We start from the raw sequence: 60,948 nt of genomic DNA, 5'->3' as shown, positions 1-60,948 counted from the left end.
TTGTAATAACAAAATTGTAAGAAATTGAAAATCCCGTCTGTATTTGCTGTATAGATTTGAGAGTGACAAGTTTAAAAAAGCGGAATACCGTGCTAGCCATGTCAGTACTGTCCTGAAAATTTCAAGACTGACAGTTCCGATCAAGACAACAAGTTCCCTTGTTTTGGTCATTGTTACGGTTGGCAAACAAGCCCTCGAGCTCAACCAGGATGAGCATCGACCTACAATGACTTGCACCCAGCAAATTGCTGGCACATATATGAATTCTCTAGATTGATGCTAACCATCTTTGTTTATACATTAAAATAAAAATAAGGTCTATATATTTTTTATGCTGCTACGCTTAGCATTCAGCTCTGCATTTCTCGAGATGAACACCACACCCATCTTGAGAAATGCTAAGATGGGTGGCTGTCAAGAGGGTAACTGCATACCTGTTAGGGAACGACTAAATACACTATGGATAGATCGAAGAAGAAAAAAATAAGAATAGGAGAAAATCAATCAGACAAGAAACAAAGATTTTATGTGGTTCGATAAAAGTTGCTTACTTCCACAGCAGCACTGAGATCCACTATTAAGATTGAGAAACACACACTACAAAAGGATTGCCCTCTTTAAATTTAAATATAAGAAGTCTCAGGCAACCTATTTCAGATAAAATTATAAAACTATCTTCTAAAAATCAGGGTAGAAAACAGGCTTCACACTCCAAACGATACCCACCATGCAACGATGCTGCATATAACGTGAAGTCAATCAAAATTCACGTAAACCCGTCTTTGATCACGATCAATAGTCTTTTGAAGTGCAGATCAGGCAGGGCCTTGGAATTCCAACCTGAACTCAATGCTTATGATAATACTGTAACCCTAGTTACTAGCTAGGAAATGGGCAAGTCAAAAGCAGGCACTTAAAAAATGCCTTAATTAATACATGAAGCGTGAAGCACTTAAAGAAGCATAAGCTGACAACGATAGAAATAAGTAGGAAAGTTGCAAAAAAAAGAGGTTAGGTAAGACCCGTTTTTTCACTTAAATGGGTGTCTTTTTAACAGAATAATGCACACAATGAAAAGAAAAAATTCTTTCCATGTAAAAGAGAAAAAGTACTTTCTAACATCAAGTTTGAATTTATATTATCTGGAAGTAAGTTCTCATAAAGTTATTAAAGCTCAGTTTGGAAAGTGGCAGCTGGGATGGAAGTTAGATACATGCTCAAACTATCTTGGTGGTGGGTGTTGAGAAACTGGTAGCTGGGATGCCAGTTTATGCTTTTGAGGTAGGAAGTAAGATTGCCTCCCCTTTATAATTGTACTGAAGAGTGGATTTGGTAGCTACCACTAGGGCTGGTAAACAAGCCGAGCTTGGGCTGTTCGGGCTTGACACATACACATTAAGGCTATACCCCAGCTTGAGCTTGGCTTGTGAGCTCACCACGAGCTGAGCTGAACCTGAGCTCGTTAAGAGCCGAGCTGAACACGAGCTGGTACATTTTTTTTAAGTTATTTTTAAATGTTTCTTAAAGCTTGATAATATATAACATATATGTATAATACATATATATAACATATATAATATGCATATTATGTATATAATATATTTAATATATATAATATATAATAAACATATATAATATATAAAACAAGCCTATACTAGCCGAGCTTGCCATGTTCGTGCTTCGCTCATTTACCTAAACTAGCTGACTCGTAGCTTGGCTTGCCGAGCTCAATTTCTGAGCCGAGCCGAGCTGAATGGCAAGCTGCTCATCTCGTTTCCCAGCCCTAGCTACCACCTTCTAGAGGCTTTGGCAACTACCACTTTTTCAAATGCATAAACTCCCTTGGACTACCAGTTTTCAAACAGAGCCTAGTTACAAAAGAAGTGGTTTCACACTTCCAAAGCGAGCTTTGTAAAAAGCAATTTTTCCAGGTCATTAGAAGCTTCTAGTAATTACGGTGCAACCTAACCATCCAGCTAATCTCATTCAGTCCCCATTTGACTACCATCCGTTATATAAAAAGAAGGTTAGGATTGGTCCGCGGATTAGATAGTTTACTCCACTTTTGGCATATGGAGTTATGGACTCAAGGTCGTGTGGAAGTGGGGAAAGAATGGAAAAATTATGTACTTAACATGTCAGGCAGAATCTTCCCATGTTATCCAAAACGAGGTTATTTGTACAACTTTGCATGATTTCCTCAGCCGCACATAAGAAAACTTTTCCCCATCCTTCTTGACATTTATTCCTATTTGTACGTTTCTGTCTATAGTGTGTTCCTTGCTTTTCAAGTGAAAATTCTTACTTTTCTATGAAAAATTTGTACCACTACCGAACGTGTTGAAGACTAACAATCTTGATAAAATTGCTGCTACGAAAAAATAAAACGAAAACAGTTGTTCGCAGCATTCTCCCCCAAAAGCTGCTTAAACTTTTTATTAAATTCAAAATGCCCCAGCTTACGTCCACTAGCAGCTGAAGCGAAATGCACTTTCATTTTTTTGGTTCTTAAACAATTGACCATTTTTTTCTCTTGGAAGGAGGGAAAAAAGAAGATTAAGAAATTGCATTGAAGCTGCCATGTATGTCATTGCCATTAAGTCACCACAAACGTGCCATCAACCACCTCTAACATTTCTACGCTAAATTAACTAAATAAATAATCAAACTAAAGAATCACCTTAATGATATTTACCAACAAAAGTGTTGGTATTAAGGATACCACTGTACATAATAAATTTATCGTTTATGTGCTTATCATATGGAGACGAATCAAAAGAAAGCAGACACAAGATAATAGAATAACAAAAGACCAAGTTGGATATAAAAAAAATTGGTATGAGCTTCAAGTTAAAATAAATAATAATAATAATTTTTTATATCAACACATGATGTCTGGATTCTGATCATGATACCACGTGAGGAGCACCAAGGTAGGGATAGAGCTTCGAATGTAAGTTGTTAGGGCTGAATTTTATGATGTTGACCACTTGATGATAAACTAATGCAGACATGGTTGTTATATAAAAGAACATCTAAGAGCCAAATTACCAAGTTTTTTTTCTTTTCTTTTTTTGACAGAGAAAACTGGGGTTAGGCAGACCTCTACCAGTTATACAACCATACCATTTGGGATTCGAACTTGCAACTTCCCTACACAAGGTGACGTGAACTTGGTCCAAATTCGCAAGTTTGGCTAAGCGCTCATATACTCATTTAGGTGTTTCAACCATGTTGTCATCAAGACAGAAATTAAGGACAATTAAAATTCAAAAGAATACACATAGGGGGCAAGAAAAGGTTTGACAAACTTCATGCCTCTGGCTGGAATGTTGAGCCTCCCCATTTTCTCCTTCCTATGTAGTTATGGAGGCGTGGTCAAGTGATCGGGGCCAAGTACTTTACAAAGTACCCGGGTCACACAAAACACAGAAAATCGTTATGTACACAGCAATTTTCTAAAACACAAAAACACAGAAAATCGAGACAAGCAGAGCAATATTCCATGTTTGTGTGGCCCAAGTACTTTGTAAAGCCCCAAGGCCCGATCACTGGCTCTGCTCTGGTGGCTATGTGCATAAAGGCCAAAGACACTAGAAATCAATTTGCCAAGGCAATTGATAACCTGGTTGTTGTGTAGAATGAAGCCTCTGTAAACGGTTAGGATTCAGATCAGATATCTGAACAAATCCAAATCCTCCATCTAGTCGGATTCAGTAGATAAAATGGAATCCAATTAATAATCAGATGCGGATTCAGTATCAGGATTTGCACCAGAATCCAAGTTCAAATCTGATAAAAATCCGACTCCAACTGTAATCTGAATGTGAATACATATTAATGTCAGGTTTAAGTAAGCCAGATAAGGATTCAGTTTTGGCTGATATTCCCGTCCTACTCCAAATCTGAATCAGGATCCAGTTAAGCCAGATCCGATTAAGTCGGACTCGGTAATGCCTAGATCTGAACTGAGTCCGACCTGTTTACGTCCCTACTGATACTGCTCTATGATGGGTCATGACTATCGGAGTGATATTTGTGAATACAGCCTATTAAAACACTAGATAACTAAAGTAGTAGTGCGTTTTATTTTGTTTTGGCTTTTCATTATATAAGAAATGTTAGTATGACTTGAAAGCACAATCAATTTTATGTAAGATCTCATGTTTTCTTTGTGGATCATCAACCAAATTCCTCTGGTAAATATAAGTTCTAGGCATATATAGTTACATGAAGCTTCTTGTTACATGGGAAAGCTCGCTTCGAAAGCCAAAAACTCTTTGCTTATCTGAAAGGAGAGAGTTTTGATGAACCCACTTTCAAGATATGAAAAACTCGAATCCCTTTAGTGGGAATCTCACTTCTTCCTCATTTTTCAAATTGATTTTACTTAACATTTTCATCTGGTTTATGTAATCCTTATTCAGGTGTGGTTTTCCTTGTGGTAGATACTATCGGACCTGGGTCTGGATCTGGTACTAACATTTCTTGGGTTCAGGTCTGGACCCACTTAATTCTGGCAGAAGTTCAACCCGTTGAAACCCCTACTTTCGGGTAGTTTGATCCAGGCCGTGCATCAGCGAAAACTTTTCATACAAAAATGGGTCTTTCCCATGAAACAGGCTAAAGGAGGTAAGAAATTTTTTTTGGAGAAAACTTTTTTTTGTTCATTTAAAACAGGAAGAGATCGCACCAAGCATGCAGACCAGATCGAACTGACTCAGCCTGCCGTATGTACGGTTGTCGTACCGGCAGCATAAAACTCTTGAGGCTAGGAACCTCAAGAGCATTGACTTGTGCAAAAGGAAAATGGCCATCAAACTCAAAATCGAACCTTGGCCGCCCATCTAGCGGTCATAGCCCCACCCCACTACTCCAACCCTTGTTCCAAAGCTCACCGGGAGAACAGTGTGGTTGTTGACAAAGAAAGCGGTGGGTTTTCAGCAATTGAGTGGCGGTCGTGCGTCAGTGAAAACGTTGACGGGATTCTCTTCGTGAACAGATGACAGCACAACACAAACTATCCTGCCATCGCTCTCTCTAGAGTTGATGGTGATGAACTGTACCCGTTGTCTCGTATCCAAGAAATGGAAGCTTCTCTAATTTTAGAAAACAAGCTATTTCAAACATTTGAGCTCGGTTTCCCATATCTAGAAAACCTCTCCCACAAAGGTGTGAAGAGCTAGAGAGAGAAAGAGAAGAGAACCCCCTTCTACCAAGGGAAGTGCTAGAGAGAGAGAGAGGAGAGAGAAACAAAAAAAAGAGTTTGTACTAGCTCGCTTGATGTTTGGTCGTGGTGGTTATCTCGAAGCTCGCTCAACACCCAATGTAAGCATTGATTTCCTAACATTGATTTCTTTCAGATACTCTGTTTGATTCTCTCTTCACACCCAATGCAAGCATTGATTTGCTCACATTGATTTCTTTCAAATACTCTGATTCTCTCCATGTTCCCTCTCTTTCTTGTTACTTTTCTTTTTTCTTTGTCACTGCATCACTATCTATTCGTCCGCGGCATTTCTTCCTTTTGTTACTGTTTTTAATCTTTTTACTGTGTTCTAATCTTTCCTTCTATACATAACCAAAAAAATTCACTATGTGCTACCACAATTTTCTGAAGATGATAGAGAATGGGAGGTCTTTTTAGAGCGTTTGGTTCTTGGGCAGATCCTACAGAAGGTATTCTTTCCATTTTTCTTTTTCTTTTTGAACCTTATGTTATTTTCCCTGGCTTTGAGATAAAATGGAAGATACAAAATGCAAGTGACTTTTTTTTCTAATGATCAGCGTTTAGGTGGTGCAAGAGACCCTTTTTAGCCATGACCACCAAGATGAAAGAGATATTCAAGGGGATTAAATACATATCACAAATTTTTGGTATTATTTTTCATTGTCAATAATGATTGATCGATAAATATGGTGATGCTGAATTATTTGCCGTTGGTTTCATGAATTTGCATGACTTTTTTGGGGTTGCAGTTTACAAAGATCACGAAATGGAAATAGGGTATCCCACAGATGTGAGACATGTGGCGCACGTAGGTTGGGGTAGTGAATCCATGAATACTCCGAGCTGGGTATGTTAAAGTGTTCCTTTTTTCTTTTCCACGCTAAATGGAGCAAAAAAGATTCTTATATTCATAAAAAAAAACGAGATGAAGCAAGCATGGATCATCACAACATGCCTCATCAGTTGACATGTCATCAACATTTGGATTTCTTCCTCATATAAATTTTATCATCTTAAACTTCACAAATGAAAACAACAACTAGAGCATGTTGATGAGGGTTCTAAGCCTTAGGGTAACTTGAGACAGAGTAGTTTAAAATTTTAAACCCAAAACCAGCCATTTTTTATATTGGTAGCTCAACTTCCTAGCCCTGTTTCCCTAGCGTAAGTTTGGAATCAGCTAAAATGTGACCAAACTTCATGAATCTCAGTGTTTTTCCGGATCCAAATTAACAGCCTTCAATAAACTTGGTCGATGCTTTGTATTGGCCCCAAGGAAACTGCAACCACAAGGCTGACAGCTAAACTGGCCAATAAGCCTAATTACTCTTGCTGGCTTAGGTCAAGTTCCCATGCATCTACCATTATAATGGGTTAGCCAAAAGCTATCTGTCAATGCTGCGCTAGTAAAAGAGCAGGGTTCAGATAGACCTTACCCTTGCCGTATCTAATCACTTGCATGGTTGTAAATCTAAGGTTTATTTTGTATTCGATGATGTTTTTTCAAATTGTGCAGATGAACGAGTATCAGACGGCTCCCGAATTCTCATCAACGGATATGGCGTCCTGGACATCTGATGGCAAGTTGATTGTTTGTCTATTTTTCCTTCCAACTTTCTGTTGACCTTGGAGTTGGCCTATAATTTCAAGATTACATAATTAGATCATGGATAAATACTCGATGGGTACAATAAATCAGCCGGGATATAACAGCCATCCATGGTTCTTAGTTGATTTCCAAGCCTCAACAGTGCCCAGTCTTTCCATGGTTAGTAATTAGTGTTAAGCAATGGGGAATCTATTCCAAGGGGTGGGTGTTTAATCCTGGGTCTGTCACCACACTCATGGTGAACTATCCCTGCAGGCAAGCTCTTGCAGTCTGAATTCATGGAGTTCAAACTCTGCAAAACTGAATAAAGCCGATGAATCTTGCTATTGAATCCTAATTCTTGAAACTTCTTGAGAAGGAAGAAGTGGAAACAGATAAAATGGTCTTGTTTATCAGTGGTTATTGTACACATGCCCTTTATGTATTAGCATTATAATTTACTTGCCCTTGAAGAATATCTGTTTAATTACTGGGATATCGTTGTCCTTTAGTTGTGTTTGGGATGGATGTAGGAAAGGCAATTATGAAATACTTTCAACATTAATGTAAAAAAGATGAGAGACGTCTAGAATGTCATGCTAGTTGTTTTGGCAGCACTTTGAAAGGTATTTCAATGTTCAACCATTGGTTGATATGCCTACCTAAGTTTATAACAAGCGAATGAAGTGTAAATTTTCACTCAACTGTAGTAGGCTCAAATATTTGATATGCCATCAAGGACGTGTATAATAGATGAAACAGACTCCATGTGATTGTTATGATCGATTTAGCATCCAATATGTTCCCAAAATTATCTATTTTTAAATGATAAAACTAATTAATGGTGCAGATTATGCACTCACAAAAATGTCGTTAGGGCATAATTTGCTTTTGGATGAATATTTTCTACTGTCTATTGTATGTACAATCTGACTGGAAAATCATAGATGCAAGTTGTATCCACTCAATCTGACCTCATAGATGTGTTAAACATATTTCATCTGGTAGGGGTGACTTTTGAATGTTACCAAGTTGACAGGATGTCATTAGTTAGAAACTCACAAGTGGTGTCCCTTGCCACAAGGTCGAAGCTGGGTGTATTCCCGGTGGGCAGGAGGGGTCTTGAGGGTTTCACCAACCGGAGGCCGGCCGAAGTATTGTGATATGTTTTTTATGTAAAAAAAATGAATTTTTTTCATTCTTGAAATTTTCATCTGTGGGCCGTTTATTTTTGAAGCCCTTGGAAAACCTGCTTATATGTTGCAAATACATGTTTCAAGACCCGTTTTCTACTAAACAAACTATGTAGATCACATGTAAGGTTAGATCCACACAAAAAAGTCGCAAAAGTTTGAAAAAATGGTGTTTTCTACTGGATTGTATGTACAAACGACTGTAGCAAATATTTGTCCTCTACTTTTATTTACTGGTGATTTGCATTCCCTCCAACTGTTTTGGATAATTCTCATTACTTCCCTTCAGGTTTTTGGAGTAGACTTAGCTAACATTGTTATCATGCTTTTGCCATAAAGTATTTAGCAAACAGCAAATAGCATAAAAGTTGTGGTAGGTAAGTTTGATTCTTTCTGAACTATGGGACGGGAAATGTATTCTTGGTAACTAATGTCATTGCTACTTGTGGTTGCAACTGTAGATTTTCAGCCGGCTGAGCTACTTCAGGGCCCTGACATTTTTGTTGGCTCTCCTGCACATGAAACCCCAACAAAGAAATCCGGACGCAAGAAACCCAAGAGCCTCTCTTCTACAACAAAGTCATCAAAGCCTCCTAAGCAGAAACCTCCAGCAGATAAGCCAATGCAGAAACATGTTGAGCCCCAAGCAAGCTTGAACTAAGGCTATGGTCCCCATTCTTGGGGATGCAAAAGAAAAGCTTAGTTTACAAAGAAACTACACTGTTGGGGCTGTGACTGAACTTCCTTTGAGAACAACATGATTATCCATTAAGCATTGCTTGGTGCATTTACATAGCGAAGGTGGTTATTCTTGGACTCTTTGACTTGATGGACAGAAATGGATGAATTTGGATAGATTACATATGTAAATCAAACTTTAGTTTTATTTGTGGAACTATTTAATTTTAGGTTTGCTTTGTGCTTTAGTGTTTACTCCTACATTCTTTTATTCCATTTATCTTTTCACATTGTGAAATGGTCCTCTAAAAATAATTATAAAGCTTGTGAAGAACTTGTTTATTGATTTGCTAAAGCTGAATAAAATGTATTGTAAATCTTTGTTATATTCTATAGTAACGGTTTCTTTACCTTGACAATTACAATTGAAACGGTATGCAATAAAAAGAGAGCAAGCAAATTTGAAAGAAAGTATTCCGTACACCACCCTAGTCCCTTGTTGATTTAGTTCACTAGAGTAGCATATTTGCTTAGAAAGTAGGGAATTCCAGAAGGAATGCTATGCTACAAACTCGTAAAGCACTTGCAGTTCCAATTTTAATGTTGGTTTAATGAATTGGGTCATGATGGAAAATTCGGGTTGTGGGCAATTTCAGGCCAAGTAACAGTGATTCATTCACAAGAGACCAATGAGGCCTATAAATATGGAATAACAGCAATTCAACGCTGCATGTCTCCACTCTGTGCAGAAGTCGCATCGTCACCATACAACTAAAAGACTAGCATCTACATATAAAAGCATGTTGGTTGCTACAAAAATTATGTGCCATCAACAAAAACTATGCTTGGGGGTTAGCATTGTGAAAGGAAAAGTTGACAGCATAAGCTGTAGAAACCGTTCTTGATGATGGATTTCATCACAAAAGACTAGTCATCACGTAATCGACTGAAAGCATCAAACCAGCAAAGAAACAATCTGGTCTGCCTCTTGGCTTCTCATATCACAATCCTTCAAGCTTAGCATGAGCTAGACAGTAATACAAGTCATGCGTAACAGTTTACATAAGCGTTTCTAGCACTTGACAGTCATTTACATGAATGACACAAAAGTCTCAAACTTCACAGCCAACTTCAAGTCATTTACATGCATAACGCAAGGCCTCAAACTCACACCTTTTGCATAGTTATGGTATTTGGCTTTGAAACTTCCTCCCGGCTAACTAGGAAGGTAAATTCGGAGGTTATGGAGAAATATGATGAAAAAGAATCTCGATCTGGATCCAAGATGCACACCAAGGTCGGCCAATGAGGGATGGTTTTAGAAGTTCCCCTTAACTATTTTTCACCCGGTCCAGCATCCAACCAATATCACAGGCCCAAGTGCTGTCAGAGGGAAGTTTATGGCAAAAATGGTCGCCCCACTAGTAAGAAGTAACAAATATTGGCAACATTTTGAAAACCTGTAATTTTTAACGTGCATTTTTCAAAAGATATAATATACTCTAAAAAACTCCCAGTCCTTTTGAAATATCAACTGTTGAAAGTATTGCAGCAGAAAAGAAATTGCATACCAACTGGGGCTCTGCTAGTCTGGTAGGAGCAGCTAATACAAGTCACCTTGTGTTGGGACGTTGCAGGTTCAAAACCCCAATGGTATAGTTGTATAACTGGTAGGGGACTGCCGAACCCCAGCTTGACTATCAAAAAAAAAATTTGCATGCTCATGTTTTATTTATATTTTCTACTTTTTCTTAATTCAGCATATGCCAATATTTCCATGACTACCCAACAAGAATTTTGTCGGACGATTTTCCTTTGTCAACAAAATTTCCATACCAAGATTTGTGACATTCTTGACACAAACGTAGGACCTGAACCTGTGATTACAGCCAAAGCCTGACAAGCTTCTCCATTGTTAATAGAGATGTCAATCGAACGGATTTTATCCAATATCCTACTGAATCCAACTTAGTTAAGTCAGATCAAAACCATGTCAATGGATATGGTTTTGGACTTTTGCTATCAAAATCTGACAAACATGCGAATTTATTGGATATCAAAATCCAATTACATGTAAAAAAGAAGATTTTGTATGAGCGTTTCACCATCTAAGTCCAAATCCGAATCCAAATCATTTAGGTATTGACCACATTAAATCTGAATCTGAACCATTTAGATCAGTAATTGTTGAACAATGAACCGGGAACACCATTCCGGCCTGAGTTCGAGACCAATCTTGGAATAACCTAAATTTTTCTATCGTAACCCAAACATGAGATGGGAAAGATTGGAAGGGCTCATTTGAACTGCTTGACCCTTCACAAAGTCCGGAGGGACCCAACAGCATTGCACTGCAACGGCCCATGGGCAGGCTATGAAAAGCAATAGATTCTGTAATTTTAATTTGTGAAGTGAAAAGATACTACAATGTCTTAAAACATTCCACTGTTTTTGAAGTTGTGAAAAACATTTAAATTAAATAAACATTACAAATGGTGATAAAAAGCTTTAAAGTTACATTGTCATCCATATGTACACACACACACACACAGAGAGAGAGACCTTATTTAGAAATCATCTGTTACTGTGACTATCTGATCTGTTTTCAAATGGTCCATACTGCATTTGTTCCTACAGTTGGTTAGGAGAGAGAAAAAGAGACTTTCATATTCATGGGGACAAAATCCATTTTCATGCTAAATGACAAGCTTCAAAACTGTCCTACATTAAACCACCAAAATCTAAATATCATGGGTATGTCCACCAAAGCATAAATGTCAAAATGTACTAAAGCATCAAGAGACACCAGCATTATGGAAATCCAACCTCTCCGTCGGGAAATAATTGGAAAATAGATGAGACAATAAAAACAGGAGGAATTATCGTTTAGCAGATACAATTCGTGGCAGCAAAACCACGACAAGATCCACGTCCTACTTAAATACTTGAAGATGGCTTTCACCTAGAAGTCGACCCTCTCTATGAGACCATAGCGTTTGCAGTGGCAGCTTCACTGAAAACCCAAAAAAGGAATAGGATGTCAGTCTCATCACAACACAATCAAGCAGCAAAATATCCTACATGAAAAAGCAACAAATATATGCATGCAAAGACCGCAATTAGAGATTGTAAGCCAAGATGATTTAAGATCAAGATGTTTTTAAGAAAAGATCGTGATCAGAAGTTCAAAGCTTTCAAGAGAAAACCCATTGAGTTCAAAATCTATTACTCTTTCAAAGATCCAACTATAACTTCTAATGCCCCCAGGTATGAAGCAGCCTAAACAAAGATTGGCAAAAAATTCTAATGCAGCACAGGTTGCTGCTACATAAAAATCAAATAAAGACTCCAACTGATATCCTTATCAGCAAATTCAGCATGCAGCAGCCGTGAGATGAACATGGTGACAATTTTTAGCTGTCATGAGTTGGAATGCTAGAAACTTGAAATTAAAAGACCATAGTTTTGCTTGCTCAAAATAAAAAAGAGAAAAAAAAGCCGTCACAAATGCCTAGGGCCTTAAATAGCAAGCCGACAATACCATCAAAAAGGGCTCGTCACAAATGCCTAGGGCCTTAAATAGCAAGCCGACAATACCATCAAGCAGGGCTGGCACTCTACAGACTTATTTATAGATGCAACATGTACTTTCCATTATTTTTGCACAAAATATCTTACTTTACTCGATGAATAATGTGATTTGAATAATTGGAGTAAATAACTAATGGAAAAAAGAAAGATAATTATTGGATTTTGTTCAGAAAAAGCATCACAAATGAGGATTCCAGCAATGCCTGCCACACAAACACCACTAGTGTAATCCGACATGATCTCTCTCTCTCTCAACAAAAGTTATGTACACAGATCATATTACAATCCAAACTTTTGAACTTAAAGAAGGATTGTCATCTATGTAAACACGGAAACTTCTAAAAGCCAACGCACCCATGCCATATATGACATGGGTGCAGTATATATATATGGTACCGCACCCTCCCAGTTTTTCAAAATTGCCATGTCACAGCCTCCACACTCATATCCTCATCTGCACCCACACCTATGTAACATGGATTGCCATATTGAATGCATGACCAAAAATTCTAGACATGTTCTTACCTCCATCTCCCAAAAATTTTATCATTTCATAAGTGACACCATCATGATCCATATAGTCAAAAGCACTAGGTAGTGCCTAGTCGGTACCCCAATTAAAATATAAAAAGTACACAAAATATACATAAAAATATATAACTTTTACTAATAAGATGTTTTCATTACACAAGTACAAAATTACTCGTACTTTCACAAAATATCTTAATATATTGTACACACACAAATATATATATATATATATATATATATATCAATTATTCATAACATATTACATAATTCATAATACTACACATGATTTAAGGATTTTATAGAAAAAATCATCAGAAACAAACACACACACATGTAAAAAATATAATCAATTAAAATTAACTGTGCATGTTTTCAATGTTTCACAGAAAAAATTCCAAAAGCAACACACACACACACATATAATAACTAAGCATGTTTTCATGATTTCACAGAACAAATCACGCAAACACACACATGTATATATAATTATATATATAGAAAAAAATAAAAATATATAAGAATAAATAGCTAAACTGCCCTCGTGCCTACGAAAAGGCAGCTTAGTCACCGATTAGGCACCAACTAAGTGGCAAAATTGGTACCCTTTAAGGTACCCACCTAGGAATTGCGAAGCCTAGGCATTTAAATTGCGTCTGACCGACTAGGTGGACTGGTCGGTGCCTAGTCAGGGCTTTTGACTACATAGATCATGATCCTCTAACTTATCATCATCAAATATCATCATGCTTGCGATCAACCCCAACATCACCATGCCCACCATCTTGACAAACAATGATAAGATTGATACTTAGTCAATACTAGGTGGTCTTCTAAAAATTAGAATATCTTCCTCACTAGTCTTCTCACTATACTATCATCGTACATGTTTCATTTGTAGAGGATAAGCTCCAAACATGATGCAGCACTATGAGATCTTCTAACAAGCATAACGTCCTCATTGATCTTCCTATTAAACTATAAGTGTGTATGTATTGTCTGTAGAATAAGCTCCAAACTCATTGCAGCATTATAAGGACTTCAGGTAATCATAACACCCCCTCATTAGTCTCACTAAACTTTCATTATATATGTATCTTTTGAATTATAACTCCTAAACCTTTTCTGTCTAAGGATTTCCTCCATGCCTCAGTTTTTTGTTTGTCTTCCCAGATCTGGCATCTGAAACACGATAAGCCAACATGGTAAAACTAATCTACCATTTTGCATTTGTATCTTGTTCAAGCCACAAGGATTAAGGATGGATGTATCTCTTACAAACCACAAATTCAAATATTGTCATCTGGATGTAGTCAAGGTCATAAGAGTTATCTTGTTTGGAACATAAACAAGGTTTATAAAAAGTATTCCATCGACTACAGCAATAGCAATTCAAGAGATAAGAGGCAGTCAACAAATACAGTAAAGCACAGATATACACTAACATAGAAGATCATTCAGTAAAAACAAAAAGACTTAAATATCAAACAATTAAAAAACTAGGTAACTTTATTATTCAATTGTAATGACGTGTTAACTTTTTGCACTAGCATTCACTAAAAGTAGCTTCTTAACATAAGGGCCAGAATCTATCTATTAATATGAAATAATAAATAAATGTTGATTCAAGCTGCAAAGAGGTTCTTGTTCACTTTTTTCTATTGAAATCCCGTTGAATCCAGAGTTGTCAGTAGGGGGAGCGGGGAGCGATGCACTTCTAAAATTTTAGAAAGTGGGAATCGTGGAACGACTTAAAAGGAAAATCGGGAATCGTATGATATGGTCAGATCCAAACTGGAATGACCCATGACCATTGAAGTACCACTACCAATACCTGTGTTGACACAGGTATTGGCATGTTTATGAAGTACCCATATTACATAGCTTAGGAAGAATCACAAAAGATTCAAATTTCTCTTCAGTAACCAAAAGAAAGCAAGAAAACAATTTTCCACCTTATTTTTAAGAGAGAGATCTATAAACAGGTAGAGCATATACCAATTGGTGAAAGAAGGAAAGAAAAACCATAATAAGGCTTGAATCACACTAAGCTTATTGTAAGGTTAGAAAATAAAAAGCTATAAAATTATTTATAGGAGGAAATAAAGAACTTCCAGATCAACTTATAATACCACATAAACAGTGCCAGTTACAAAAGAGAAACTTCCAATTTCAAGCTTACAGAGACAGTATTCCAAAAGTGTTTTTTATTAACTGTGCCATTAGAGAAGAAAGTGCTCATAAAGACAACCACAAAAGTTTTTTATACAACGTTGTTTAGGACATTTACTGATTATACAAGGAGATAAGACTATGAAAATGATAAATCATTGCTGATCTGCTTCACTGGTAATTAGCAGCATAAGGCTTACAGTACAATCATCAAAGTTGTCTGGTACTTATGAAGTATACCATGGCTGTGAAAATCTATAGGTACTTGCACTACAATTGCCTAAATTTACATTGATACATTATGAACTGCATAGGCAGAAAAAGGCCGCTAAATATGCACAGTTAACTTGCTAGGCTTTCAAAACCAACTAAAGCATAGCAGCTCAAAAAGGAAGAATGTACAGATGATACTTAAGAATGAAAGATAAACCAGCAGACACATGATTGAAAAAATGGCAACAAAGAGAGAAATGGATAGCGAAAAAAATATCAATGTCACATTCATTAAGAAAACCCAAGTATGTGGAGTACATAGCCAACAGAGCTAGTACCACATTTACTTTAGGAAACCCAAGCATATGAAACTAAGCAACTATTGGCAAAAAATAGCAAGCCAATTGAAGAATCGGTCACTCACTATTTCCAGATGGGGGCAAGTTTCTTTGTTCTCTTGTAATAACGAGCCAACCGATGAATCCTGCTCTCAACCAAGATCAATCTGAACTTGGAATCCTTATCCTTGCGGTTTCTCTCAAGGTGTTTCCTGATAGCAACAGCCTTCTTGATAAGATGGTACAAGTCCTCGGGGATTTCAGGTGCAAGACCTGCATTGTTAAAAGTATTACAAATGAATATCCGAAAAATCATCCAAATAAAAACATAAAGCAAATATAAACTCAAGAGAATAACAATAAAGAACATACCATGAGCCTTCAGCATCCTTAGGATCTTACTCCCGGTCACGCTCTTGACCTGTGCAATACCATGGGAGTCACGAAGAATGACACCAATCTGAGATGGAGTCAAGCCCTTTTTAGCAAACTTGCATATGTTCTCCTCAACCTGCGGGTTAAACAAACACCCAAGAGAAATTCATCGAAAGAACAAATTTTCATCAAAAACACTGAGCAAACTGTGATAGAACGAACACATAAAGGAGAAAATCCTGGTAAAAAAGGAAGACTAAATAAAAACACACACACAAAAAGGAAGACACGGACCAAAATATAACCATTAAGCACATCATTTCCACCACTCCGCATATAGTATCACCACCGCCAAATCGAACATCTTTAAGCAGTAAAATAGCTAATTTGAATACAAAAATATACAACCTTTGTAAGCAGAATGGAAACAATGATGCAAGCAATATTACTTGGAAAAAGGTTGGAGATTGTACACAAATGAACTTCTATTAAACTTATATCGATGAATAGATGAAGAAATAGAAGAATAACAAAGCTTGCAAAAACGAAAAAGTAGAAAAACCGACACTTTAGGCCTATTTCTTATCGTTCGAATGAACTTCTGTAAACTCATTGGAAGATTACGATCCTAACCAACATCCCATTTCAGATGAGAGAGAGAGAGAGAGAGATCTTACATCCTGAGATGAGATCTTGAGCCAGCTTGGAGGCGTCCTCTTGTAGGGTAAGGCAGAAGAAGAGATACCCTTTCTGTTCCGGAGAGAAGGAGAAAATCAATTAAGATCACCACAACCATCAATGGAAGAATGGAGTACCACTATCGAGTGAGAGAGAGAGAGATGGGATTACCCGCGACTGTGCATACGACCCATGGTGGCGAAGGGCTACTGAGAATCGAAGCAGAGTCGATCTCTCCGACGGGCGGCGGACCCCCTCCTCTCCTCTCACACCGAAAAACCCTAACACACGGCCTCCCTCATTTGGTATATATGTAGGCTACTTGTTCACCCGATATCAGATCTTTGGATTTGGTGTCGGATCTCATCCCGTATTCGATTCAAAGAAGTCCTTGTTTTGGTAACATAATCGGTGTCAACGGGTCGGGTTTTGTTCGGACCTAAGTGAAAATCCAGATCTGCTTTGAGAAGGTGGATCTTAATCCAATCAGAACCACCATAAGAAAAACCATACCCAGATTCTATAGAGATTACATGAGCCAGACCTGGTAAAATAATATATTAATGGGACCTTTGAGTCTAACTAGAATTCGAATCCGACCTCCTTCTTTATCACCAAACCTTGACCCTTTAGGTTTCAGTGTAGGATGGGTCCGGGTTAAACCCGACCCATTGACACCCCTAATAAGATTGAAAAAGGATAACATACGACATAGGGATGTCAATGGATCAGATTTTATCCGATATCCCATAGACTCTGACTTTTTTAGTCATATTTGGTAAGCCAAAACCATATTAGACTATAATATATAGTTTTGGTTTTCTTGCTATTGAATCCAATGGATATGATCTTATCCAAATCCAATTACATGTAAAAAAAACGTGGATTTGGTTTGAGCTTTTTACCATCTGAATTCAAATCTAAATCGGAATCCGTTTAGGCATCTGATTAATAGGATATGTTATTGACGGCATCTGATCCTAATCCGAACCGTTGGTAGCTTTGGAGAAGAAAACTCTCCACATCTTTCTCGCTTTTAAACATGCTCTCAGACCATGTTTGAAAGAGAGAAAAACTCTAATTGGAAAAGAAAGTTCTACCTATGGAAGTTTTTTATATGAAAAGTTTTACAAAAGAAAGTTTTTAGCTTGTTTGTGTGGCATGATAAAAATGGGCTGAAAACGAAAAAAAAATAGCTTCTTTGCGTATGCAAATTTCTTTATACTAGCTTACAAATGGTAGTTTTTTTCGGGCTGGTTGGTTGGTTAGATCAAACTATGTAACTGAGCTTCTCGGGTTCAAATCCCATGGGGCAATCCTGTAGCATGTCTATTAAGAAAACCAAAAAAGAATGAAGGCTTCCTGCTGCATCACCAGGAATATTGAATTTGCATATGGTTTATAATCTGCGCTGTTTTAAAAAAACACTGGATCTATGAAACCCATAATACCCACAACCCTATGATATAACTGGATCTACACGAAGGAGGCAAGCATTTTTTTTTGGACAGAGAAAGCTGGGGTTAGTCAGACCCCTACCAGTCATACAACCATACCATTTGGGGTTCGAACTTGCAACGTCCCAACACAAGGTGAAGCCCCCCGTTGGTCAAAGGAGGCAAGCATTGAGATTCAACAGCATTAACAGAAAAATTCATGAAAACATGATTATTTATATATGTATGTATATATAATTCAGAACATATTACCAGAAAATTTCAGCATATCAGAGGATACACACAGTATACATAAACAAAAATATATTTACAATATATATATAAACAGAAAATTTTAACGTATATTAACAAAAAAAATCACAGAAAAATATATAGAGTATATATAAACCAAAAATATGAAACAGAAATATGTATATATAGTACATATAAACAAAAAATATAGTCTACAGGTTATACAGAATATATATATATATATATATATGTATATACAGTACATATAAACAGAAATATAGAGTCTATAGGTTATACAAGTTTCCTGTCGTGCTTAATCATGTATTCATCACCATTGAACTTCCTTGAAATGCAGAAAAATGCACTGAGTGTCTAGATTAAACTCGATTAAACAGAAGAAAAATGCACTGAGAATCACCACTGTGAAACTCGATTAACAGGAAAAATGCAAAAATTACACTGAGTGTCTCGATTTGGCATGCAAACCCATTCCAAATATTAAAATTTCATGATAATTAATATCCCCGAAACCAAAAGCACTTGATGTCCTGATCATTACCCCCCACAAAATGGATGAAACACCCAACTCTACACATTTTTTTTCAAAACAAGGACAAGAGAGAACCAGCAACCCCACAACTTCAACTCCTCTTATTCATCCTTTGCCATTTTTTGGCAGAGCTCTCTCCACCGGCGCGTTCCACGATTGCCCTGATCGCCTCCTGTATGCATCTGACCGCCGAGTCACCGGGATCCTCCTCACCAGTGACAAAGAGTACATTGACCATCCTCCCGTCGAGTGTGGATACAAACAAAAGAGAAGGCGCGAAAGAGGGGGACAACCTCGCAGATTGAGAGAGAAAGAGAATGGAAGGGGGCGCTTAGAAAAGGTTTGATGGGAAAGACCCCAGTCCCCATCCCCTGAGGAGTCTTTCCTATCAAAATATGTACTTTTTTTCAAAATGTTTCTCAGAGAAACATTTTCTCTTGTTTGGAAAGGTCAAAAAATTTGTACAGTTTTCCAACCCATGTACCCTTAAGGGGGCATTTGAATGTGCAGGACATGGTGTCCATTGGAAGCCCACTGTGTGGGGCCCCGCATGCCTACACAAACACGTCCCTTTAGGATGAGTTTTGTTGTCCCAAAATGTTCTGCCCTCCCCTGTGGGACAGAAGAAGACAAGACACCTTTGAAAAAAAAACAAAAGAAAACAAGTCCTAGGGTGTCCTTGTGAAGGGCTGTCCACAAACAGGATAGGACATGGTGTCTTTGTCCTCCCCTGTTCGAGAATCAAACACCCCCTCAAGTGACAATTTTAAGATATACCATGTGTTATGCAAACCACAAGATAAAGAGAAGAAAAGAATAAGACACAAGATTTACGTGGTGCGGATTCAAACCTACGTCAAAGGTTAAGGAGGAGCAACAAATCCGCTAGCAAATGCGAGGAAACACAAAGGCAAGATACATATTGGTTCATGGATCAGAGCGAGTCCTAAATTCAAGGCACTCACAACAACATGAAAACATCAAAAATAAAAATATGAATTGAAGAAATAACAAAGAACAATGAGTTCATAGGTATACACAACATGATCTATTCATCTTGTACAAACAAACAGAAACATGTTTAAGTGATTCCACCTCATGCTGCACGGGGCTGAAATCATGCATTCCAGCAAACTGTTTGTTACTTGTCCTCGACATGATTATTGATACAACAAATGAAGTTGTCACACTTTCTCAGTGTTTCCATTATATAACAATTTCCTTCACCACTTGAAGGCGGCCAGGTTTCAGCTACCACCCGTTGTTATCTAAAGAAAACACAATGCCACTAAACCACCATCAGAATTAAATGAACTGGCATGTAATTCCCTGGTACTAAACAAAAGAAGAACAACTTGTGACCAAGCGATGCATAGTCTACTGTACATGAGAGGTTTTCCAAGACAATAGCTTATAGCCAGGAACAAGGATAAAACTTGCCCACCAGAAATACAGGAGAAAAAACTCCTTGGCAGATTGACACTGCAGCAACTCCATTTCTTGATAACACAAGTGCAAAGAGGGAACTAGTCAGCAACCAATGACCTTAGTTCGAAGAACAAGCACCTATCACAGAAATCTAAATGGAAAAATTGTTGCAAACCAAAATGATGATCCTCAATGGTGTTCCCATGCTTGATGTTAGAAAATAAAAATAGGAAGTGAAAGGATGTTTAGGAAAAGTCATCAAGCCAAAACTCGACTATGCCCCAAAGTTGCTCGTCCAGTTAACTATGAACTTCAGTATTGAAGGCATCAAGAGAATGGAAGTTGTGAACAAGTTCATGTCCAATCCTTTGAAGAAACTATGGAAATATTAACAAAAGCATCACCATCAAAAAGTAGTCTGATATGTGCCTATGAAGTTGAATAATTTGATTTCATCAGCAAAAATAATTAGTGTTTTACAAAGGCAAAAGCAAATCATAAATCCATAATCCCAAGAAAATTTGGAGCCAAAAATTGGCTGCAGATGCCAGCCTTATGGACCACATTGAATTAGCAGCATATGAAAGCATTTTGTTCAAAGAATAACATCAAATGGCAGCAGATCATTGAACTTTTGGGACTTTCATTCACACTGATATTTAGCTAAAATAAAAAGAATTTCTATTTAACCCATTGCATCTGCAACGACTGAAAAGTCAGAATCTGATCATCTAAAGGGAATCAGTTTTTTCTTTCTTTTTTGTTGAACAGGAACTAGTCTAGTGTTGTATTATGGACACTGTTACAGAACTCATCCACAAGACCAATTTCAGGCTTTCTAGAAGTTCCTAAATAGCAGATATATGAACATGTGTGCATGATCAATCCCTGTCCAGCCCATATAGAGACGAATCTGCAAGTCCCATTCCATCCATTTTCATAAAGCACCTTTAAATCTCAACATCCTTCTTACCACTTCTCACAACCTCCCACCTACGCTCTGCTAGTGTAAGTTTCGTTCCTCTGCTGAATCTACTGCTACTTGTGGCTTCTGGTATCAAGCAAACACATTTTCCTGATCCAGTTTTTTTTTCTTGGGTCATTTTGTCCCATGCAGAAGTGAAGATGCTACTGCTGTAAAATGCACTATGAACAACAATTCTTCGAACTACAAGAATTTTTCACAGTTTCCTGAGATGGAGACAGTAACAATGAAACCGTCTATTGTGTAGTTTTTTCTCTCATTCTCAAATTATGATTTTCTCCTTTTTGTGATGCAATTTTCATATTATAACTTGAAAACATCAATAGCACGGGTACAAGAAAGACATGTTAACATTTTTCAAGGACAAACTTTTCACATTGATCGTAACAAGCTTATGATATTATGCACAAACTTTGTCTCATCAATTTCGTGCCAGATTCCCTGTACAAGAAGAGTAAGCAATTCAATCATAACAAAAGAAGAGAAGGCCGACTACGAGTTCAGCATGGAAAGCCAAAACATAATCCACAATCCTAGCATAAACGATCTTGTACCTTGCAATATTTCAAAACATTTACTACTGATTATGCATTCATTTGCATAGATTTTGATTTTCTCCTTCTCTGACTTGAATTGCATCAATTGGATAAAGGGATAAATTCGATCAAAGATATAGTTCAAGGTTACCCCTTGTCCCAATAATCCAGGCAAACATCTTGTCTTTTAACCCTACACCCAATTTGATTTAGTATCATATAAAGCTGCATCCACCTCGACAGAAATCCAATTCTTAGCATCAAGAAATTGAAGATTAACATATAGGGACCAACAACTACTGGACAACTGGGTTTCGACTTCATAAAATGTCTGGCAGTGTTGGAGCGCTTAATAAGTAATTGGACTACCAGTTCGATCACACTAGTGTAGAGTCTGGACACTAAAGAACTTATAATGAAAAATAGAACACAGAAATCAAAAGATGAGGTTCGTAATCAGATCATTCGGTAACAGAACCGACTCAGAAAGGGCCAGATTATAGAGACTATGATGTGTGCCACATCTTCCTGAAATAAGCATACAAGCAAATCGATGATGATAACCTTAATGAAGTAGTTGTGCTATTAAGAAATAGTAGGATGCCGAACACCATCTAGACATCAAATCTTCGATTTATATGCTCAATTTCAAAACTCTGCAAAAGAAAAACACCTTATATATGAAATGCACAACTTTGAAACTACCAAAATCTCACAAGATCGTCTCAGTGAATTCTTCACAACATCGTTTGTAAGCCATTATTCGGAATTCAAAGACGATACAGAATAAGTACTTTGAAAGTAATCAGAAGCAACCTTCAATGCCACGCAGAAGGCCGGAAACCATGAATCCTGTAACCTGTCTTCCAATTATCCAAATAAATCACTTTCTTCACTGCCCAGAACGACACCAACATTGAAACAAACATGCCCGCCCTCTGTAAATTTGTGTTCCTCACGTACACGAGAACATTCATAACGAACGCCAGCAGGACCCCGACGATGGTGTAAAGAAACCCGACGGCGAATCCTTCAGCTCCGAGCTGCATTCCGGAGCCCTGGTAGAAAAAGACTAGCTTCGAGGGTTCGCCGCGATCGGCGATGAACATGGGCGTCTTCCGAATCAGGTTGTGCATCGCTCCGGAGACGCTGACGAAGTAGACAAGGATGGCCCCGGAGAGCCACACCTTGGACTCGTGGAGCAGGGTATCCCCCGCCACCACCCTCTTTACCACGAAGGGCGCAGAGACCAGCAGAATCAGGGCCAGGACCCCCATTTGGGCCCTCGAGATCGGCGGCGGCCGGTCGATGGGGCCGACTGACAGCTTTGTTTTCGCCTCGACGAAGTCCGATATCCCCTCGGCGAGCCGAGAGAAGTCGATCTGGTCCGTGGCGTCGGAATCGGCCGGTTTCTTCACGTGGGGAGCGACCAAACGGATGTGGGGAAGAGCTTTGATGCCGAAGAGGGCGAAGCTCGACTGCGACTCCTTGAATTCGAGCTCGCAGAAGAAGAGTTGGGTCTCAGACTTCCGGCCTCGGTTATTCTTGATGAAGGAGGAGGCGACGAGGGCGAACTCGGAGCGGAGCTCCTGGAGGCGAAGCTGGGGGTTGTCGTGGAGTTGGATGGCGTCGAAGAAGATGAGGATGGAGTAGGGACGAGGGGTGGGCGGGGAGAGGAGGAACCGGCGGAGGGTGTGGTCGTCGAGATGGATGACGCCCGAAGGGGACAGCTGCTGCAGAGTGAGGAGGTCGGCGACCACATCGGAATCGGATTCCGGCGAGATCTTGGAGGGGAGGACCGACACTAGGGAGAGGAAGAAGAAGAGCAAGATGGGTCGAGCCATTTTCCTCCTGAAAGTGTGTGTGTGAGAGAGAGGTTTTGCTCTATACATGAGCCATGTCACGGGGTGATGAGAAACTTGACGATGGGCACCGTTTGGGATGGCAGTGGACCGGGAGAAACCGGGCCCTGCCCGGCCTCGCTCCGTTTTGACCGGGTAGAGGACTTCGGTCTCCGTTAAGGAAATTACTATTGTAGTTTTATACATATTATAATATATATTCTTAACCTTAATATAAAACTCTTTCTCGAAACTTTTTATATATATTCAAACTCTAAAAACTCTTGTTGCTTTCGCTCTCGAGAATGTGAGAAAATAAGTTTATAGAAAAATCACTATCAACTGAGTTCAATGGATTGGTCCTTCTCTTCTGAAGCGGAATGAATGAACAATATCGAATCACTTTCCTGCATCTCCTTTCAATCGATAAGACGATCTTCAAGTACAGTCTAGACTCGTAAAGCTCATTGATCTCTTGAGCCAACTATGCTTGCGTACGTAGGTAAATCTAATTTCAGAAACTTCTCGTAAGTTACTTGAGCATAGTTGGGATTTACTCGGACCGGTATGACCTGTCTACCCTGATTTTGGATGTGTGCATTCACTGTTTGAACCAAGTTGTTAAGAGCCTCCATGATGAAGTCTTTTTGTGCTTGTCAGTCATTAGCAGGTTCGCGTTTGCAGTACTATTCTCGTTGGTATTCACGCGATGACTCATGTCATATTAATTAAGGTTTTGTAATATGTATAAATTTTCACACAACTATTTATCACTAAAATACAATTATTAAATTTTTAAACTTTATTAATCATGAGGGTAGTATGTTATTAAATTGAGCTCGTACCACAAAAGCACAATATATCTATAACAAGCCCTTTCATTGACTCGTATCTATTAAGGGAAAAACTTTATCTTCTAAGGGTGTTGTGAGTACATCTTGTAGTATTCCCTTGCATTACCTGTGCGCCTTCATTTTGACGTGTTTTTGTCCTCCTCCTTTATCGTCATAGTGTTTAAAAAAGTATGTCTCATTGAGTGACTTGAAACGTCATCTACAAGGGTTGCCGCAGCATCACATTTCCTATCTGTCACCTTCTTTATAATCCTCCACATTATGAGGGTAAGTTTGTTCCTCCAAATGGTGACGACACCACCAACAATCAAGTCTCGATTGGGTTCCCAATTAAGGCACAACTCAGGGGCTGGCACTACCCTAGACTGTCAACTGCAAATATCGGATTACAAGCTTGGTGCTGAACTACCCAGTGAGATTGTGTATGACCTTAATCATGACATTCATCTAACAATCATGAAAGAATTTATATATTAATGAAAACTTTAGGACTAAGTGTAATTTTATACTTACAAAGTGTTATCAAGTTGCTTGAATGGCCGTGAATCACATTTTCATAGATATGGGCTTTGATACCAAAATTATAATGCCCCAAAATTTATCCAATTTTTTAAGCTATTTTTTTTACACAACAAAAATATTCAAAGTGAAGTTGAAAAATTTTGAACAATTATTGATAAATTTATATTTGATTGTACAGGAAATACAAATTGTATTACGAGAAATTTTTTCTCGATATTTATGTTTTAAACATTTTTTTTTATTTTTTTCCTTTTTTGTGATGGATTAGCTACGGAAATATCCATCGCTATTTGGTACCGCCATGCAATTTAGCGACGGATTAAATCATCGCTATTTACTAGCTGGTCAATGTTTTTACGACGGATCTTAGTTCGTTGCTATATTAGTGATGGCATTAGCGATGACATTAGCGACAAATATTAATCCATCGCAAAACAAAAATCTTTGTATAGTAACAACTTTGCAACGAAACTTGTCATTCGCTAAGTCATCGCAAATTAGCGACATGTAGTTTTCGTCGCTACTTAGCGACTATAATTTTGTGATAAAAGCTATTCGTCGTTACTCTAACATTAATCCGTCGCTAAACACTTTAGCGACGGATTAGCGATGGAGTAGGGTCGTTGCTAATTCACAGATTTCTTGTAGTGTAATTAGTTTAGAACTTGAGGCATGTAAACTTCCAATCATATGACTTGTGTATACCCAATCACATGTCAAATTATTGATTGACTTGACACCTAGATATGTTGATCTCATTGAAATATTTAGGGTCAATCTAACTAAAATTTTTACCAAGGCAACAATTGAAACGACTCACCTGTGTAAAACCAACTAAATGATACATGTGTCATGACATTGAAATATAATGATCGTGAATGAAAGCTACAACTACTAATAGATCTTACCAAGATAGCATTTGTCATTGCTTATAAGCATGATATACACAATGCCCCAATTGAACATAGATTTGATTGAGAGACTCCCAAGCTGTTTAAACCAAACTTAGTGGAACTAGAAGTGGTTACCAAAGTGATGCAAGAGGCGAAAGTGGGAAGCAAGTGTTGGAGAAAAATATGAAGCGCCAAGCTTTTATGAAGCTCTCTTCGTCTGTTTTTAGAGAAAGAGAGTATGCTAGTTGAGTCAGACTCCATATACGTGTTGCGTATGATATAAACTTGTGAAATATATAAATTGGCAATTGGGGGTGCAAATGAGCCAGATTTGGAATGAATCTTGTTAGATCCAAATCTTAAATATAAATAGCAGATTTGAATGCAAATCAAGTGTTGGATCCAATTAGAGAGGTGGGAGGCCCACGAGGACGTGATCGACCGATTTTCAATGATGTCTCATTTGACGACTTCATAACTTGAATCTGATGGTCATCCCATGATGTGAATATTGTAGAAGATGCAACAACATCATAGGAAAAAAAGACATCAAACCTCTTGTCTCTGGCAGTACGGGGTTTGTCAAAGGACATGGAAGAGAACAGAAAGATATTATCCCAAAGGTGACTAGAGGAGATGGAACTTTGCCAAGTCGTCAGGTTGTGATTCTTAGTAAAAAATATGTCATTTCATAAATTCTTAATGGCAAAAACATTCACAATAAAGCATAATCAGGTATTCATCAGGTTGTGATTCACTTTAAGAATGTAAGAGTAAATAACTCTAATTGCACGTTTAATAAGCATGCTTATCCTTTTCATAATACACATGAAAAGTGAGAGCATTTGCCATATTTTAAGAATTGATTAAATAAGCTTAGTTTGATATATTTAAAGCTTATAGAGGCAAATTACATGAAATGTGATTGGATTTTTAATTTGAATCCATATAAAGGTCTACTAGTATTGATTTGTAAGCATGAATATACTTGAAAATTACTATCAATATAGATATTGATATGAATAACTTGTATCAATGAGTTGATGAGCATAATGACAAAGAATCTACTGCTACTGAGCAATATGAGTAGTTGGTATTGAACAAACTGTCAGATAGCCAGCTCATAGGACCATGCATTCCATCTAAGATAGAGATGTTGAGAGAGTTGGTCTCTATGATGACTAGTCTATAGTATTCCTCTAGTGTGCACAAAAATTTTGTGCAAGATTATTAGGATGTGATAATGTCCTATGACATAGTCATGAAAGAGTAATATAAACCTCATGACTATCTAAGAAAGGGAAACCCTCGTTATGATATATGCATAAAATAATTTTCCATGGTCATACATATTTATTTGCTTCAAAGGTATACAAAGATGTAGTGAAAGTGAAAACGAAAATACATTTTGCACATTAAGGGTTACGATTGAATTTTTTAATATGATGTAAAAGCCATATTGTTATATGAAATGAGTGTATGAAAAGATCATGATGAAAAATCAACCTAGTTTATGAATATCCTCAGGATAGGGATATATCATAAAGATAAAGTTCAGTCAGTGTATGTAAAATCACATAATGCTAAACCCATTCTATATGAGAAAAAAAATCATAATTCATATGATAATGAAAAAACCAAATGTATATGTGAGAAAATAACTCATAGCATGTAAGAAAAATATCACACTTAAATATTGATATAAATATTTGAAAATGTGCGAGGTCACTCGGTGCATGTTTTACGATATATAATACATGATACACCAATTGTGATATAATATAATAGTTTGCCCCTATGGCTAAGTGGGCGATATTGGATTCAAGTAATGGATCCAGGTTTTAGATCCAAACTATGGCCATTGGGTCTCACCAGAGAATCTAATAAACCACCCTTTGTGTGCAGTTAAAGTAGGGGTGGTTATTGGATAGTGTGCATGGTGATACAATTGGTTAGCAACCAAACCAACTGGGCAAATGGCAACACCAGGAGGAGCAAATTAAATAGTCTAAGTAGGGGTGGCAAAATCTGACCCGACCCGCCAACCCGCTTCTTAGCCGGGTTAGGGTTTGGCTTAAACGGGTTCGTGTCGTAAACGGGTTGACCCGCCTAACCCGTTTATTAAACGGGTTGTGTTTGTGTTAGGGGTATGCCAACCCGCCAACCCGTTTGACCCATTTAATAAACGGGTTAGGCGGGCGGGTCAACCCGTTTACACGAACCCGTCAACCCGCAACCAGTTTTTATATATATTAACTTATCTAACCCACCTAAGTGGTCGACACGTTTAATAAATGGGTCGCTGTGTCGTGTAATCGTGTCGTGTCGACCCAACCCGTTTATTAAATGGGTTAACCGTGTCATGTCGGGTTACCCGTTTAATAAATGGGTCATGTTCGTGTTTGCCACATCCGACTGTTTAATAAATGGGTCATGTTCGTGTTGAGGTATTCTGACCCACCAACCCGACCCGATTGCCACCCCTAAGTCTAAGGTCTCTACCGTATAGAATGAGTGGAGTAACACGAACAACCCTCCTGAAGGAGGCCATCCATGCCCAAAATCAGTTTAGGGCACCTTGGGGTGCCATCATCGAGATCCAAATTTGATGAGGTAAAGTTGAATATGAAATTATCTTACCAAATATGAGCCAACTCTGGTTTATGTAATCCTAACCTGACCCAGGTATGGTTTTACCGATGACAGTTTGGTTGAATCAGATCTAAAAAGAAAATATGAAGAAACAATCCAATACAAGACTTATTCTAAATATAAACATCTAAACAATCTGATGCATTATTCTGTTGGTTCTATAAAAAGCTAAACAGCTAAACAATGTTACCTTTCTTCACATGTAATATGATTGCTTCTATATACAACAAAAAACAACAACAACTACGCCTTCATCCCAAAACAATTGGGGTCAGCGATATGAACCAAAAAAGAAATTCATTTTGGGTCTTCCACATGAATCCTTTTCCTCCAATCATTTCTATCCAACGCCATGTCCTCGGTGAGGTTCAAAGCATTCATATCCTTTCCTATCATCTCCATCCAAGTCTTCCTAGGCCTACCCCGACCTCTTTTAACTAATATATTTTCCCATTTCTCCAACCTTCTAACTGGAGCATCATTAGGCTTTCGCCGAATATGTCCAAACCACCGTAAACGATTCTCTCGCATCTTATTTTCAATGGGTGCAACACCTACCTTCTTACGTATCTCTTCGTTCCGAATCTTATCTTTTATTGTATTTCCACACATCCATCTAAGCATCCGCATCTCAGCTACACTCATTTTTTGAATGATTGCTTCTATATAAACAGTTAATTTCACATTGCACCAGGAACACGTCTTGGCTGATGCAATGATCCATGTTGCTAGGAACATCATGGAGGATCTGTTTTTGTGATTAATCATTTGTAATAAAAAATATTAAAAAAAAAATAGATAACTACAAATGATTAATCACATAAAATTTAAAAATATTTCATATAATTTACCTATTAACAAATATGAATCATCACACTCTCACATGTGGATAAAGAGGTTGCAGACACGATGTTTACCAAAGAGACTCTCATGCTCAACGCTCCAAATGAGGATAAAGTGTTTACCAATAGGACTCTCATGCTCAACATCATCCCAGGTTTTTGCTGAGTATAGTCGAGATTTAGGGTTTAAGCACTCGGTTATGTTGAGATGGGTGTTTATGATTTTGAGAGGGACTTTGGAAATTTTATTGAATTTCTGGTGAAATTCTTCCGTTTGTTTCTTTCTGTGCTTGATGGGGTTTTCTGAATTCTGAGTGTTGTGGGGTTCTCTGGATAGCAGGAATTTTAAGGAAGGTTTGCTGAAGTTGGGTAGTTTTTTAGTTGCCGCATTAAATACAATTTTATTAAAGTTAGGATTTTTGCTTAATCTCATAAATGCGGTTCAAGGTGGATGTGTTATTAGGAAAAAGAAAATAATAAATTTTATGTGAAATTGTTCTCATTAACCTTGAATGAAATTTGGTGTGAGTTTGACGTGGAATTGAATGGAAGAAATTGAGTATCACTGCTTATTTTATTGTCATGTGCTCCAAACTTCTTGTTATTCTGATGTGCTGTGAACTTATGCTATTGTTTACTTTACATGCTATAAATTGATTATTTTTGTATTTTTTTAGTTATTTTTATTTCTTAACTTTTTCATATTTTTTTGTTTTTTTTTTAACATTTTTCCTATTTTTGTGAATTTTTAATTAAAAAATCATTTTTAAATAGACCGATACCAATCGAGACAAGTCCGATACGATACGGGCATTTTATGAAAAACGATACAGGTCCGATTCCGATGCTAACAACATTGGTTGAGAGACTATGAGGATCTTCGTTTCTGACAATTAAAAGTCGTTTGCCTTCTCTAACTCTTCCACCCGATTCAGCCAAACAGAGGAGAAGCAAAAGGAGGCAGAAATAAGAAATGAAATTCCAACCTGTTAGATCCGATTCTCGTTCTGGAAACGACTCCTAGGGTTTCCGGAGACTCCAATTCCACCATGGAAGGCGTTCCGCAGATCCTCTATGAGACGGGTTACCACGCGACGGGGATTTACTCGCCGGATTCATCTCCTGAATCGGTAATTTTGTCTTCCCTCTCTTTCTCTCTCTTTAAATTCAAGTTTCGATTTTTCTGCGTTTGGTTTCGGAATTATCTCCCGAATTGGAGTTCTGGTTCTGTTGGTTGACTCCTTTTTCGGATTGGGAATTTGGCAGAGTGAAGGAGATGGGTGGGGGATTTCGTCATTTCTTCCCGTTCGAGGTAATAATTCCGATTTTCGTTTAAAAGGTTTAGTTTTCGATCCGATTTGGTTATTGAATGATATCTTGATCTTCCGATTGCTGTGTTTCTTCTATGGTCTTCTCATGCTAGTTTCATTCATCTGTCACGTTGAAGAAACTTTTTGCGTTGTTGATTTATAATTTCGTTGGTAATATTTGCATTTGCTTACTTCTATTGATTTCCTTTTTCTGTTACTGTTCTTTCATGTTAATTCTATTCTTTTTACCGTGTCGGGATAATTCAATGTTCAAGTAGCATGAACTTAATTTGCATAAATATTCGAAGAATTTGTTTTTTTTCTTGTGGTTTCATGATTCAGTTGTCTGCGGTATATATTCCAATTCTTTTTTTTTTTCTCATTTTGACCATAAGGTTGCAATCAGGAAGCTTGAGTTTAGAATTTTAAGAATTTTGGATAATTTTTTGACAATTTCTGCATTAGTAAAAATAGCAATTTGTGGTAGCTTTTTTAACTTCTTTAGTACCAGATGTCACAGAATTTTAACACTGAAAAATATGATAGCACAATAAGTTATATCTTAGTTCATGCACTAAATTTGCACGATTGATTTGTGTACAAACTGGACACGTCTGTTTTACATGATCACACATGCTTCCACACTTTTAAAGATACTGGTCAGTGTCAGGTATATCGGCATAAGATCAATATGACATTGACGTGCTTTGTTTTGAAGGGTTAAAGAAACTTCGAGAGAATTGGAGCAGCTATTCTCTGCCAAAATCGTTGAAGGAGATATCACTTTTTGTTTCTCCTAAGGGTGAATATGTCGCTGTGGCTGCTAGCAACCAAATAACAATACTGCATAAGGATGATAAATACATGGAGCCATGCGGCTTCTATACTGGTATGACTTCCAACACCCTGCTTCTACAGACATTGAATTATGAGCTTATACAGGTTCAGAAATGAAATGCAAAAGGTGGTATGAATGCAGTGAATGGGTTTCCTCAGTTTGCTTGAATGTTCTGGCTAAATAAATGAGCTGTGTTTTTGGAAAAATCTGAAGACTTATTATTATGCAAAAAAGTTAGTTTTCCGACTTCAAATGTTTAGCTAAATGGAGTTTATTCTTGGTTTAGCTCATGGAGAGTGGGAATTGGGTTTCCTCCTCATCTTCTTTTGAACAGTTAAATTGTATTTGGTTTTCTTGCTTATGCATAACTCAGGTGACTTCTTCTCAATCTTGTTATCATTTTGTATTATTCAGAAAAGGAAACAAAAACTCTCTCTTCATTTTGATCCATTTAATTTTAATTTTTATGCCTCCCAAAATCAATCCAATATTTTTTCTGGCTTGCCTATTCTTAGGTATGTTCGGGGATAAATTCTTGTGTTGTCTTTTTGGGGCTAGTTGCTAAATTTAGTGTTTATCTCTCCAAGCAATTTGATAACTCTGTCTGTAGTTTTCCTTTTAGATTTATTTATGAGGATATCTCTATATCTCTGTTTGGTTACATCATTGGAAGGTAATTCTGTGCATTATGTTATCATCCTTCTGAAGCGTTGTTTGAATGAATTTTTTCTCTTTTGCTAATGATGGGTTTACTGCTTTCATGCCCTCTTCTGGATGCTTGCAGTAGCCGAAAAAGTTAATATGAACGTGGTATTCTTGGTTTTATTTCATTCCATACTATTTTATTTCTTGGGGTGTATAAGTTGGAGCTATCTTCAATGCCAAAGTGGCATCAAATCTTCTACAACTGACTGCAACCACCTGCAACCAACATTGAAGCTGTACAAGATTCCCTGGTAGAGAATAGAAGAATTTTGAGATCTAGTACTATTTTCTTGTTGATCGTCTGCTGCTGCTTTTATTCATTAACTGCCACTAACTTTACCAGTTGCCATTAGATATGTCATTTTTTAGTTTTCCTTTTCCTTTTTAATCTGCACTTTTGGCTAGTTTTTACGTTTTGGATATTCAATCTGCAGTCACTTGCTGTGTTTTTTCTCCTCTTATACAAACTGTTTCTTTCTGATTCATTTTCTAATTATTCCATGGCTAAATCATTTAGTCAGTAGCTGGTGATTTGAATTATGCAATACACATTCACATTTGGTGCTGTTTGTGCCAATGATTTATATATTAAATTGTTACGTGTGATCTACTGGTTCAGGATCAGACAAGCTAATTACCTTCACATACGGAGCATGGTCAGATTCTTGTACTCTTCTTGGATTAATTGATGACAAGAATAACTTTTATATTGTCAAACCAAATGGGGTGGAAATAATAAAGATGACAAAATTACAGTCCAAAATATCAGCATCTGCTGTTGGTCTTTTTGTTTTGGACAATGCAGATAACAGAAGTTCCTACATGTAAGTATTTTTACTAAGTTTCAGTACCATACAAGTGGATTTTGGAATGTCAAGAGACATTTGATGCCATTAAGGGAATAAAGTTATCCTGCAGGTGTGCCTTTAACATCCTTACTTCAAATGGTTTGGTTCACTGGATTGAGGTCAACCAGGAGCTTACTGCATCTGCGCCATGCTTGTCCATATCCAGTAATCAAATTATATTGAAGAAACAGTATCCCATGGGTGCATCATGCCTGGACTTTGATCAGAGGCTTTCTTTCCTAATCCTAGCTGGTGCTGCTGGCATTACTGACAGTCATAAAGGAAATACAGGTAAGGAAGAACCATTTTTTATTATTTCTTAGTTTTTCGGTTTTTTCTATTGCTTTCAAATAAAACTGTTTGTTATTGTGGAGAGGAAGTCACTGTTTATCAATTAGCACTTTTTCTCTACAGCATTTATGCTACTTAGTCAACTCTTCTCCTTGTTTCAGGATGTTCCCTTTCTCTCTGGCATGTGTCTAGGAGTTCAGAGCTGCAGCTGTTGTTCTCCTGTCAGTATGAAGGCTTCTTTTGTAGTGTGGGAAGTCATCGAGGACCTCTCACAACCCCAAAAGTGTTAATATCACCACAAGGCAAGCATGTTGCTGTTCTTGATCTCATTGGAAACTTGGATGTTTTTAATTTGGATAGTGAACATCATTCTCTTTCGATCGCTGCATTCAGTGAAAAATGCTACAGGGAAATGGGCTTTACTACTTTACCTGGAGGAAGAAAATGTATAAATGATATCACAGATGTAACATGGTGGTCTGACAATTCCCTTGTTATTGCAAAGAGGAGCAACAGTATCACCATAGTCAATGTCAACCATGGTGTAAGACTTCTAGAGACTGATCTTGTGTTCTCTTCACCTGTTTTAGGAAGGGTTACACACTATCAGGGATTTGTATTTCTGCTTGAAAGCAATTCAGATGTGAAGGATTTTGGACAGATGATTTATGTCAGACACAATAAACAAGAAGTTGGTGGGATAATGTGGAAACTAATATCACTCTCTGAGCGCTCTGTTTTGGATATGTACAAAATATTGCTCAATAGCCAGCAATATAAGGCTGCCTTTGAATTTGCCGAGCGCCACACAATGGATAAAGATGAAATTTTCAAATCACAGTGGTTGACTTCAGATCATGAAATGGATGAAATTATTAGCTTTCTGTACAATGTAAAGGATGAAAGCTTTGTACTCTCAGAATGTTTAAGTACATCTGGGCCAACTGAGGAATCTACTAAAGCTTTACTTTCATATGGGCTCCATATAACTGAAAAATATAGGTTTTCAGAAATAGAGAATAGTGAAGACAGTCAAACTTGGGAGTATAGGATGGTGAGGCTTCAGTTGTTGCAATCTAGAGACAGGCTGGATACATTTCTTGGGATAAACATGGGCAGGTGAGTTATACTGACTGAAATTTATGCTCGTGTGTGTGTGTGTGTGCGCATGTGTGTATGCATGTACACATGTGTGGTGTGTGTGCGGGTCTATGAGGGAATGTAGCAGCCATTATCCAACTGTGGGAATGCTTATTTGGGTGCCTAAAAATGGTTTGCTCCACCCTTAAGCAGGGGTGCACAATTTCCATTGGCAATATGGTGCAGCCATATATATATATATATATATATATATATATATATATATATATATATATATATATATATATATATATATATATATATATATATATATATATATATACACACACACACATGAAAACCCGTATCGTCAAATGCCTCTAGCGTCAAACGAGTGCAGACGTGCGTCAAAAAATGACCTTTTAGCTGCGGTTCTTGACCGCTAAAAACTGTATTCATGCAAAATTTTTGTACGCCGCTGATCGCGCACACGATCAGCGGCACAAAAAGTGTCCGATTTGCATCAGATGACTTACCTGTTTGATGATACATGTTACTCTATATATATGCATCAGTTATAAACTTATAATAATCATCAATTATAACACATACACACATGCACATGCGTGTGTGTGTGTGTGTGTGTGTGTGTGTGTGTGTGTGTGTGTTAATTGATGCATATCTTAAGTGAAATGCACTCTCAACCCACCTGCAATCAAGGATAGAAAGTTCCAAGAAAATTGATAGTATTATGATATGAAGGAATGTCATTCATACCTACATAAATATATGCATGTATGCTAGGTTTTAGGTTTCTAAGCCCAAACATAGTCCTGAATATCATGTGTTTGTCTACTCTAATGTTTTTACGAGTAACTTCTCCTTTTTGTAATTCGATGCAGATTTTCTAGGCACGAGTATGGCAAATTTCAGGTTTTACCTCTCAATAAAGTTGCTGTTGGTCTTGCTGAAAGTGGAAAAATTGGAGCCCTTAATCTGCTTTTTAAGCGGCATTTATATTCCATATCTCCTTTTAGTTTGGAAATTTTGGCAGCTATACCTGAAACTATTCCAGTCCAAACCTATAGTCAGCTCCTCCCTGGGAGGTCTCCTCCATGTAACATTGCTCTTAGGGAAAAAGATTGGGTTGAAGGAAATCAGATGGTATCTTTTATTCAAAGAAACAGTGAGTTACAGAGTCATGAAAGTGGTGTACGTGTGAAAACTGAACATATCTTGAAGCAGCTTGTTGGGTTTCTGTGGCCATCAGTTAGTGAACTCTCTCGGTGGTACATGGAGAGAGCTATGGAGATGGACAGCTTGAGTGGTCAGCTTGAAAACTGTCTTTCTCTGTTAGATGTTGGTTGCCGTAAAGGTCTTCTGGAGTTACAACAGTTCTATGAGGATACATTGAGCTTCTATAGTTTTGTTTTTTCTGATGGACATGCTGATGAGAAAAACATTGGTATGACTCTTGTTTCCTGGAAACAGTTATCTGACTATGAAAAGTTCAAGATAGTAATGGAGGGAGTTAAAGAGGATACTGTAGTGGAAACATTACGAACTAAATCAATTCCATTCATGCAAAAGCAGTGTCATATAAAAAAATCTGTTTCTGGTGACCAAACGGAGGGAACTCAGGTTTCTGGGGATATTAAGGACTCACTACTCGTCACATGGCTAAAAGAGGTTGCGGCAGAAAACAAGTTAGAGATTTGTTTGATAGTGATTGATGAGGGTTGTAAAGATTTCCAGAATAATGGGATTTTCAAAGATGAAAAAGAAGCTATTGAAGTAATTCTCGACTGTTTATATTTGTGCACTCTTACTGATAGGTGGAATATGATGGCTTCTATCTTGTCCAAGGTTCCGTTGATGAGTCTAAGGTGCAAAGCTTTTCCTGCTGATAGGGATTCTAGCCCAAGACAGGGGGTGCAAGGGTTTGGATCTCTAAGAAAGGATGATAAGCCTTTAATCATGCTTTCAATTCCCATTCATTTGAAGGAGGGTATTCCTAATGAAAACTTAGAAAAAAGAGTTAAACAAGCTGAAGGTCATATTGAATCCGGAAGACTTCTGGCCTATTACCAGGTTGTTATTGCTTCCTTGTTTGTGTAGATTATTAACTTCAGTAAATGAGACTTAAATAGAAATGCCCATTGTTTGGTTCTTTCTTATGAGGTGCAAATGTTGATAAGCCTGTTATAGTGTGAATGGTTTTTATCTGTTGTACTTCAAGCATCCCAATTTGTATATTTGTAGCTTTATTCCATCAGATTATCTGTAAAAGGGAGTAGCATTCCTATTAGGCTATTATGTGCTCCGTCCGGAAGGAAGTTATAGACTTATAGTGCTTCATGACCATATGCTTAAACATTACCCCATGAAGCTAGGCCATTTTGTTGCTTAGCTGTGGCTTCTTGAAATACTTAATTCTGGTGGTGTTATCATGACACAATAGAGATTGAGGCTCCTACATTGCATGGTCAGCATCAGCAGTGGATGCAAATGTGGTGTGCCATCCATGACTAATCCAGTATTAACTTTGGAACCAGTATGCTCTTGGTCCAGTAGAACCTATGGTACATCAGAGCAGCTCCAGTAATGTGTCAGTGACATGAATCTTCTTCTATGCTGATTTTCAAGTGCTTGTTTACGAAGTATATACCATGGTTGTAAGACTTCTGTAAATTGATAGAAATACTTTTCTAGTCCCAATGAGTTCTAATAGTTGCAGGAGTGTGTAACTTTTAGCCATTTAGAAAGAAAATGGCATTTTAGCTATCAAAATTGATGGTACTTTTTTGTGTTAGATCAAATCATAGCCACAAATAGAATTGGCAATTTCTCACCTAGGTTTTTCTTGGGAGTGTTTCTCAAAAAGTGGTTTTTCTCCAGAAACTAGGATGCTTTAAAAATATAAAAAAATTAAAAAGGATAAGATGTATTTTTTTTATCAAAACATAAAGAAACAATTAGTTTTTTTTATTCCACTAGTGCATTTTGTGTGTCACTTCATGAAATTAGCCAATATCTTATTCTTTTCAGAAAATTAGACAATGTCTTCATAAAGATGATGTTTTATGTGTCTTGCTGCACAGTTCATGTGCAACATGAATTTCATCTATGCGCCTTATGTGATCTTAAGGAGATTTGGTTAGAAGTCTAGTTTATAAATTTTCCTTTGATTTTATGTGAAAAATTTCATAATATATTGATGGTAATGCAGCTAGACATGTATTGCAGGTCCCAAAGCCATTGCACTTCTTCCTTGAAGCCCATTCAGATGAGAAGGGCGTCAAACAGCTTCTTCGTCTTGTTCTATCAAAATTTGGGCGTCGGCAGCCTGTGAGGTCAGATAACGATTGGGCAAATATGTGGCGTGATATGCTTTGCCTTCAGGAAAAGGCTTTTCCTTTTCTGGATTCAGAGTATATGCTGTTGGAATTCTGTAGAGGTTTGCTTAAAGCTGGGAAGTTTTCTCTTGCAAGAAACTATCTTAAAGGTATAGGAACAATTTCTTTGGCATCTGAAAAGGCAGAGTATCTAGTCATTCAAGCAGCTAGGGAATACTTCTTCTCAGCTTCAAGTCTTGATTGTTCTGAAGTGAGTATGGATCTACCTTTCTGTCTCAGTTTTTCCTTCTCATTTAAGCACACTGATTGCTGGCAATACCATTTCCAGAATTATCTATATCTATTGCATTGTCTAATACAGACTCTAACGTATCATAATCTATGTCTAAATGCTTAATCATGGTACATATTTTGCATATATGCTTCTTAATAGGAAATGATGCACAATTATGTGCTTTCATGAGGTCAAGAACATTGTTAGGATATTGTAACTTTACCAATCCAGTTATCCTATTCAACCAACTGTGGGCATTAACAAGTTCACCACAAATTTATATCCCTAACAAAAAAGACATGGCAGTTTTGTGCATTATTTATTACTATTATAGGTGTTTAGTAATTAAATTTTTTTGTTCATTTCCATAGTACAACTAATAAATGTTTCATTTACGCTATAAAAATATTTACATGCTCTTGGTGGTGATTGGTGACAATTATTGCAAGAAATTATCATGTCATTTTTTAGTTTGATAGGGGCATTAAATTTGTGATGAACTTGTTAACAACCACAAACAGATATATGCATGTGCAACTGTAAAGAAGGCAACTAAGCCAAAGCTTGATCTGAGCTTAACATGGACAAATCAGTGATTCTGGAAAAATAAGTTCTTTATTGTGTCGGAAGCATTCCCCCAATGGCTAGCCATGCAATGGTGTATTTAACATGCTGAATTAGCGATGTTCACATATGCTACAGGTGTAAACAGCAGAAAATTGAAAATCATTCATTAAAATAGAATAAATCGTGAACAAGATTCAGAAAAATTGGATTAGAGAATTGTAGTACTTTAATAGATATGTTAGCCTATCCACTGGATTCACTAAACACAGGGTGCATTTGAGAGCCCTTAGATCTCAGATCCAAGGATCACAGCTCTTTAGGGATCTGAAATCCAAGGATACCTGATCCTCCCCACACTACCACCCAACACACCACCCCCACACGGTCTCTGTTCTTGCGTGGACCCCACTCCTTGATTGACGTGTCCGCAGATCTCTGGGTGAGATAAGTGGCATTCAAATGTACCTTATAGAACAGAAATTGTTTTGTTAATTTATTGGTGCTTCATCTGCAGAACAGCGGGTGTATTTTTTTAATCCTTTTTCTTGGTTTGATGGTTTACTGATTTATGTCTCCCCCAGGAGCTGCACTCTAGAGAACATTTTGGGTACTTAATATTATTCTTGTTTGAAGTGATGTTGCTTAATTACAACTGTGGTTCATCAAAAGATTACTTGCTTCTTGTTGCAGATCTGGAAGGCTAAGGAGTGCTTAAATCTCTTTCCAAACAGCAATAATGTTAGGGCAGAAATTGACATCATTGATGCTCTTACTGTTAAACTTCCAAATCTTGGAGTGTCTCTGTTGCCTATGCAGTATAGGCAGATACGAAGTCCTATGGAAATAATTAATATGGTGATCACAAGTCAATCTGCGGCATACCTCAATGTAGATGAAATACTAGAGGTTGCAAAACTTCTTGGTCTTAACTCTCCTGATGATGTAGCAGCTGTACAAGAAACTGTGGCAAGAGAAGCTGCTGTTACAGGTGACCTTGAGCTGGCATTTGACCTTTGTCTTGTTTTGGCAAGAAATGGACATGGTTCGATTTGGGATTTGTGTGCTGCAATAGGAAGAGGACCTGCTCTTGGCAATATGAACATAAATTCTCGAAAAGAATTACTAGGGTTTGCTTTGAGCCATTGTGATGAGGAATCAGTCCTTGAGTTACTTCAAGCTTGGAAAGATCTGGATATGCACAGTCAATGCGAAAACTTGGTACTGTTGACTGGGACCCAGCCTCCAAATACATCTATTAGCGGTTCCTCTCAAGTCTCATTTCCTGTCTATAGTATGCAAGATATATTGGGTACTAAAGGTTACTCTGAGAATATGGCAGAAAACTGCTCTTTCTCTCAGAATAAATGTCTAGAACAACTACATGGGGACTTAAAAACATTACTTAGCGGTATTGCAAAAGAGGTTCCCCGTAATGGTGATTCTAGTTGGGATGGACTTCTTAAAGAAAATGGAAAATTTCTTTCTTTTGCTGCTTTGCAACTACCTTGGCTACTTGAATTGGTAAACAATACAACATATGATGGGAAGGAACATAATGTACCCATCTCAACAGTAAAACCCTACAACAGTGTTAGCTTTCAAGCTGTGACAACAATCATCTCCTGGTTGGTCAACAACAACCTTGCTCCTAGTGATGATTTAATTGTTTCTCTTGCAAAACCAATAATGCAAGTACCACATGATGAAACAGAAGACAAGAATGGGTGTTTATATTTGCTGAACCTTGGGGATGCTTTTTGTGGGGTGGAAGTGATTGAGGAGCAAATTCGTGCTAGGAAAGGGTACCAAGATATTTCTGGTATCACAGACGTAGGGATGCTGTACAGTTTGTTGCACAATTCAGGGTCTCAATGTGTAAGTCCTCATCAGAGAAGGAATTTGCTGTTGCAGGCTTTTCAAGGAAAACATGCATCAATTAGTCCAGGTAATCAGACAGTCAATTGGTTTCTGTATGTAAACCTTTTGCTGTTTTGTACATACTGTGCTTTAAATCTTGTCCAGACTGGCACACTGGTTCTATAAGATAGATGCACAAAGTATAGAAAAATAGGAATGTTGCCTTGATATTTCTTGTTTTTTCTTTAATGCAGTTCATTATTTAACTGCTATAAGTAGCTGAAAATGCAGTGATGATTTTTATTACTAGATAGCATATAAAGTTAGCAGTCTAACATTTTGCTTCTTGTACATATCTAAAGGTGATCTCTTCATGAACTGAAATTGGTTCTTTCATGTGCTGCTTAGATGTGATTGAAAAGGTTGACAGCGTCCGGTCTACCTTTTGGAGAGAATGGAAATCCAAGTTGGAAGAGCAGAAGAGCTTGGCAGATCAAGCAAGAGCTCTTCAGCAAATAATACCAGGAATTGAAACTGAACGTTTTCTCTCTGGTGATAAGAGCTATGTCCAAAGTGTTGTGTTTGCTTTCATTGATTCTGTTAGGCATGAGAAAAGGCACATCCTGCAGGATGCTTTAAAGCTTGCAGATGATTATGGAATAAATCAGATTGAGGTACTCTCTCTCTCCCTCATTTTGCGTGTTCATGTGCATATATATATATATCATAGTCACAAATATCGGTCTCAACTATATCTCGGCAAGGCAATTTCTCGCTATAATATAATAGGTTTAGTTGATAAATCTCGGAAAAAACTTGGTGCTTAAAATATTTTAAAATTATAAAAATAATAGAAATGAGCTGTCACAGAGATACTCCATTTTGACTCCTGTTCTGTATCCCCTTCTGTACAAGTCATATTGGAAACCTACAAATAGCCATATCCCTGTATCCGCAGCCATATCCATGTGACATACGAAATGAGTAAGAAAAATGACATGTTTAGATAATAAAATACACATATAATTAAAAAAATAAGTAAAAAACATAAAAGAAAGAAGAAAAACGTAGATAAGATATAGAAAAGAAGTAAAAAGGTAATATTGGGATACTTTCGCGATATATATAAATTTATGAGATTTTCAAAATATCATAATATTTTGTCTTTAATATCGTTTTATAAATTTACAGCTATATTAGCACTATATTTTCAAAATATCGCCGATATCGGTGACTATATATATATATATATAGGTTTATAGTTTGCTACAATCATTTGTACTCACAAATGACTTAGCAAACTCCTTTTTTTTTGTCGAAATGACCCCATGGATGCGACCTACATGTTTTTAGTGAGAGCTGGCTTTTGAATCATCGGAATCTGACTTGTGTACAGGTTTTTCTGCCGATGCAAAAATTGATGGTTGTGAATGCACCAATTTTTCCCGACTAAAAAACCCATGTTTTTTTGTCAAGAAAACATGATCCAAGGGTCAATTCCCACTAAATTGGCCATGTTGAACACATCCATGAGGTTAGATTGAGTCATAATTTGTGTTGTGAGATTCCAACTAGTTGGTACCTACTATATATATTGTTTGCTAACCACGTGGGTGAGGCACCCCCTTGTGAAAAAATGTAATATTTTTAGTTTTTCAGCTTTTTTTCACATTTGACCCTCCAAGTGCGACCTGCATATTACGTTTAGTAGAAACTGACCTTTGGATCATGTTTTTCTAACATATATGTCAGATTTTACCCTTTCCATGAGGAGAGTGGATGGAATTCTGTCCAACATCAGGGAGCACATATCAGCGGCTGCCATGGAACGAGGGTTGAAAAAACGGCTTACAATGTACAAAATTTTCAAACCTCAAAAAAACATATTTTTATATTAAAAAACTATGATCCAAGGGTCGATTCCTACTATTTTGACCACGATGAACACATCCATGAGGTCAAATTTGGTAAAAAGAACTTCGCCCTGTGAGTTCCAACTATGGGGGTCCTTACCCACGAGGGTATGACATCTACATAGATACATACAATTTTTCTCTCAGGTGATAGGAGCTATGTCTCAAGTGTTCTGTTTGCTTTCATGGTTTCTCTCAGGCTTGAGAAAAGGCAGATCCTGCAGGATGCTTTAAAGCTTACAGATGATTATGGAATAAATCAGATTGCATATATATATATATATATACACACACACACACACACACACGTGTATGCATCTATGTATGTATATGTATATACATCCCCTTGTGGGTCATCTATTTCTGAAGCCTTGAATATTCTTCTTATCGCAATCGTATGATTGAGAGCACCAAACAAGCCATGTACATCACATCTATAGGCTTTTATTGACCATCTGTTTTTAATTTGAGAGTCCAAGGCTGTAATGAAATATGCAGAAATACAAAATGAGGGCCTGTAAGGGCTTACAAGATCATATATATTGTTTGCTAACCACGTGGGTGAGGCACCCCCTTGTGAAAAAATGTAATATTTTTATTTTTTCAGCTTTTTTTCACATTTGACCCTCCAAGTGCGATGGGCATATTAAGTTTAGTAGAAACTGACCTTTGGATCATGTTTTTCTAACATATATGTCAGATTTTATCCTTTCTATGAAGAGAGTAGATGGAATTCTGTCCAATATCGGGGAGCACATATCAACGGCTGCCATGAAACGAGGGTTGAAAAACGACTTACATTGTACAAAATTTTCAAACCTCAAAAAAACTATGATCCAAGGGTCAATTCCTACTATTTTGACCACGCTGAACACATCCATGAGGTCAAATTTGGTAAAAATAACTTCGCCCTGTGAGTTCCAACTAGGGGGTCCTTACCAAGGTTGCCAGACTAGGAAGCGGAAGCGGGAAACGATGTGGAAGCGATACATTTTAAAATATATAGGAAGCGGGAAGCAAAGAATAAAAAAAAAAGAAATATAAGAATTGAATGAGAATCAAAATAAAACACAAATAAAAACTAAAATAAAAGTGACTAATATTAAATTTCGTGATTTTTTAGTGTAAGAATTAAATTTTTAACAAATCTAAAAATGATGATTACCAATTTAGCAAAAGCACATGGAAGTGAGTGAGAAAAGTTAGAGAAAACACATAAAAAGCATGAAAAGTTGAGTAAGAGAACATATAATAAAAATAAATGAAGCATGTGGAAAGCATAGGAGAAGCGTGGGGGAATCAAGGTTCTCATCAAGTTTCGGAAGCGAGGAGTATCGCGCTTCCGAAGCGAGTTTCCGGGAAGCGAGCTTCCCACCTATCTAAGAAGCTTCCAGTAACTCTAGTCCTTACCCACAAGGGTATGTGTGACGCCCCAAAATTTAAAACCCGAAATTTTACCAAAAAATTTGAATTTTTTTAAATATTGGCAGCGGAAAATGATTAAATATTGAGTCTGGTTTTGAAAATTTTGAGTGAGCCACATGGGTGAAATAAGACAAAGCTATTATCAGAGTAAAAACCAAAATATTATTTACGTCATTTTTGACAAAATGTACAAATAGTTTAAAACTTGGGGATATAAAATATTATGAACAAAAGTCCCAAGCTGGTCCCTGGATCCTTCAGAGAGTACTAGTTCCTCGATACCGCTCCTGCTTTGTTGCATTCACTGACCTGTACCTGAACAAAAACCCATTAAAGGGTCAAACTTTTGACAGTCCAATAAGTCTATACCAATTTCGGTAATTCAGAATATTAAACATATTCAGTCAATTCAGATAAAACATTTTCGCTGAAAAGTAAGTTAGAATACAGAACAAAATTGTTTGCATGATTAGGGCATATTTTCATTTCAAATTGTGATTAAAAAGGGTCTTTGTTTCAATAATTAACCATCCATTGTGGTACGTGGGGGAAGACCATCACAAACAATCGAGGTATTCCGGGGGTGTATTATTCTCAGATGTTTTAATCCCAGGTACCTGACTGCAGCGGACCCAAAGCGGGTGGTCCGTGACCGAGAGAATAACCGCTAAGGCAGAACAAAAAGTAGGATACATCCTGGACTACTGCAATAGTTGGGGATCTATCACCTAGGACACATGGATAGCCCCGACCTTCATAGACCTATGAGTGAGTGGAGACCACTGGGATGCCACACTCCCAAAAATCAGAATAAAATTACTTGATGTTATACCATCTACCTTTTTCAAGGTAGAGATTAGAACAAAATGGGTCAGAAGGGTTATCTTTATTATAGGGATTATTTTAAGTGCCTTACACTGTGTAGGCTAGAATGGGGGTTCAGTAATCGAAGTACTCATTTTTTGAGTAATAACCAGAGTCCTGTATGTGTACCCGACCCAATTAGTAATTATTTTGAATATACGAGCATTTTGCCAATGTAGCATATCAATATCTTAAGTTTTGTGTGTAGGCATATTTTATTTATCAGATAGTGCTTTGTTTCGTATTTTGGGAGTTAATTTATTTAAAGCTTGTACACGAGCCAATCCCATAATGGAAGTATGCCCTACACCTATGTCACATGGGTGCGGGTGCGGGTGCGACACGGGTGCGGCGCAATTTTAAAAATTTTGGACACGGGGACTCGGCCATATATATATATATATATATATCCAGTGTGTGCATATGTCTATATAAATTTTGGACTCGGCTCGTGACTCTTCCAAGTTGTCTAAGATCCTGAACTAACTGAGTTAAAACTTAAAATAGTAGTATAACTGGGTTAGAACCAAACTAGGCTGAGTTTATCATTGACTCAGCCGAGTCTTAGCTACCATGGGAATAAAACATCATCAAGGTATTAATTAAAAGCATTAACTAAAAGCATGTTCTGGTAAATCATTAAATATCTTTTGCTAAAATTCATAACATTAATTAAAAGCATTAAAAGCTTTTAATTTTTCAAAGCTAGATTTGAAAAAGAGAGAGAGAGATCTCGGTGGATGAGAAAGTGTTGCTACTCGTGGATGAAAATTTATTAGCTTTTATAAGAGAGAGAACTTGGTGGATGAAAAGTGTTGGTACTCGTGGATGAGAATTTATTAGCTTTTAAGATTGAGAGAGAGAATTAAATGATAATATTTAAGAATATTTTTTTTTCTGGGCCTAATGTTTAAGACTCATGCTATATATATATTTTTAAAAAATATATAAAAAGTTCTTTTTTTTTGTTTTTTGTACTAAAAATGGACATTTTTGGACTCGGTCAACGTTGACCGAGTCCAAAATTAAGACGGACTCGGCCTGGACTCGTTGACCGAGTCCGACTCGGCGTTGACCGAGTCTAGGCCGTGTCCGAGGCCGCACCCGTGTCCGCACCCGTGTCGGGGCGTGTCGACTCGGGTGCGGCACCTCCCTAGCCGAGTCCGTGTGACATAGCCCTACACACTATTGTTTTTCGGAAAGGTCTCTAGGACCTTGGTCTCTTTTGTGTTGCAACTGTTTTCTTTTCACTTTTATTTGGAGTGAAATATTCCATTGTCAGTAGTGATATTTGAACCCAGAGCTCTATTCTTGAGCTAAGCAATGATGCACGTTTTTCTATGCACGCATCCAATATTTTATCTTCGCAAAGCGAAATATAAGCAAAAAATATTATTTTATTCAAAATATATGCATACATCTTTATAATATTTTATTCAGAGTAGGATGCGTACCCAAAACTACTATTTTATTATTTTATTCGAGATATAATCCTTTTCCTCAAAGTATGGTATGTACAAAAACTATTATTTTATTTGAAGTATGATTATTTTATTTCAAGTAGGATACATATCAAAACTTATTATTTTATTTGAAATATATTTGTTTTATTTGAAGTATGACACGTAACAAACTACTTTATTTGAAATCCAATGTGTATATATATATATTATATTCACGAGACAAAATGAATACATCATGAATAATATAAGCGAATATGTATGCTTCCAAAATATATTAAACATTCGGAATCCACACACATTTGGATAGATCTTACCTTGGAAGTGTGTTGACGATAAGAAACAGAAAATTCCCAAAAATCCCGGGGGAATTTTCCTCCAACAAATTTATGACGTGTGATGGCGATAATAACGATTGAATCGGGTTGATTTTGTTTTGAAGGAACTGGTAAGGGAATCAGGTCAGCTGGGGTATGTCTCAGGTCAGGTAGGTATAGTGCTAGGTGCACAAGGCTGGGTTACCCAACAGGAGGGCACAACTAGACTGGTGCGAGAAAGGGGGAGGCAAGTTTGGTAAGGTGCAGGCCAGGTGAGGGTGCAAAGCGGTGAACCAAGGTGGTTGGGCTAGGAGATGGTAGCTGGTGTTGCTACCAGCAATAGTGGTTAGATGGAGAGCTTAAAAAAGAGGGTGTAGTTGCAGCTGCAAGTCTTGGTTGGTTGAAGAGGCTAGTGTAGGTTAAGGTGGCTGGGCAGCCACCAAATTTGGGGGTAAGGGAGGGGAGGGTGGCTGATAAGGCAGGGAGGAAGTGAGGAGGAGAGAAGTGGTTTGAAGAAGGGGGGAGATGGGTCTTATATAGGCTGGAGAGGGGCTGTGGTATTGCCAAATGGCAATACCCAGCCTTCCAAGTGTAACATTTTGTTGCACTTGGTGGAGTCCTTGAAAACGAAAGGCCCAAAACAGTGGGCTCCGCTTGTTTGACCTAAAATGGGCCTTGGGTCTTTGGGTTGGATCTTGATGATCCAACCCTAGGTCCAGCTCATTCAACCAGTTCAGTTGGCTGAACTGGTTGGTCAGCCACTTAGTTACACTAACTAAGTGAGTACTTATTTAATGTAACTAAGCCTAGTTAGGCTTATACATATATACATTAATGCCTCCCCTTAATTCACAAAACCTGGTTGATTGTCTCAGTCAGTGTTGTGAAAAGCGTTGAGGCGTAGCGAGGCGCTCCACCAAAATCTGAGGCGAGGTGCAAAGCGTAAGCCTCAATTTTTTTTAAAACTTAAAAAAACTATAAAAATTATCTAAAATTATAAATAAATAAGAAATGCTTTATTGATGAAGCACCAACCAACACGAAATAAAAAATCTCAAATAAATACGGAAAAAATATGAGATAATTAGTATAAAGAAAAATAATGTCTATATTTTTTTTTTATAGAAAGAAAAATTTAGACAAAACCTTAGCTTATATTAGTATATTTTCTGGGGTACATTAATTCACGGGAAACAAAACTAGGAGACAGAATTCTGCACAGAATTTCATATCAACAATAACTAATCATACTTCACAAAATATTTTCAATGTTGAGAGAAAAAACTGAAGCAAAACATCAATGAGAGAGACATCAACAGGAGGAAATCAAGGCAACATGGATATCTTGAGAGAAAAAAATGAAAAACATAAAAACTACTTTAACTACAATGTGATTTTTATACAAGCTCTCCAGCTCCACCAATTTAATGCAGCTCGCACATGGTATCTGACCTACCAATTACGATCTAAGAACAACTGAAGATTGATATGGGAACACCTAGAAACAAAAAAACATATTTGCAAAAAATATATTTGCGTGCAAATCTGTTGGTTATAGCAATATATGGCAGGGGCTTGGTCCTTGTCTGCTATAACCAACAGATGGCAGGGGTCGAGGCCCCTGCCTGACTGAATCATAGAATGGCCCTGCCATTCTATGGCCCCTGCTAGAAACAAAAAACAGGCAAGGGCTTGGCCCCTGCCTGCTTTAACCAATAGATGGCAAGGGCCGAGCCCCTACCTGCCTGAAACAATATATGGCACGGGCCTCGACCCCTGCCTGACTGAACCATAGAATGGCCCCTGCTAGAAACAAAGACTAACAAAAATCATATATGGCAGGGGCCAAGGCCCCTACCTGACAGGGACCACAATCGGCAGGATCCATGAGCCCTGCCTGTCGGAATAAATCGCACGACAGGGGTCGTGCCCCTGCCTGCTACAGAGATTCAAGAGAGGGAGGCAGACACGAAGGAAAAAGAATGAAGGGGGTCGGGTTACCTGGGGTATGGCTGCTTCCGGCGTCGCAGCTGCTTCCGGCGAGAAGGAGGAGGCCGATAAGGGAGAGACGCTAGAGAGGGACTGCGAGAGGGGCTGCGAGAGAGAGGGAGAGGGGCTGCGAGAGAGAGGGAGAGAGAGAGACTGTGAGAAATGGGAAAGGGGCTGCGAGAGAGGGAGAGAGGCTGCGAGAGAGAGGGAGAGATTGTGAGAGACGAGAGAGAGAGGGGCTGCGAGAGACTATTTAGGGCCCCCGACCCTCGTTAGGGTCGGGGTCAAGATTTTAATTATGGTCAAATGAGGGCTTTGACCCTCATTTGACCAAAATCATGAGGCGTGTGCGCCTCACCCTGAGGCGCGCCTCGCCTCGAGGCGTACGCCTCAAGGCCTCTGAGGCGTATGCCTCTGTGCATTTGCGCCTCAAGCTTGCGCCTCAAGGCACAAAGGCCCTCGCCTTGAGGCGAGGCACGCTTTTTGCGCCTTGAGGCGCGCTTTTAATAACACTGGTCTCAGTCAACTAGGGAATGGACAAAAAATGACCCTACTGGTCATAAATGCCAGTGCGATATTTATAAAATGACCATTTTACCCTTGACACTGTCAAGCATGTTTCGAATGCGTTTTAACTCCGATTTTGATGAAATCAAAAACGTTTTCCTTGTTTTTTTTATACGAACGCAACCAAGTGTTCAAAACTCATAAAATCGACCTTCAAAATTATGATTTTTCCCTTAAGGTTGTCGAGCAAGTTTTGGCGAGCTTACGAGCTCCGATTTCAACGAAATCACTTGGTTTCTTTTCATAATTTCGATGTGGTCACAACCGTGCATTCAAAAATCGTAAATTAGGTTGCGAAAAATATTCATTACCTTAGATATTTATATTCAAATAAAAAATCTCTGAAAGTTGTCAGGTATTACAGTATGACATCTACATAGATACATACACGTTTTCTCTCTGGTGATAGGCGCTATGTCTGAAGTGTTCTGTTTGCTTTCATGGTTTATGTCAGGCATGAGAAAAGGCAGATCCTGCAGGATGCTTTAAAGCTTACAGATGATTATGGAATAAATCAGATTGCATATATATATATATATACACACACACATGTATGTATCTATGTATGAATATGTATATACATCCCCTTGTGGGTCATCTATTTCTTAAGCCTTGAATATCCTTCTTACTCATTGCAATCGCATGATTGAGAGCACCAAACAAGCCATGTACATCACATCTGTAGGCTTTTATTGACCATCTATTTTTAATTTGAGAGTCCAAGGCTTAAATGAAATATGCAGAAATACAATATGAGGGCCTCTAAGGGCTTACAAGATCATAAACACAAAGTGCACACGCACATACTCAAGTCCAACTAAGGGACAATACAAGAGTACAAAGGCATAACATAAACACTAAGTGCATTTAAGACATCAAAGAACTAAAGAGAGAACACAAGAATCTAAAAAATGTTCTTCTTATTGAGCATAAATGCTTAAGAGAAGCATTCAAGAAAGAAGGGGGCAAAGCCCCTATTTATACACATACAAGAGAGAGAGAGAGAGACCCTATCTAAGCTCCCAATAGAGTCGTTGGGAGCTTGGGGAGCCCCCAATGACTCTATGGTCAAAAGACCATAGCGCCCATGCTCTAAATAGGAAAAGACAAAAAAAAACAAAAATAATAAAAAAGGAAAAAATGCTTGTAATGAACAATCTCTATTACATTAGTAAAATAACAAAAATACCCCTAGATGGTATTACATATTACAACATTGTAAATAAACTATATATATATATATATGTGGTGAAACAAATATGTATATATATATATATATTATATATATACATGTACAACTTAACACTCCTCAAACTTACAGTGTGATATACCTAAAGTTTAAAAATACAAAAAAGAATCAAAGGGAAGGATCCAAGTCTTCAATGAAAATCTCCATCTTTATCACACATTAGAGAATTTTGCAAATACAAGTCTTCAAATGCCAGATATGATGCATCGAAGATATTACTTTCTCAGTCCATCACTTCTTTAAGAACCTATAGAGAGAACAAAACAAAGGTACCAATTACACAAAAGAAGATATTCTAACCAAATAGTTATAAGGTTTTAAAAAACTAATATGTATATTTTGAACAAGAATAACACTCTAAGTAGATTTTTTTTAAACAAAGTAACAATAATTTTAAGATTTTTAGAAACATTAGTATCAATTAAAGCAAGATAAGAGAATCACATCTCAAAGATTTTTTTTATGAAATCAACATTAGACAATCGTAATCATGCATTAATAATCTCCCAAAATTTTAGAAAAATACTTCAAATAAAACATCATTTATACTAAGCAAACATGACAACATGCATATAAAATATAACAATTTAAAAGAATTCTCAAGAAAAGAGGAGTTGATTAATATTTATGCATATAACATATATATATCCATCATGTAATTAAAATATATTTAATTTACATAATAATGAATGAGAGCAATCTCACAAATCACAACCCATTAGGATTCACTCACACAACATAAAATAGGTTCAAGCACAAAGGACCAAATAACAATATTAAAATATAATGTATATATGAAATGCACATAAGATGCATGAAATTTTATCAATAATCATTTTTTTCATACAAGGAAAAACATGTAGAAAAAGTTTAGGAGAGATTCTTAAAAAATCCCACAAATATCAAGAAATGATATTTTGCAAACCTCAACAATAGTTCGACCACCACAAGCAATAACCTTACTAGACCTTCAAACCTCAAAATTCAAGTGTATCAACTGCTTGGACAAGAGCACAATTATAATGACACTTATGGGCTTAACAAATACACAAAAAGTGTGAATAACCAATGGGTGCACATAACTCACCACATTAAAAAAACATCTCTTGTCTACATAAAATGACACTTAAATAAGAAACAAATCTCAATATTCAAGTGTATCAACTACTAGAACAAGAGCATAATACAAACACATAAAACATGTGAATAACCAATAGGTACACATAACTCACTACAAAAATAACATCTCTTGTCTACATAAAAAGACACTTAAATAAGAAACAAATCTCAATATTCAAGTGTATCAATTACTAGGACAAGAGTATAATACAAACACACAAAACGTGTGAATAACCAATGGGTGCACATAACTCAGCACAAAAATAACTCTTGTTTACAAAAAACGACTAAGAGACAAGTCTTAATATTCAAGTTTATCAACTACTAGAATAAAAGCATAATACAAACACACAAAATGTGTGAATACCTAGTGGGTGCACATATAAAAACAACATATCTTTGTCTATATAAAATGACACTTAAATAAGAGGCATAATATGAGAAAAAACACGAGGTAAGAGAACTTCTAATGAACACAAAGTTACAAACTAATGTCACCGAGAAGAATAAGGATATCAATTTTAACAATTTTTCAAAATACCATGGTTTCAAAACTAGATAGCCATCACAAATTAACATAATTATAAACATCCAACATAATAATAATGACCAAATAAACAAATGAGTGATACAATACACTCATAGAACCAGAGATCAAACAACCGTTAGTTAGAGCCGAACTGTAAGCCAACAATCTAAACTGACAAAAAATGAGGTGCACACAATTCATCCCAACAAACATCTCTAGTTTAACAAATCCAACATGGATCCAGAGCATGGTTGCGGGAACGGAAAGCGATACGGGAAGTGAAAGCGGTAAGCGAGGTACTTTCAAAATTTTAGGAAGCAGAAAGCGTGGGAGACTTAGGAACGAATCAGGAATCACCTCAGAAGCGACCTAGGAAGCGAAAAAGAGAAAAAAATAAAAATAAAAATAAAAATACAAAAAATGAGGAAAGCGCCCTTTCCCCAAAAAATTGGCGCTTCCCAGCACGTTTCGGAAGCGCGATGTTTCACGCTTCTGAAACGCACTTCGGGGAAGTGTGCTTCCCCACTTACCTAGGCGTTTTCAGTAACTCTGATCCAGAGGCCAATCAACTATCAATTAGGTTCAAGACATGTGTCGGCACAACGCTTATAAACTTTGATAATTACAAATTGCTAAGATGACTTGAGGTGCACACATAACTCACCTCAACAGATAACTTTGACCAAACAACAAAGCCAAAAGGAAATGATGCATCGTATAAAAATCTGTGATGGACAAAACAAATGCCATAAAAAGGCGATATAAGCACATGAAAATCAATTTCCAAATATAGGAGTTTATATATATGAACTGTTTTGAAAAAACAAAGTTTCAAATCAAATCCAATAAAGGTAGATGAAAAATTTAGAATGAATAAGCCTTTATTTACGAACAAGGTCCACCAAGTAGATACAAAAGTGGACAAACATCAACAAGGAACCCACTATGGGATTCACACAAGAAGGCACAATATAAAAAAAACATTTCATTCAATATCACGTGTGAAAAAAAAACTTTAACACTTAAAACTCATGTGAGGTATCATGATGCAAATGCAATCACACAACAAGACAAAATGTCTACCGATGAGTCCTCAATTTCGAACAAGCATGTCCAATAAAAAAATAGACAAGTACGAAAGTGAATCATGAAGGAAACAATTATAACACCCACAAAGGGCATCTACAAAGAAGACTCTTATAATTCTCAAATTAGTATTTTATTAATACCATGTATGCAAAAAAGCATTATACTTAAATCCCATGAAAAAACATGTAAGATAATGTTCATTAAAGAGTAATGAGACTAACAAATAACACAATTACAAGATATATATAAAAAGGGAGTCAACAAGAGAAACTCACAATGACATAAGTGTTTTTAATCATTTTAAAAGACATTCATAAAAGTGAATAATTCTCATAAGAAGAAATCATGCTCAATATCTTATGCACGAATAGGCAATCTCATTCATCAATGTGTATGGAAGACTATCATAAGTGCACAAGGGTCATATATCAATATAAAGAAATCATTTATTCAAATTTCAAAAATAACAAGGTGACCATGATCACTAAGGTCCTAACTACATATAATTTTTAATACTTCACAAAATATTTTGTGTTTCACGTGAGAATACATTAGAGAAAGGAAAGAAAAAATTCAAACACGAGCTAAGCAAAATCTTATAAAATCATACTTGTGAATAACACACAAAACTATTTAAAAATAAATATTTTAAATAATTTTAAAGTATTTGACAAAATTTTCAAAAACAAAACAAATTTCAATATAATAAATACGAACATGATTTGACATTTATAACCATGAAGTGTTTGAATAAAACATCTAAATGCCAACACCATATACTCAATAATATTAGATCATATACGTACATATTAAATAAATTGAATTAAAAAAATCAAAGGTTCAAACTAGATCTCATAAGAGCTTACACATATATCATTTCATAAGATCAAACACATTTTCTAAACATTATAAAACAAAAAATAAACCCAACAATAATTTTGAAAAGCATTTAAAGATTTTAGTTTTTAACAAAAATAACAAATAACTTTTCAAAAAATAAGAAGAAATGAGTGTTTTCTCATGCATAATACATGAAATAGATAACTCAAGAAACAGTAAAGATTTAAGATACATACCGGGTCAAGATTTTCCTTGAATCCAAGTCACACAACGATTATGAACCTTCATGAAGCATGAACTTGAACCAAAGAATCCCAAGACACAAAAAGGCAAATTACCAAGAAGAATTTTTTAACTTTACTGCCATGTAATGAAATATGCGAAAATACAAAACGAGAGCCTCTAAGGGCTTACAAGATCATAAACACACAGTGCACATGCACTTACATAAGTCCAACTAAGGGACAATACAAGAGCACAAAGGCATAACACAAACACTAAGTGCATTCAAGACATCTAAAGAGATGAACACAAGAATGTAAAAAAATATTCATCTTATTGAGCATGAATGCTTAAGAGAAGCATTCAAGAAAGAAGGGGGGCAAAGCCTCTATATACAAAAGAGAGGGAGACCCTATGGTCATATTTATGACCATTGGGGAGCCCCCAATAACTCTATGGTCAAAAGACCATAGAGCCCATGCTCTAAATGGGAAAAGACAAAAAAAGAAAATAATAAAAAAGGGAAAAAACTGTTCCTAATGAACAGTCCCTATTACATGAGTAAAATGACAAAAATACCCCTAGAGGGTATTATCTATTACATCATTATAAATAAACTATATATATATATACATGTGGTAGACCCAAAATGAATTTCTTTTTTGGTTCATATCGCTGACCCCAATTGTTTTGGGATGAAGGCGTAGTTGTTGTTGTATATATACAACTTTAAAAAGGCTGGTGCACATAGGTGCACACCAACTAACGTGTGTATAAAACTGTCATCAATTTCTTGACTAAGTAAACTGTTTTTGATGATTTAAATAATCATTTCTTCTGGAAAGACTGCCACTTCTCCACAATTATAAGAGTAGACAAATAAAAAGCGAGATAAATAAGAAACTAAAATTATATTTAGTATTAAAATTTATAATATTTCCAAAATATACTGGCAGAGCAGGTTTTATACCATGTCAAAAATCTCATGATATAGCACAACTATCAGATATACTTGTGACTTTATGTGTGCATGTGTGTGTATGTGTATGCCAGCATGTATTTGTGTGTATGAAGGAAAACTACCATTCTTCTTCCTATGCTTTATATTTAATTGCATCTCCTGCACAGGTGCTACTTCATTATCTTTGTTCTTCCCTTGTCTCTGAAATATGGGCAGATGATGATATCGAGGCTGAGATTTCAGATTACAGAAAACATTTATTAGTCTATCCATCAAAAGTCATTCCAATGATTTCCTCAAATGTCTATCCGGAGATTAATGGGCATAACAAACAGCGGCTGTCCTACTTGTACGGTATTCTATCTGATTGCTTTTCACAGTTGGGAGAAGTGGAGTCGGCATTTCTTGGACTTCATGGTGAACATTCACATGCGCTAAATTTGTGTGAATTTTACAAAGCTTTAGGACAAGAATGCAAGAGAGTGTCCTTTATCAATGGCCTCAACTTCAAAAATATTGCTGGATTGGGAGGCTTGAACTTTGCTCAGTTCAACAATGAAGTTTGTAGTCACATTGATGAATCTACTGTGGATGTTTTGGCACAGATGGTTGATGCCCTGGCTGGCAATTTTGAGGACCCAGTGCTCCTATCAAGACAGGATGTGTATAAACATCTTGTTTTGTGCTTGTTGAAGGATCTAGAGAATGGAATAGAAGTGAGTGAAAGAATTAGCCCTGATGATTTTAGAGTTCTTGTTTTTGAACTTGAGAATAAATATGAAAGATGCAGCAAATATATTAGAGAAATTTCGGAAGGGGATGCCTTGAGCATGTATATGAGATACTATGTATTGAGTCTTCCCTCTTCACATTCCTACATTTTGTCCGAGGATTCAGCATGGCAGGAATGTCTTGTCTTGCTTTTGAATTTATGGATAAGACTGGCTGATGACCTCCATGGGATAGTGTTCCATGAGAAACCTGAAAAAGCCTCTGTTCTTTCCAAATGGGAAACTCTATCAAGATGCCTGTCCGTTTTGATGGCCATGGTGATTGAGAATAAAATAACATCCAATGAAGGGTGGGGAACCATTTTTGGATATGTTGAAAATGGGAATTTGGATGCTCATGAGACTGATGTTTTGGATATCTGCAGAGCAATGTTATTTGCAGGTTGTGGGTTTGGAGTTGTTGCTGATCTATATGTTAAAGCAAGAACACAGAGTCAGACAGGCACCAATGTAGAAGGCAATATTAGTCATGCAGACAGTGAAATGTTGCGTTGTTTTTATGTGAAGTTAATGGAATCTCTTCTCTCAGACTTGAGCAGTGGATCAGATGTTGGTCAACGATTGCAGCATTTGATATCTTCCCTTAGCAAACAGGTGGACTGTTTGGGTGATTTAAAGGGGGTGAGGTATGCAGTATGGGAAGTTCTTTGTGCATTTTCCGAGAACATGCAAGTTCCTAACATGTATCGGGTGTATGCATTGGAGCTTCTGCAGTCTATCACTGGGAAAAAGGAAGGCTCACATACTCAGAACCCATCTGTTGGTCAACCCTGGGAAGGATGGGCTGAGTCCTGCTCTCCAGTAATTAATGAGTCCTTTGGGCAGAATGGATCTGATACTCTCGTCATGTCCAGGAAGTTGGTGGCCCTCAAATCAAATGAGATGATTTCAGCTACTTGGCCTGGTGTAGAAATTACTCCTAATGATCTTATGTCCGTACAATCTGCAGTATCTTGTTTCTCTTACCTGGCCACTAGTGCAGTATCAGAGACACACATCCATACCCTTCAATGCCTTTTGGAAGAATGGCAAGGGCTCTTTTCTTCTGATGAAGGTACCTCTCACACTGAAGAGGTTGATGAGAAAAATGGTGACGTGCATGGTACAGGAAGCAACTGGAATGGCGACGAGTGGGATGATGGTTGGGAAACATTTCACGATGATTCAGTGGTGCATGAGGCAAAGACTTACCATGCCTTCTCTGTTCACCCCCTCCATGCTTGTTGGAGGATTATACTCCTAAAGCTCATAGGGCTATCAAAATTTTCAGAGGTGGTTAAATGTGTTGACCACTCACTGGTCAGTTCAAAAGGCATATTGCTGGATGAAGATGAGGCCCACGGCTTGAGTCTACTGCTAGTAAGCGACAATTGTTTTGTAGCTCTTAAAGTAGTGCTCCTTCTACCCTACCAAGCTTTGTGGTTCGAGTGTTTAACCATTGTTAATGCTAAGTTGGAGGAGGGAGGCAGTCGTGAAATGTCGAGTGGAGACTATGAACTTTTAGTCCTTTTGCTATCATCGGGAATTGTATCTACCATTGTGACTGATTCCCAGTACCGCAATGTCACTTCTTACCTCTGCTACTTGGCTGGATATTTTTCACATATTTATCAGGAGGACCAGTTGCACATTCTTAATCACACAGGAGCAAGCCAAGGAACAAGAGAAGGAGAAGCGTGCAATTTTTTTGGCAGGATTATCTTCCCCCACTTCATTGCAGAACTTGTAAGGGCAAAACAATATCTTCTTGCAGGGATTCTTGTTTCAAAGTTCATGCACATGCATTCGTCCCTGAGCCTGATTAATATTGCAGAGGCAAGTCTTAGAAAGTTCTTGGTAGGTCAACTGGAAAGAAACCAAAAGGAGGAGCTTAGGTGTGAAGAGAAGAAGCCAGCTATACCCATTTTGAATTCCATTAGAAAATTAAGGGATGAGTTGCCGAATTCATTGGAGTCTGCTCTGTTTGGACTGTCGACTGATTTGAAATGAAGGTTCCTCTTTTGTTTGTGATCTAGCTTGATCCTAATGGCCAACAGTGGGTTTCCGACCAAGCTATAGTTTATTTTTTGGCTAGCGACATATACCGAAGCCCTTCAACTGTGCTGTGACCCTAGATCAACCTCTCAAATCAAATCTATGCTCTCCCTCCGTGTGTGTACATGCACGTGTGAAGCCAAACATGATTCTCTGGATTTCAATGAAAGTCACGCTTCTAGGGCATCGCCTTAAAAGGTAATATGTGCATGTTGGTTCATGAATGGTGAGTCCCGATGCTACATGGTAGTGGTAGAAGTGTACCGGATGGTGAGCCCAGCTTTATGTGTAGCATCCAATCAGGGTACGCATCATCCTCCTGGTTTGGTCACTTCGGTGCTACCACGCCCAACTCAGGTTAGCTTGATCTGCTGTTCCGCAATGGATCTTCTCAGTTTAAGACATATGAAATGACATTGCCAAGTAAAATGTTCGCATGTTATCCCGGATCCTGTTTTCCAAGTACTGACCATCATCCCAAACGCACAACTTATAATGGAAAAGTGTATTTAAAAAACTTATACATGGAAAAGTATGGTGTTTCATCCATTTTCCTACGAGCATGTATAAAGATACAACTTTTTTTTATGACGAATTACCCCACTGAAGCGGGTGATCTCGGGGTGGGGTCACCAACACCTAAGGATGTAAACAGAACGTGTTTGGTTCGGATACCCGACCAAACCGAACCTGTTTACCCTGTAGGAAACTTCAGCACCAATTAATAATCGGATTCAGGTTTGGTATTGAGTTTTGCAGTCAAACCTGAACCTAAATCTGACAAAACCTGAAACCCAATTAAAACCCAACCCGATTAAGTGTAAATGTTGGGTTTTATGCTAGTCGATTCCGGTTTGGTTTTATCGCATTCTATCTGATCCCGATTAGGCCATATCCGATTAAGTTGGACTTGGTAATGCCTAAACCCAACCCAAGTCTGATCCATTTACTCCTTGCCGACACCCAAACTCTTATGGAGACCACCAGTGAAAGACACCAACACACCTGATGAGAGTTGAACCTGGGACGAAGGGGTCACCTTCTCTCCAAGCCCGCTACTACTCTGGTATGAAGATGCAATATTGTCATGTGCCCTCTTTTATTTTTTTGATATGTAAGTTGGAGGATAATCCATGTGGGATTCTAAAATGAGACTCCTTGCTTATGGCTATGGGTGTCAACGGGTCCAACCTCTGACAGAATTGGACTTGGACTCGACTAAGAGGTGCTGGTACTGGGTCCAGACTTGGGTTTGATAGCATCTTCCATGGGAAACATAACTGGGTCTGATAAGGATTACATGGATCAGGCTTGGTCCATACCCAGTAAAAACATGTGTTTTATGTTTTTTTACATAGAAAATTTGTGGACATTTATTTTGGACCTGGGTTTGGTGTGAAATCTCATAAACCATACTTGGTTCCGCATGCCAACCGGATCTCATGGGTCTGACCTGAATAGAAATTAGAACCCTTCCTTTGCTACCAAACCTTGACAGGATCAAATCCAGTATGGGTTGGGACTAAGTTATACCCGATCCCTTGAGACCCCCTAGTTATGGCTGTCATTAGAACACTCTCGTAACACGGCTTCCTGTTATAGGACATACATCTACCAAGTCATGAGTTGCTTTTGTTGCATCACTGCAAGAGATTAGATCAAGTCGTAACAAAAACTGCCTCTAAATCTCGGGAATAAAGTAGAGAAACTGCAGGTGATGAAAGCACAGTAAGAAAGACAAAAACAGTTGGCATCTAATAGTGTGTATATATTGGCTAATTATTTGCAGCCTTGATCATAGAGAAGTTGATGTAATATATCTAAATCATACACGTCTCATCTAAGTTAGGGCCTCTCCTTTTATGGACACGGACCAATGTGCGTGGCATTCAAGCCATCAATGTCCAGCATGTGTGGACACACACTGCAGCATTATTGAAATTTCACAATCAACTTCAAATTTCAATTTTAATGCTTGCGGACAATTTTAGTGTCACTATCACCGGAACCAATTGGCTATCTCCACTCAATTATTGGGATTACCTTTCTTTGACAATTTCTTTACAAAAATTTCAATGACTACTCCCAATTTGTCACCATACATTGAAAAGGTATAACCTATGGATCTTTTGCTGTGAACGTATACTACTAAATGTCAGCTTTTCCTACAAATTAACGTACCACAAAGATCTAACGTTTTTTGCAATAGACTGATGAGCTTGTTTGCTGCAAGTATTATGTGAGTAGTCTACATAATCGAGTACTCCACATGAGAAGCTTAATAGAAATATACGACGTCATCATATGTTCCTGTGATTGGCGTCCACATAAATATCTACGTGTTAATTATATGTTACACAGGGTTCATATAATATATAGGCTGAGGGCCTTATTTTTGGCCTAAACCAAGTCATTTTCTTATAAAAGAAATCGATCCTCACCATGATGACACACAAACCATATCTTTGGTTGGTGAAGTAAGCCCCCACAACCTTGCAAGCAGCTTTTTAGCGAGAAAAAACAAACAAACAAAGATTGCAGCGAGAGCATATGCTTGTGAATTCCATGTTTTATTTGAGTTGTAAAACGTAGGCTAATTGTGGCATTCAACTTTACAGGGGTGAGTCCACAAGGGCTCTACTCATCTGGTAGGGGCAACTTGTGAAAGTCACCAAGCTGAAGGGACATTACGAACTCCAAACCCATGGTTTCACACGTCTCTTGTTGAAAGGTTGAAGCTAAATGTACTAGTGTTGCAGTGGGAAAGACCTGTGATCCTCCCAGCGACGTTCGAGAAGCCCCCAGCGGCGGATCCAGTGTGGGAAACGCTTTCCTTGACTGGGTGATCTTTGAAAAAGGCGGGGCCAGTTCCTGCTTTTTGGGCGGTGGTGGGGCCCACAGTATCCGATGTTGGCCTATGCTCGTAAGGGGATTAGAGGACGCCCTGTGTCCCCCCACAGCTAGCCCTGGACGGGGTTTCAGATCAGCGAGTGGACCCAATAGTGCAGCCCCAAACTCGATCTCACAGTCAGGATCCGGTGCTGATTACAGATTTCTGGGTTGATTTGTGTCTGATCC

The 60,948-nt window shown here is 37.5% G+C and overlaps 2 protein-coding genes and 1 pseudogene across 3 annotated transcripts; 1 reads left to right on the top strand and 2 right to left on the bottom strand.

The window, feature by feature from the left end:
* Positions 1-11,364: 11,364 nt before the first annotated feature.
* Positions 11,365-16,882, bottom strand: LOC149830770 (small ribosomal subunit protein uS15-like). Its single transcript, XM_090013487.1, has 5 exons — positions 16,756-16,882; positions 16,584-16,656; positions 15,904-16,042; positions 15,618-15,804; positions 11,365-11,702 (listed from the first exon to the last, which is right to left on the bottom strand). The coding sequence occupies exons 1-5, from the start codon at positions 16,776-16,778 to the stop codon at positions 11,669-11,671; spliced, it is 456 nt and encodes a 151-aa protein (XP_089869613.1). The 5' UTR covers positions 16,779-16,882; the 3' UTR covers positions 11,365-11,668.
* Positions 16,883-22,450: 5,568 nt separating this feature from the next.
* LOC149830769 (putative dolichyl-diphosphooligosaccharide--protein glycosyltransferase subunit 3B pseudogene) lies at positions 22,451-23,628 on the bottom strand (annotated as a pseudogene). The gene has a single exon (XR_016432963.1). The product of XR_016432963.1 is annotated as a putative dolichyl-diphosphooligosaccharide--protein glycosyltransferase subunit 3B pseudogene (transcript).
* A 6,675-nt stretch (positions 23,629-30,303) lies between these two features.
* Positions 30,304-57,850, top strand: LOC149830768 (neuroblastoma-amplified sequence protein). Its single transcript, XM_090013486.1, has 11 exons — positions 30,304-30,505; positions 30,642-30,687; positions 31,404-31,574; positions 32,848-33,052; positions 33,147-33,367; positions 33,529-34,486; positions 35,350-36,538; positions 37,694-38,053; positions 39,335-40,589; positions 40,910-41,175; positions 55,213-57,850. The coding sequence occupies exons 1-11, from the start codon at positions 30,425-30,427 to the stop codon at positions 57,823-57,825; spliced, it is 7,365 nt and encodes a 2,454-aa protein (XP_089869612.1). The 5' UTR covers positions 30,304-30,424; the 3' UTR covers positions 57,826-57,850.
* The last annotated feature ends 3,098 nt before the right edge of the window (positions 57,851-60,948 follow it).

The sequence above is a fragment of the Nuphar pumila genome, chromosome 7, assembly GCF_984573655.1.
Source record: "Nuphar pumila chromosome 7, dmNupPumi1.hap1.1, whole genome shotgun sequence".
Taxonomy (NCBI): Eukaryota; Viridiplantae; Streptophyta; class Magnoliopsida; order Nymphaeales; family Nymphaeaceae; genus Nuphar; species Nuphar pumila.
The sequence above is the reverse complement of the archived record's forward strand: the minus strand, read 5'-3'. Positions and strand labels throughout refer to the sequence as shown.

Coding starts and splice junctions, on each gene's coding strand:
- LOC149830770 (XM_090013487.1), bottom strand. CDS start 16,778: ATGGGTCGTATGCACAGTCGCGG. Junction 16,043..16,583: donor TCAAGATCTCATCTCAGGAT/GTAAGATCTCTC, acceptor TTTAACCCGCAG/GTTGAGGAGAACATATGCAA. Junction 11,703..15,617: donor CTTGCCCCCATCTGGAAATA/GTGAGTGACCGA, acceptor TTGGGTTTTCAG/TGAAGCTGCCACTGCAAACG.
- LOC149830768 (XM_090013486.1), top strand. CDS start 30,425: ATGGAAGGCGTTCCGCAGATCCTCTATGAGACGGGTTACCACGCGACG. Junction 30,506..30,641: donor CGGATTCATCTCCTGAATCG/GTAATTTTGTCT, acceptor GGAATTTGGCAG/AGTGAAGGAGATGGGTGGGG. Junction 40,590..40,909: donor ACATGCATCAATTAGTCCAG/GTAATCAGACAG, acceptor TGTGCTGCTTAG/ATGTGATTGAAAAGGTTGAC.